The 72089-nt window shown below is 46.1% G+C and overlaps 1 protein-coding gene across 1 annotated transcript; it reads left to right on the top strand.

Annotated features, from left to right (window-relative positions):
* Nucleotides 1-21771: 21771 nt before the first annotated feature.
* LOC119387692 (phosducin-like protein 3) lies at nt 21772-43845 on the top strand. The gene is made up of 6 exons (XM_049413607.1): nt 21772-21952; nt 23087-23225; nt 26924-27011; nt 28600-28743; nt 35100-35308; nt 38764-43845. Exons 1-6 carry the CDS (start codon nt 21947-21949, stop codon nt 38889-38891), a joined length of 714 nt encoding a protein of 237 aa, XP_049269564.1. The 5' UTR covers nt 21772-21946; the 3' UTR covers nt 38892-43845.
* Nucleotides 43846-72089: the final 28244 nt, after the last annotated feature.

Raw genomic sequence — 72089 nt, 5'->3', positions numbered from 1 at the left:
GTGATGGGCCAGGAACGTATTGGAGGAAGGGCTGGCTTCCGGCTTGCGACGAGCGGGCACGGTCGCCGAAAGTTTGGGGGCGACGGCGGCAATAGCGGGCGACGTGTCCAGGATTGTAGCAGGCGTAGCAAATCGGTCGATTATCAGGCGTCCTCCATGGATTGGCGATTGTCGGTGCTGCCCAAGTGGAAGGATAGACAGGCGGTTGCGTGGGCTGCGAGTGCGTAGTGTAAGGTGGTTGCGGAAGCCGACGCAGAACGTCAGCATACGTGAGGGGCGCGGCTACAGGCTGCACGGCTTGCGCATAGGCGACAGGAGCGGCCACAGGCTCCGATGCACGCGCGTAGTGAACAGGGCTGGATGGAGGCGGCTCGCGGCGCGCAAGGGGAACAGCGTGGGCAACCTCCTCCGAAATAACAGTGCGGAGCGGGGTGGGCAGACGGGTGGTAGGCTCGTGAGTAAAAGGCATTAAGGAAAGTTGGCGGGCAACTTCCTCGCGGACGAAGTCTCGAACCTGCTGAAGCAACGTCGAATGGTCAGGCATGGTGTCGAGACTGCACAGCGACTCGCCACCCCGTGGAGGCTGCCGAGTCAGAGCGCGCTGCTTCTTCAACTCGTCGTAGCTCTGACACAAGCTGACGACTTCTGAAACTGTGCCCGGATTCCTAGCCAAGAGCATTTGGAATGCGCCATCGTCAATGCCCTTCAGGATTTGTTTGATCCTGTCAGCTTCGGGCATGGTGTCGTTGACACGTCGACAAAGGTCGACGACGTCCTCAATATAGCTTGTGAAGCTTTCTCCAGTCTGCTGTGAGCGGACGCGCAAGCGTTGCTCTGCGCGCTGCTTGCGGACAGCTGGTCGACCGAATACTTCAGAGCAGGACGTCTTGAAGACGGTCCATGTGGGGATGTTCTGTTTGTGGTTGTTGTACCACAATTCGGCGACGCCAGTCAGATAAAATATGACGTAGCCTAGCTTGTCGGGGTCATCCCACTTATTATGCGCGCTCACCAGTTCGTAGTGGTCAAGCCAGTCTTCCACGTCGGTCTCATCTGCACCGCTGAAGACCTTTGGGTCCCGGAGCCGAGGAAGCCCGGTGCAGGTGACGGACAGGGACGAAGGCGCCGGTGGGTTTGCGTGGTCAGTCATGATCGGCGGTAGCGTCCGGCTACGCAGCTCCAGGGTGTAGCGACGGGGATGAACAGCACCCTCCACCAAATGTGAAGAGGTTTATTGGTCGTTGAAAGACGTAATGGTCGTCAGCGGCAAGCAAGCGAGATGAAGCGTCCAGAGGCACAGCGGCGATCCGAAACACGAGCCGAGCGAGCCGAGCGTTGGCGATGCCTTGTCTTGTCTTGTCGCCTAGATCTTGGCACATACCCACAAGGGGGATTGGCCACACTGTACTTTATAATGTAAATGGTTTACACGACGCTGGCTAAAAAATAAAAAAGGAGAAAAATTAGATAAGAACTATAATAACATTCCTTACAGAAAAAAAAAAAAAGGTGAAAGGGGCAGAAGCTTTCGATAAACCATAATATAAAAACAAATTAGCAAAAATAAAGAAGGGGATCAAAGAATTGGATGTAACTGGCGGTACCACTAGCAGCATATCCTTCCAGTTGCCTGAATGAATTTATGTAGCGTTGACAGAATAACACTGCGGCCCGCACCCAACTGATTGGCTCCAAACGATAAAAGGGTGGGTGTATCAACTGCCAATCCGAGCATGCCAATCGGTCTCTCAAGAATTATTCGGCGCAGTGAGGCGAAACGGCGGCATGTGAGAAGAAAGTGATCTATTGTTTCCGGTTCATTACAAACTGCACATAGGTTAGTTAATGAAAATCCTGATTTGTGGAGATAATAATTTAACCGAGGAACTCTACAGCGAAAGCTTGTTAGGGTCACCTCACATTGACGGGAAAGGCAGTTTGCGGTGTTCCATGTGAATTGCAAGTGCCGAAATTCTTCAGATTGTAGGAGCGATGTTTCGTTGATTTTTAAGATTAATAGGCGTTTGAATCGTTCAGCAGTAATAAAAGAAAACTGTGGAGCTACTAGTACCACCGGGAAATTTAACGATGCCGAAGCGAGCGAGTCAGCGGTTTCATTTAGTGCAATTCCAGCATGCCCGGGGACCCAAAGAAACCGAACTTCTGATAGGCTACGCGGTACAAGAGACCAAAATATCCTGAGAAGAGGAGACTGCTTTGCGGACGTTAAATGTGTACAAACAGATAAAGCATCCGAAATAATAATAGCTTTTGATTGCTGAGAATTTAGTTTCCGAAGAGCCAATGTAATAGCCAGGAATTCTGCAAGATAAATTGGCGTGAAGTCAGGCAAACGGAGCGCAAAAGACCAATTAAGCTGATGAGAAAAAATGCCTACTCCAGCCTTCTGAAGATTTTGCGTTGCATCCGTCGAAATTACCACATAATGAGGAAAATGACTGAGATGGTCTTGAAGGAGGCCCTCCAGAACATGCTTTGGAAGTAATTTAGCATTTTTTGGAAAAATGTCATCGAAAATTAAGTCAACTGGCATCGAACATAGGGTTTGGGGAGTTAAATGCTGAAGGGAAACGTGAAGATTAGACAACAGAGACTCGACGAAAATGACTTGGGGTCTTTGATAACGAGGCCACGGGCGCCTAAAGAAAGAATCTGGAGATTTGATGAAAAGTGTCTGTGAACGGGAGAGGGGCGCATCGTAGAGTTTTAAAAATGTTTGCACGGTCAGCTGTCGAAATCTTGTATCAAGCGGAATGATTCGAGCTTCCAAATAAAGCACGCTGTTCGCAACACATCTAGGTAGTCCGAGACACAGCCGCAGAGCTTGCCTTTCTAACAATATAAGAGGTCTTAATTTGTATTCTGCACTTCCGGAAAACAGAACGCAACCAAACTCCAGAATTGGGCGTACATAAAGTTTGTATATTATAAGTAACGTCTCCCTGCGCATCCCTGAATTCTATGCTGCTGGATGGAGGCGCATCTTCTTCTTCACAATATATATATATGGAGCGAGCGCCACCAACGCCGTCTAGTGAGCACTTTACGAACTAGAGGTGGCTACTACAAACAAACAAACGGAGGATGGACAGACCCACGGCATAAGGAGCTTCGCCCCTAAAATTTGAAGCAGTTTCAGTGACTTAAAGTCGCAAAGGCTGGTTAGATTGCGGAGCTGGTGGCATCATATTTCTATTTCATTGCTTGACTTTGCTCATAGCGTTTAGTTGACCGGAGCTGAGCAGTGGAGCTTGCCCAAATACTGTGGCACATACCCGCTAGGCTTGTTTTAGACAACTTCTTGTCTTTTAGTGGACCGGACGTGATTAGTGGGACTTTTGCCCAATTTCTGTGGCACAAAACCGCTAGGTTTGCTAGAGACAGCTACTCCATTTAGAGCGGACCGGTGGTGAGTAGCGGTGCTTGCCCAATCTCTGTGTCACATACCACCCTCTAGGAGCTGCGTTACGCTCCGCAGGGATTAACCTTGATTTAAACATATCTCCGCTGTTAAAAATGAGTGACTGCGACCTTACTGAGCGCTTTCTGTCTTAATGTGTACAATGTACTTGCGTGATCAAGTCATCACCGCGAATGAGCTTGTACGCACAACGTGCTTCCATATTTCTGGGAACAAGATGAGAAGATACCACCGCTGCCTTTCGTTCGATCCTCCATACTCGATATCTGTTTCATAACGTATTACTACGGAAGAGATGTTGTTTCACGCAATTTTTCGTTGCTCAATCTACCATTGGACCACTAGAGATGCATTTTCGCATAGCGCTGAGCTGAATGTTTTGGATTGCGCCGTTAAATCGTAGTGCTTCGTCGAATGAAAATGTTTCCTTACTGCCGATAACGTTATTTATTTATTTATTTATTTATTTATTTATTTACAGAATACTGTCAACCCTCCTTGAGGGTTATTACAGGAGTGGAAAAGATACAAACATTATACAAACATACAAACATTATGCAAGCAAAGTAATGCAATGGCCAATACAAGAGTACAATAGAATAAAAACGCATACAAGAGCAATGACATCATCACGTACAAGTGTCGCGATCATCAACATACAAGCATAGCAATACATTGCCTGCAACCAAAAGATGAAGATAAAAATAAAACGTTCAAGTGTAAATGCCTTCACCCGTAAGCGAGTAGGTTAGCACATAGAACTCGAGAGCACCGACATGAGGTTTTCAACACTTTCTAGAAATTTATTAATTGTTGGCTGTGCTACAGTAGCGGAATCAAGCGCATTCCATTCTCTTATTACGCGAGGAAAAAATGAAAAACGGAAGGTATTGTTATGGCAGAAATATTCTTTGAAGATCAGGTCGTGTTTCTGGCGCACTTTCCCTTTTTCTTTTATAACAGTGAAAGCTGAGGCATTAGTTTTAAAGTGGCCGTTCAACAATTGGTAAAAAAACTTCAACCGGTGTATTTTTGCTCTATCGCGGAGCGTAGGTAGCTCTGCTCGGTGCAGAAGCTCGGAAGGGGAATCCGTTCGCTTATAGCGGTTAAAAATGAATCTTACGGCCTTGCGCTGTACGCTCTCGAGCATAGCTGTGTCAGTATTTGTTGAAGGAAACCACACTATATTCGCATATTCCAGCATCGGTCTTATAAAAGTAATGTAAGATAAGCGCTTCGTATCTGTGGTAGCGTAACGTAGTGTCCGTTTTAGGAAAAATAACTTGTTCATTGCCTTTTTCGTCACCTGTTGTACATGCGCAGTCCACTTGAGGTCAGATGATATTAAAAGCCCTAAATATTTATACTGAGTTGCTGTGCGAAGGGTGACACCATTAAGCGAGTACGGAAATAATAGTTTGTTTTTCTTTCTGCTTATGTTCATCACGACCGTTTTTTCAGAATTAATAACCATCTGCCAGTCTTGGCACCACTGGGCTACGTTGTTTAGGGAATTGTTAAGGGTAACCTGATCGCCAATGTCTTTGATTTCACTGTAAATCATGCAGTCATCTGCAAAGAGTCTAATTTTAACGTTTACTGTGTCAACAATGTCATCTATGAATAACAGGAACAAGAGCGGAGCAAGAACAGATCCCTGCGGAACGCCCGAGAGGACTTTAACCGTGTCAGAATTCTGTCCATTATAGTGCACAAACTGGTAGCGATCTGAAAGGTAATCACTAATCCATTCAACTATTGGACCATTGCCTAGTTTTTCTATGAGTTTAGTGATGAGTTTAGAGTGGGACACGCGGTCGAAGGCCTTAGAGAAGTCTAAAAAAATTACATCGATTTGCGATTGTTCGTTTATTGCCAGCCCAAAGTCATGTATAGCCTCTACGAGTTGAGTGACAGTAGATAGCCCACTTCTGAACCCATGCTGAGAATTGGTTGGTTGGTTGATCCTAGAGGAATGGCACAACCCACCACGGGGGATCGGCCACGAATCGTGCGGCAGTAGGATGTGTGAGTGAAAAAAAAAAAGGGGGGGGGGGGAGAAAAAAAAAAGGATAATTCTCAAGAGATAATTTTAGGTAAGCGAAAATGTTATTTGTGTTCGCGGTTTCCCAATTGAATGCTAAAGAGATAGAAAAAAAAAATGGAAGAGAAAGAGTTAGTTAAATAAAAGCATTAAATAAATAATGAACGATAAATGAAATAAATAAATCACCGGTGTGTACTAGAAATATTAGCATGGCAGTCTTTTTGATTCGTTTATATAGTTAATTACTGCCTCACATATGTCCCTGTTGCAGTGACCCAGTGCCGACGCCCCCAGGGAGAGTAATGCCGTTACGGAAAGCTCAAGCCCAAGTTTTCGGAAAGGAGGTTCAAGAAATCTTTGCCTTAGATGTTGATATCTGCGACATTCTGTGAAAAAATGCTCTATGGTTTCTGCTTGCGAACAATAACAACATTGAGGGGAAGGAACAAAACCAGGCCTGTGTAAGTAAAAATTTAAAGAGGGAATTCTGCATCGCAATCTAGTTAACGTAACTTCTAATTGTCTTGTGCCACACCATGAACTATGCCATGGAAACCTAAGGTGCTGAAAGTCTGCCCCGTTTAGAACAGAAGATCGTGTGTGTTCCTCTCGAATACAAAAATATCGAAATCGTGCGATAGTATTTGGGAGGAGGGTCTTAGAACCTTCAAGACCGGGCCCTGAATTGATGCCGCCGCTAATGTGTCCGCTGCTTCATTTAGAGTTATTCCAGTATGACCTGGTACCCAAACCAAACGGACAATACGTACATGATTGGGCATATATGTATATAATTCTGACAGGCAGCTCGATGACTTTGGTACTGTCAAAGCAGTGCAGACTGACAAAGAGTCGGTCAATATAACCACTGAAGAAATAGATGCTGGGAGTTTGCGCAATGCCAGAATAATTGCCATTAATTCTGCCTGGAATATTGGCGTAAAATCGGGCAGTCGAAGAGAAAAGGACCAGTTTAAAGCTGTTGAATAAATGCCCACTCCTGCCTTCTCATCTGCAACGGAGGCATCTGTGGCTATGACTGAACTTATCCGTAGACTCTTAAGGTGGTCGCTCAACAAGCCGTTTAAATATCTAATAGGCAATAGTTTAGCATTTTTTGGAAATATATCATCAAATTCTATTATTGTTTTATGATTGAGTACACTTGGGAAACTTATTTCGCGCATTGTTACTTGTAACGGCTCCAACAGCTGCTGTACGAAAATTATTTGAGGGCGATGTAACCGAGACCACTCACAATCAAAAAATCTGGACGGTTCGCAAAGAAATATATATTGCGAGCGTCTCTGTGGGGAGGCATAGATGTTTAGAAATGTCTGGACTGTTAGAATACGAAACCTAGTTTGCAGAGACGGCAGGTATGTTTCATGGTAAAGGATATTATTAGCTACAAACTTAGGAAGACCTAAACATATCCGTAATGCCTCACGTTCTATAGTTAGGAGAGGGCGTAATTTATAAGCGGGTCCCCCACAGAATAACACACATCCAAACTCTAATATTGGTCGGATGTACATGCTATATATCATTAACAATGTTTTTCTACGCATTCCAAAACGGACGCCGCTGATTCGCCTTAACAAACCAAGTGCACGTAATCCTTTGGATGCAATATATTCAATATGTGGGCTCCAATTAAGATTGGTAGTGTATACTATGCCTAAATATTTTAATGAATCTACCTGTGGAATAAAATCCTGCCCATACATCAGTGCGATTCGCACAGGAGCTGTCAACGGGAACGTGAGAAGAGCACTCTTGTTAACATTAAGAGACATGTGCAGGTCACTAAGCCATACTTCAATCTCATTCATATATGATTGTAGAATATTATATAGCAAGTGTATATCATTAGAAGCTGAAAAGAATGCAATGTCGTCCGCGTATACATACACTTGCACGTCATTGTGAGAAGGAATAGAGCTTAGTAATATATTAAATAAAATAGGCGAGAGAACCGATCCTTGAGGAACTCCCCTTGTTTGTTTGTAGTGTTTAGAAGATAAACCGTTCTGCGAGCAATAAAATGTGCGTCCGCTTAAAAAATTTTGTATCCATGCAATTATATACTCAGGAACGTTAACATTTCGGAGTTTATTAATCAAGATGGCGTGCTCTACACTGTCATACGCCTTAGCAATATCTAAGGTTACCAGTGCGGCGTACTGCTTTTTGTGCCGAGCAAGTTTAATTCTGCTTTCTAGATCAACATGTGCACACCATATAGAGCACCCAGGTCTGAATCCAATTTGGGAGTCACTCAATATGTGATTTTCTTCTACCCATTCTTCAATATGCCTATATAAACCCGCTCTATTAGTTTTACAAGGTTTGAAGTGAGCGAAATAGGTCTAATATTATCGATTGCATAGCCAGCGCCCTGTTTTTTAAGTAGTGGAATTACTTTGGGCGACTTTCCACTCGGGATGAATCCATGCGTTTTCTATAGAAAAATTTATAAAGTTAAGAATATCGCTGGGAGACAAATCAAACAAAATTTTTATCATGCCTGTAGTTATATTGTCAGGACCTGGAGATGAAGCTGGCAGTGACTTTACTATTTCTGATATCTCTTCTAATGTGGTTGCCTTATATTCATTAGCTTTTCCTGTAACTGACAAATGATAGGGTAACAACGATGCAAAGCGATCTTCCAATCCCTTCCCAATTGCCTCCAATGACTGCAACAATTCTGCGGGTGATAAACAAACCGATTCTATATTTATTGGTGGCGGAACAATCTTTCTGCATCGCAGAAACCTAAAGAGTGCTTTCTTATTTTTGGTCTCTGACATATAGCTGTAATGTTTGGAGTTATAATCTTCTTTTGCTTTTTCAACCGTTTGTTTAAACGTGGCAGCAGTATATTTATAGTCTTTCCAATTACGTGGGCACTGGTTGTAGAGTAACTTCTTCCAAGCTGCTTTTCGTCGCCTATAGTCGCGATCACAGTCTGTGTTCCACCATGGTGAATACGTTCTATTTTTAGTTGATTGCATTCTGAATTCGGCTTTTTTCCTACTGTCACCTAATAGCTGACATAAATGAATTGCCTTTACCTGATCACTTAATCCTGTCTGTTTATTAAGCCTGATCGTAGTGAATCTTTAAATTTGCTGTAATTAACATAATTTCGAACATGTTTGGTTAACGAAGTAAGTGGGCACACTATTTCAAATAATATTGGTAGGTGATCACTGTTTGTGGCCGATGTGATGGCAGACCAGGACGAAATAATGCAACTCGAGCTTGAAAAGGTCAAGTCTATCACAGACCTTGATAGGCCAGATACATAAGTTGGAGTTCTGTAATTCGCGCAATGAACGTCATTCAAGCTGGTCCATTCTAACAACCGTTTACCACACGCATCGGATCGGTAACCCCACGAAATGTGGTGTGAATTGAAATCTCCTGCTATGATTATATTCTTTCTACATGCGGCTACTGCGGAATCAAGTAAAGTAGTGTTCAGAACACCTGTAGGGAAATAAACATTCACTATAGAAAATGGTGTATATCCAGGAATAGCTACGTCCAATGCCAAAATTTCACTTTCTGCCGACGTTGACCGATATGAATTTTCGCTCTATGGCCAAATTTCGTAGAGATGAAAAACGCTAGGCCCCCTCTACCAGAAGGGCGATCCAACCGAAAACAGTGATAATTATTTAGATTAAAACTTTTTTCTGTAGATAACCAGGTTTCTTGCAATAGAATTAAATCAGGAGTAAGTTCTGCACAAAGTTTTAACAGGTCAGTTGCTGCAGCAAGAAGTGAGCGGCAATTCCACTGAAGTACTTTTAATGACCCTATGTTGAAGGTAGGCCGGCGGTCTCAACTGCTTTCTGAAGAATGTTGTCTTTCAAGAAATCATCCTTCGTTAGTGGACTATTATCCTGACATTTTTTTGTCTTCAATCTATGTAGAAGAACAGATTTCGGGGAGTGGGGGGTAGCTCGACGTTTAGCGGCTCTAGTGTCCAAATCCATACTTTCACTACTTTGTGAAGTGGTCTCGGAGTTATTACCATCCTCCTGTTCTAAACTAAATGTGGGAGAATCAGTGTAGGCAAAACTGCCAGACGCAATTTCTGTCGTGATTTTTTCATTTATGCCCTCATGGATGGTTTTTTCATTTATGCCCACATGAATACCTGTATCAGGAGATGCTCGCCCTGCAACCTGCAAAATTTGTGACATCTGAGCCGACAAAACTTGTCCGATTGTCTCTGAAAGATTTGAAAAAATTGTGTTCAGTGCTTTCGACATAGCCTTTTCGACAGCAGCTGCCACGACTTCCCCTATAGATGCATCCATGGCTTTAGAATGCCGAGCAGCAGCTTCAGCATATCCACAGGATCTCTCTAATACGATAGCCCGAGCTTCACGGCGTGAGCATCGCTGCCTGTCTATGATTTCTAAAATTTGAAGCTCTTGAGCTCTCGCCAGGCAGTTTGCATGATCAGCAGGGTGCGAACCTTGACAAAGACAGCATCTTTCGCTTTGGGAATTACATGTTCTAGTGTCATGGTCTTCTCCGCATATGCGGCACCTAGGAGATGATCGGCAGCCCTTAATGGTATGACCATAACGCCAACACTGAACGCATTGCAGTGGACGTGGAGTAAGTGCTTCAACTCTATAAATTAAGGGCCATGCCTTAATCTCTGTGGGCCTATTTATGCCTGCAAATGTCACAATGACCGACTCTGTGGGGACTCTCTGATTATCAGAGACGCGAGAGCATCGGTACACTGATGTTGCCCCGGCCGCTGAAAACATTTCCAAAACCTCTGAAGCGCACAGGCTCGAGTCAACTCCGCGGACTAAGCCTTTAACGCAAGCGAGATGAGCAGGAATAAATGGGCTCACCGGATGGGATGCAAACGTTGAGCACTTTAAGAGGTCAGAAACACAGGCCTGGTCCGGAGAGCAACACAGAACTCCGCCCCTGCCAAACTGTCGGACATCGGTGATGTTTTGGTAGTGTGGGGTAGCTTTCCGCAACTCCTCCTGAATTACCTTTGGGTTTTTGACACGGATTAATCCCCCGTTGGTCGGCACTAGTGCTACTGGCACGCTGTGAATACCACTGCGCAAAAAAGCCTCTATAGGCATGTCATCATTGGGAAGAGAGGCCGTCCAGAGGAAAGACCTCTGGCCAGGGGAGGAGAGAGACATTAGGTACTCACAGTACGATCAGGTCAGTAAAAAGGGGAAAAAATAGAACGAAAACTCACAAATACACTGCCGCCCGACACGCGACCGACACCCCGACAACAGATCGCACCAAACCACCAGGCAGAAAAATCACTGCTGCGAGAGCGTCGAACGACCGGCCCTTGCGGCTGCCGAGGAGAAAGAGAGATGAGGTTGTTTTCTTCTACGTACTTAGTTATTAATTTTAAGATAATGTGCTCGAGAATTTTGCAGCTAGTGCAAGTTAAAGAAATTGGCCGGTAGTTGGATGGGACAGAAGTATCACCAGATTTGTGCACTGGCACGACTTTCGCGATTTTCCAGTCGGCCGGAAGACGGCGATCGCTAATTGACTTTATAAATATGAGATGAAGGTACCTGCTAATGGGTTCAGCATAGCGTTTAAGGAAGGTGTTTGGTATTTCGTCTGGGCCACTACATTTCTTTTCATCAAGTTCTAAGAGCAGTGAAAAAATGCCGGGTGCTGTCATATTCAACGATGGAAGTGATCTGCCTTGGCCAACGTGACGGGAACCCGGTGTAATATTTCGGAGGTTATCAGTGCTAAAAACTGAGTGAAAATACGAATTGAAATTATTCGCCTTTATCTTGCCCTCTTCAGGTGGGAACACTGATAATGTCGTTCGCTTTGCGCTTATGTAGCGCCAGAATTTATCGGGTGCGCTTTTGATAAACTTTTGCAGGGTGTGTCCATAAAATTGCCGTTTTGCGTCTCGTAACTTTCCTTTTAAGGTCGACGTTAGCGTTGCTATTTGAGAGCTAGCGCTTCCTAGCGTTTTTTTAGTCTTCCTTACACGCTTGATTTTGCGCTTAAGGTGAATTATGTCGCGGATAACCCATGGGTTGTGCTTTCTTGTAACCTGTTTTCGTTTGGGAATAAAGTTAGATATACAATGCATGATATGATGCTTAAACTGTGCCCACACATCATCTATGCTCTCGTTATTATCTGCACATAGCTCAGAAAACTCGGGATACTCGTGGGACAGGTAGGTCATTATTGCCGCATCATTAGCTTTATTAAAGGAGAGCACATATTTTACTGAGCCAGTTTGCCGTATTGGAGTCGCAAAAGACAAAGTACACAGAACTACTTTATGATCCGATATGCCGTCAATTGTTTCAACAGTTGCGCTGTCGGTGGAAAAGTGATCACTTACAAATACAAGGTCTAACACTGAGTGCGACTTTTTATATTACATCGGTCTGAAGAATGTACGGGACGAAACAACGGAAACAGTTGTGTCGTACGTGCAAACATCAAGCATGTTCTCCGAGCCGCGTCAGATTTCTTTTTGTTTCTTTTCCTTTTTCTAAATATAACGAGCTTTTCAAGCGAGTCGGAGCTTGAAGAAGGCAAGTGTTCGCGCATGGCAAACGTCTCCTAAAGGTATACAAGCACCTATGCGCGGCGCGAGATTCTGAGTTGGCACAACAGTCGTCTAAAGTGGTTTCCTCACATTCTGCAGAAGTCTGAAATCTTCCTACCGTGTTGCCCAGTTTCCATTTGAAGACAAAAATACAAATATTAAGAACACGCCGCTTACACTTGAATGATATGTGCAACGAAAAGCCAGGTTTGGATGAGTCATGAAAGCGTCATTAAAATCGTGAGAACTAATCGGAGCGAGTTGCATTTTTAACAAACCTCGTCAGGTTTCTAGATATTCGCGATGGCTTATGTTGAGAAAATTCATTTGTATGAGTATAAATGCATTCTTAGTAAAATAGTATATTGAAACAACATTTAGTTACGTGCGCAATGTCGGAAAGCAACCTATAGCAATGCATGCGGTGCGCAGGTCGAATGCTCCAAAGGCTGGTACAAATACTATTTGTTGTTGCCCATAAATTTCTCGCGCTCAGACAAACTGTCAAAGCGTCGCATCGAATGCGAACGCAAGATTACCTACCTTCAACGCAGAACAAAAGCAGGCATAACACACGTGCGTTTGTCATAAAACTACTTCAGTCTTCACTATATATACATTCCATGCAAACAAAAGTACGCCAGCGAGAAAATTCCTGCTCTTTAATTTGACCATCAGCATCAACTGATGAGGTTGTTGACAACAAAGATCCCCCAACGACGTACAATGAACTTTGCAAGAACTTTTATCTGAGGAGGCGAAAGTATCCGCCACCGTACAGTAAACTGAACAGGCCTCAGGCATTGACGCTCAGACTCCTGCAGGTCGGGGCATATCCCAGTCCCGCACTCTTGCACAAAATTTACCCAGAAATTCAGACGTCAAACACGTGCGCGCTTTGCTCAGACTTTGCCAGCTTAGATCATATGCTCTGGCGGTGCCCTGCGTTACGGGTTCAAAACGTTACATCGTCAAAGTGGGATGCTGCGCTACGCAGTACGGATTTCAGGACGCAGCTATGGGCAGTCCAACGGGCCCACGACGTGGCGGACAGGTTAGGCCTATCTGTCCCGACGTGGGAGCGGCCCGCTACGTGCTAGTTCACGCCCCGTCGGACCTAAATAAAGTTTTTCCATACCATACCATACCATCAGCATCAACTTTGGGCTTTCCAGAGAGCCTGCGATGTGGCGGTTAGGCTAGGTTTAACTGTCCCCACGTGGGAGCGGCCCGCGGTGTCAGAGGCACCGTAGTGTCAGTGACACTTCTCCGGATCTTTAAAGGAGCACTGACACGATATTGAAGTGCAGCAAAACGGACGTTTTTGGTTTCCTTGGCATGTAGTGTTAACGCTCTCCCCACACCGCATCCGGGAAACACGTATAAATATTTAAGTTTGATTTTAAAGTTTTCATCTCCCAGCATCTGCAAGGCAGCTTCACCGCATGGACAGCCCTATGACGTTTCAAGTCAGCTCACTCGGTTTGCGAAATCTGGGTTCTGCATGCAGCCTAAATCACAGAAATCGCTGTCGGAGGCGCTGGACGACAGTTCACTCATCATGAACCACGTTCGACTGACAGCAAAGGACAGCAGGTGCATATTTCGTGGGTTGCAGTCTGCCCGTGACGTCACGGGCAGACTTGACACGTCACAATGAAGCCGCCCTCTCGAAACCGAAACCGAAACTGCTGGTTGAAAGAAGCGGTATTAATAGTATATGCAATGCATCCCCAGGCACCACGGCACTCTTTTTAGGGTTCTCGACACCCGTGCTTTCGTTTAGAGCAACAACCCGAAAATTTTTAAAATTCATGTCAGTACTCCTTTAAATAAAATTCTTCGTACCGTACCGTATCAGTAATACCAAGGCTGCTGCAGAAAACAAACATGACCAAATCTTGCGAACGTCCCCAATTTATCAAAGCGCTTGCTATACACGAAAGTACACTCCGCAACTATATATAGCGGGTGCGCCCGCCAGGTGACGAGCGCTCAGTTGTAATCGCACATAGTTTATGCCAACGGCTGAGCGAAACCTTATCCAGGGGTGCTATGCAGGACGGCCCGAGCTTCTCGGGCACACGAGTTTGCTCCGAGCTCGCACTACAGCGGTCATGATAGAAAGACAGTGCGGAGTACGCGATAGCAGCGTTGATAAAAACGGCTACAAGAAGGAGCTTTGCGTCACAAATGCATGTGCGGCATTTGCGGCAGTTTTCAAAGGAACACCGCGTGCGAACGCGTCAGCGTCACCACTCAGTCAACGTTTCATCAGTGCAGCAAAGTCAGCGTGATTGTCGCGCTATCTTTTTGTCAACTCAACATCGCGCCTCCCACTGGCGTGTTCGAGGGCGTTTGTCCTCTTTCGGGCAAGTTCTTTCGTTCCACCTGCAGCATGGAAATTTCCGCTCTTCTGGAAATTTCTACTCTCTAAGGCAACAAGGGCGCGCACGCAGCACTCTCGCGCAGCTCGTTTCACTTCATTCGATTATTGCAGATAAATATATGGACAGGTTGTCACCAGGGGCCCTCGCATCATGGCGGCGATGGCGGCGACGCTGCTGTGAGTGGTACATCGTGAGCGCGGGGAAATTGAATGCGAGACATCGTAGCCACGTGATGATGTAACCTTTAGTTCTTCGTGCGTGTGTGCATAGTATGCGTGATTAACCTCATAGATGAGTCGTGCCGCTCGCTGGCGTTGCGGCGTGAGCACTGCTCCTCAGCAAGAGCAACCGCGGTGGGTGGACCCGATGTTCGCCGCGGGCGTCTGTCAATCAAACTGATTGACGCGCGAACTCGGGCACAAACTTGTTGATTCTGAAGAGGCCAGTTCAACTCGTGACTGTCATAGTGCCGGTGTGCCTGTCAACCGTCTCATGCGGTGGACGCTAGCAGCAGCTGCTTTGCATATAAAATAATTTGGTCAGCTTGCACTACTTGTGGAAGGCTGGAACCATACAGGAGCTTGTGATCACCTAGCTTCTTCCAGCTTTTACGTGGCTCGCGTGCTCGTTCTGCTTCGGAGTGAAGACCGCGTCAGTTCGGCCTCAATTTTGATGACACTAATTAGCTAGGGCTTAATTGACATGATATTGAACAGCTGACTTGATTGGTAAGGTTCTAATCAACCCGTCAATAATTACCTCGTGTGTAATTAGCAGTGTCTTGATTAGTGTGTAGCTAATTAACATCATTCTGATTAGCGTGGTATTTGTGAGTAATCAGTTAGTTTAGCTTTAATTAGCGCATTCTTATCTAGCGTCGTGCTAATTAGCATGGTCTAAGCCTTACATGGCTTCGTAAGCACGGTCTTATTAAGATGTGGCCTAATTAAATCGTGCTTAGCATGACTTGGCTAAATTGGCTTGGTCATAGCATGTCCTGACTTAATTACCTAGACATACCACCCAGCCAATTAGCTAATCAGCCGGGCGCACGTGCTCGGGGAGTTAGCACACGATGAAGATGACGAAGAGGGCGCGCGCCGGCTCAGTAGCGCGCTAGCGTTCAGTATTTGGGGGTGTTTTATGACGAAAAACTAACTTGGCTACATCACATTGAGCATATTAAATCGAAGGCAACTCGCTATTTTGGAATGATTCGTAAACTTGGTCGTCACCCCACTAGGTTACGCAGGGACAATCTCATTATGATTTACCGTATGTCTGTTCGTCCGATTCTAGAATTTGGTTGCGTTTTATTCTCTGGGGGGCCAGCATACAAAATTAATCCCCTGGTTAGAGCGCGAGGCTCTTCGTAGTTGTTTAGGGGTTCCGAAATTTACAGCGAACAGTGTTCTATATCAAAAAGCCCGAGTACCTACTCTGACTTGCAGATTCCGCATTCTTACAGTCAAAACATATTTAAAAATTTACGCATCTTCTCTAAGACGTTTACAGTTTGTATTCATTTCTGAATCGAGATCATTTTTTAATGAGCCATGGTCTCGGATACATAAGCCTCAAGTTTTGTTTGTGCAAGATCAGCTAGATCCTTTAAAGGTGAATATACGCAACATTGTTTCAAATGATTACTCAGTGGCTAAGACAAAAATTGAATTCGATGATATATTCCCATCCAATTCTAAATTTCTTCCCTCTAGATATCTGACAGGCTTGCTAGAAGACCATTTAGGTCAGTTGGGAATTTTTAACGTAATTGCTACTGATGCATCCATGCGTGAAGAGAAAGCGGGAGTAGGTATTTTCTCAGAGGCTTTATCTTGGTCCTTTTCATTGCGACTCCCGGATTATACTCCAATATTTGAAGCAGAGCTCTTAGCAATTCTTTTAGCCCTTCGCAAGCTTTGAGTAAATGAGTCGTCAGCTGTAATAGTCACTGATTCGAAATCTGTATGTAGTGCTCTCACTTCAGCTTCTCCTTCCGAGTCCTCCTCCTTAAATGTGTTCATGTCATTAATTCCTAAAAACTTCAGCACAGTGCGGTTGGTATGGGTGCCAGGTCACCGTGGCATATTTTTAAACGAGATGGCTGATGTTCTCGCGCGTTGGTCCCTAGATGGTCCTGCAATGTACATTGTACCAGATACAGACTTTATTACTGCATCTAGATTCCGAAAATACGCATTACATCAGGATTCCATGAAAGTAAGATAACCACAGCAAGAATATGGTCACCTTTCTTTTCCTTGGAACAATAAATGGTGTCCCTCTCGTAAATTGGAGGTGTCCCTTACTAAACTTCGATGCCGTATTCCTCCTCTAAATTTTTATTTACACAGGGCTGGTCTGGTTCCGTCCCTTCTTTGCTTTTTATGTCAAGAGCCTGAAAACATTGATCACTTTTTAATACATTGCCGTCGTTTCTCGAGTCACAGGAAAAAACATTTCGAATATTTATTCAGAAATTTGAACATTCCTCTAGATTCTGCAAATATTCTTTCCCTTGGGGCGTCTTCTCTGGGCCAGAGCAACAGGAACGTTTGCATAGCTGTCTGCGAATTTCTTCGAGACACAAGAAGAGTTCCTTATTAAGTTATTTCCTATTGCAATTTGGTATTTTATCATTCTTTTCTCTCTAGTTGATTATTTTCGATATTAAGATTCTTTTCTCATTCTATTGGCACATAACCCAAAGATTCTTATTTTATTTTCAATTCTCGCTTGTAGTCCGATTAATTCAATTACTTTTGTCTAAATTCTAAATTTCCATGTGATGTTTACCGCCGGTTTCATGGCCAATCCCCCTTTGTGGGTAAGAGCCAGTAGAAGAGGTGCAAGCAAGCAAACGTACAGGCCGACCATGATGAGGCCACCATGACGAGGCCCGAACTAACCTCAGAGGTCACGGTGCTGATTATTCTAAAGAACACTTAGTGCAGACATTAAAAGCTTGAAAATGAATTTAAACAGCCCTTTGGCTCTAATAAAATAGCGTTAGTAAATGTTTCACATTTTTCTTGAATGGGTGCACTTCTGCACTCAGTGGAACGACAAAAAAAAAAAATGAAAAAAAAAATTCGGCAGATCCCACGTACCGTGGTAGTCGATGTTATGCGAAGCATGCGGCGGGAAGGTGACTGTGGCGTAATTTTTTTTACTGAGCGAAACGTTACGAAATGATGCTAAAGAATTGTATAAATTTTATACGCACACATATATGCTGAAGAGCCGCATATGTTATAAACCAGTTGTTTACAGTTCGGTAACGCTGCCAACGGCAACGTGGGTATCATCAACACCAAAAGCGGTAAGCTGATTTGTAGTGCTTATACTTGACCCTTATGATGGAGAGCGCACGCACATTTCACAAACTCGTGTGCATGTGTGGAAGAGCTTCTTGACAGTTCTTGAACAAGGTCATCATCACCGTGATCAGTAAGCACCCGCAGCTGGTCATAACTTATTATCAGACCCGATCGGGATCGCGGTGACGAGGAGTCCATGTGTACTGAAGTATGAGGTATAGTACAGCTGTTGGAGTTTGTGAATGCCTTGGTCGTTTCGTCGACAAATTGTCGGTCTATAGAGCCGGCGACGTGTCGGAATCTGAAGTCACCCATCGCGTTGGTGAGGTTTAGGCCGTTGAGGCTGGTAGGCCTGGATAGGGCTACGTAGACCAACATCACTGGATGGCGCTTGACGTATTCGTAGGCTACCTGGACGTATGTCACCTACGTAGCCTAGTCTACAAAGCGGCTGTCAATCAATCTGTCATCATCCTCGGTCAGCATGAGGCCATCGCCCAGCCTCGTAAGAAATAAAGAGGATGTGAATATCATACGTAACTTTCGTTAATGTATTCCTCTGGGGTCGAGCAACGCTTCAATATAGCTTGCTGAATCATAGTAATACAAATGTAATGCTTTTAGACTGCTATAAAAGCGAAGCCAACACTGGAATCACGGACGTTAATCTGATATGACGCCTTTATTGTATACTACATATGTAGTGTTTATTGCTTTCTTGTAAAATTAGATACCCAGCACCACAACCACAACTGACGTTACACCGACATCACGCCTGCATAGGCTGTTTTTCCAAACCAGTTTGTAGACCTGGCGTGGCTTTGTGGTAGAATACCTGATTGCCACGCAGAATGCTTAGGTTCGATTCCTGCTTGGATCCTGATGTTTATTCTTTCCATTCGCCGGGTCAACGCTGCCGATGTCGGTTTTTCTTAACGCTCTCGCATTTAAATTACCACTGTCTGTTCTCGCCGTTCCTATGTAGATATAGACTGTCAATCACCTGTGGCGCATACCTGTAGGCCACGCCCGGTGGTAAACGGGTATGTGCCACACGTTTCTCGAGGAAAGGGTTTGACGATGCACGCGACAGGATTTTCACATTCATGTCATGACCACACAGTCATATTCGTGTCCTCTTACCCTCCCATGATAATTTTGGTCTACACCAAGTTAAGGAGGCAATCACGAGAGCTCCCAGACGTAGGCGGCTAGATAGATAGATAGATAGATAGATACGTAGATAGAAACGCTCAAAGTGCCAGAGGTTCGCTAAGAAATGCTTCGCATTTAAAATACTTGGGGGAGGACTAGCCTCTTAGACAGCGTTGGTACCTTCGTACAACCATTTTCTTGCTGCCAACCATTAATCATATACTTTTCGATGTCACCAAAGAACTGTGTAGTGGCGCTCAAGCTTTCTTGCGGTTTCAACAATGCGTCATTTCGGAGTTATGACGTGTGGAAAAACAAGAAATTCAAATAAAAAATAACGAGCACACATCTTTGCGAACACATGCGTGCGTCAAGTTGTGCCTTCTGCTTTACTTTTCCTTTTTTAAAGTGGATACTGAACAAAAATTTGAAAAAAAAAATGTGGGAATTGCAGCGAAATTCGGCTAGGAAGAATCAACGGTTGCCATATACCGTGTTTTTTTCGCATATTTTTAAACGGATGGCTGTATTTTCGGAGGATTGTGAGCGTGCAGCTGCTGCTTGCCGCTGCGGGGCCGCACGCTGACGGTCCTGACGTCGTGTGGGGAAGCATCACGTCGTGTTTGACGTGATTGTCTCCGGTGCTGCCATTGGCTGTGGGTACACGACAGTACGAGCGCCGGATGTGCGTCGGCAGCCGAGTGCACGTTTGGTATTTGGCAGGAAGATTTCTGTCGAAAGCAACGTCACTTCTTTTAGTGCATGGCGCTGCCGCTAGGCGTGGTAGTTAGAGAAAAACGCATTGAAATCATTACTTTCTGCTAGTTTCTGCCTGAAAACAAGGTTGTGTAAACCAATTTCAGCGATAAAGCTTTCTATTTGGGCTAAATATCTCGGAGGGAGAAGTTTTGTTAGGTGTCTTACAGAATCGATAAGCGGTTACTTGTAGTGGAAGGGTTAATTAATGTGAGGCAAAATAATCGACCAGACTCTGGCAAAGGAAAATCAACAGTCATTTTTATAGGAGCTGTGAGTGGGACATCTTTGCAAGTAGCTGTTTCTCTAGGGGATTTGTAATTGAGCTGTGCAAACCTCTAGTCAGAGAGTCTGTTTAAAATGGTTGGTATAATCAAGTAAACGTACAATCACAGACAGAATATGCAATTGATAGCAATGGAGTAGAGACATGCATGATTGTCACTAGGGGCTTAGCTATAATTTCTGTTTTCTTTTTTACGGGGGTGGGTGGGGGGGACGCAAGCTTGTTCAATAAAAGCATGAATAATTAACTTTATCCTTTTTTTTTTGCTACGTTGTGTGCAGGAAATCTGCATTTTTAGTTTTCCTTTTGGACAAAGCACCACGTTTGTATAGTTGTATTACTCTTGTAAGCGCACTCACGTTTTGTGTGCATACATATATTTTGCTGTCTCAAACTCGTGTAACCGTTTCTGTTATTTGAGTGATGCGAGTCTAGAAAGGGGTGTGACACTCCGTCAGGCACTTGTGCTTCTTAGTCAGCCTCATAGACAAGCCTCTACATCCCATGCAGTCCTACGGCAGCATGGTCTAGGAAGTTTTTGACGACTCTGTACATCTTGTTATCTGTCATTGTCTGAAGTAACTAATTCAACAGAGGCAGGGCCGTTGCCAGGACTTTATTGCTACTTCTTTTCGTTTTCTTTTTTTGAGCGGGGGAGAAGGGTTAGATGTGGGCCGATTTCCCGGTGTATGTGTGTGTTCGCGTGTGTGTTTGTATGTCAGCGTGTAATGTGCAAAAGCAGGGAATTTCCAGTCGTAGGGGTGTTAAATAGCACCCCCCCCCCTCATCGAGCTACACCAATAAGCTGAGGTAAGTAAATGTGACCTCCTAAACCTCGCGCAGGGGCGTAGCCAGGAATCTTTTTCGGGGGAGGGGGGGGGGGGTGTTAACCATACTTTATGTATGTTCGTACGTGCGCTTGTATGTGTGCGTGTATATATGCGCAAGCAAAATTTAAAAAATTTCGGGGGGTTTGAACCCCCCCCCCCCTTGGCTACGCCCCCGACCTCGTGTACGAATTTCGTTATGTTGAGTGAGTGAGACTGAATGCAGAGGGTTTCGATGTGCTAAATTCCCACGGTTGCGTAGGTGCGTATTACCTCCTGACCGAGTTTGTCGATGGGTCTTGGTACACGCACTCCTGGTTGAATAAAAATTTTAGAATTTTTAGAACTACGTTTTTAGAACTAGTTTTAACGGAGCAATAAGGCTCTCCACATTAGCATGCTACACTGCCTAAACGTCCTACCAAACAATATTTTTTGCAAGAACAACATAAAAAATAGAAAAGAAAACATAATGCGCTGCATTGGGAAGAGAATCACCTACTTCGAACGCACGTCAACAGTCTCGGCTAAGAAACTGCAGCGCAGATTCTGAGCAGCTACATGGAGTTAGAGCCGCACACGCACTTAGATTATTAAAATGCGTGTTTAAGAACACTGCGTAATCAGTATTACTAGAAATAATTTACAACGGCATCTCTTACAACCGTACCGCGGTTTTCGCACTCAAAACCATCGTATCAATGAATGAAGTGAAATCTAAACGCAAGTTTTATTCAAGTTTCGCGCGCCTTGAGTGTCCTCTTCTCATCGCTCGCAGCGGCAGCGCCACATTTGTAAGAAATTGTCATACTAAAGATTTTCAAAATTTTATGTAACAAAATATAAATAGGCGTGTGACATTGTTTTACAAGTAAGGATCCCACTTCGAAACGTTGAGTGACGTCAGCGATGACGCATACTATTGATGTCGATGATGTGTGACTGCGCAAGACTTGATAAGTTACGGTTCCGCGTGGTAGTCCGCGGCTTACACTGCAGTCTCTGTGCTGAAGTTTCGGGGCTGTTATTGATCATCTACGCTAGCTCCTTGCCTGTTGCTTGTTAAAGGGAAGACAACTACTTCAGCTGCACCCGCATCAAGTTATTACCATGGCGGTATGACTGGAAATAGTCCCTCAAATAGCGCTTGTTACTTTGTCGTGTCGGCTACTCGTTGCATGACCAAATCGGGAGTGGTCTTGGGACTGTCATGAGCATGGGCGCTCAGTGCTTTGATCGGAGAGGCCGCGAATATTTGTACTCATCTCTAGCCACCATCCTTTGTGTATTGGTTCCGAAAGAGTTGTTTTGTAAGGTGTCTTGGCGTTTTTTTCGTGACCCACTCATAAGTGAACTACTTCTGGCGTATCGTAGAGCCGAAACCTGAAAAGCGACACAATGTCGTAATCTAACGTTTGCCTGACTACACTGTTTCCTCTCTTTGTGTGTCGTGCAAATTACCTGCTCTGTGGTCGTGATTGGACACTTTGCAGAAAATGATCTGGGTCGCATTCTTATGTGTTGTGCCGTAGAAATACCGTCCGCGTTTGTCTCCACCGTGGTAAAGACAACAGAGACTTTGAAAATTGAGAGACCAGAGTTCTGCGTACTCAATCGCCCTTGTGTTTTGCCACTTTGCATGCTTCAAACACGACCCACGCTTTTAGTTAGTGTGTTTCGGCCCCCAATATGGTGTGCGTACGCAAGCAACCCAGGGCTTGGGTACCCAAATATAAATGTGTGTTTGTTTATTTATTTATTTATTTATTTATTTATTTATTTATTTATTTATTTATTTATACAAGTGGGAACACTGTGTGAACAGTGGTAACGTTGTGTGAGGGGAGGTGGGGGAGGGTGTACATTTTTTTGTTTTACAGAGAATCATCAAAGTGAAAAAAAAAGATCAATATCTTGCTTATACATCTCAAAGTCGTGGTTTGTAAAAATCGAAACTGCAAATGAAATATTACACAATCCAAACGATAATATGCGAGCATAAATACGACTGATGAACTTTATTGAATGAAAGCCAGAAAGTAAATGTGGATAAAGCGTTGCACAATGTTTAGGACGACATAGGTGGAATAAGGATCAGAACGAGCTACAATACATGGATGAGGTACACAGTTTTAGTGTCCAAGAGGCATTGTTTCCAGCAGCTTCCTAAAGATCTCTGAATCGAACAATTTCATACACCACATACGCGCTCAGTCATCTGCAATGATGCTTGTTTCGATTATTTTACAGAACCCTAATGAAGACACGGAATGGAACGACGTTCTCAGGCAAAAGGGAATCCTGCCCCCGAAGAAAGAAGCGGAAAAGACATTCACCGAGGACGAGATAGTGAACATCGTCGAGTCAACAGTTCGAGAAAAGCTCAGTGGTAAGAATTTTTTAATTCTTGGATGTGAGTGCTAACGGTTGATAATGCAGCGGTGATACACATGTGTTAATTGACAGTTCGTGGCTCCTTACTTACGTCTCAAAATTACTTCAATCAGTACAAATCAGCATGACATGACTATAGTGTGTATGGATGTACTGCTAGAGTTGCACACATGGGGACAATAAGACTTGTAAGCACGGAAAGCCGTGAGGTGACGTTCTGTTCATGTTGGCATGTCAATGACGCGTGTGTGACACCTTAACCATACGCCATGGAGTTTTGCCTAACTTGTTTCATGCTTTTTTATTTGTTATTAAGCACTTCTGAATGGCTCCAACTAAAAAAATTTGTTTACAGTTCTTGTTTTAGAACCAACTTGGTACCTTCTTCAGGAATGAGCGATGATTGAGATCAAAAAGTGCAACAGAAGGGATGACAAGGGGCAAAATCTCTGTGGTCAGGGCACAGTGACGAAGGAAATCACCATCTGTGCCGGCGCTCTCCACTAATGTATGAACTGAGTTGGTTCTAAGACGTTGGGAACTATACATTCATGTTTTTGGTTGGAGCCATTCGAAAGACCTAATTAATTAACCCAACCAGACAGGCAATTCTATTAAAATGTATAGCTTACTGTCTTTCGTTTCTTTTTTTCTTTTTTTTTTATCATTCTAAGAGTTATATGAAGCCATTTGGTTTGGTACATGTCTGCATATATTTGGACTACATACAGCAGAATTCGTTGAAGTGCTGGTAGAGAACTAGTTGGAATTGCATGGTACTTTTCACTTGAGCTAGCATTGCCACAAGCAAACTACTTTTGGCATTGCTGAAGGCTATATGTGACCGGAAGAAAAAAAAAGTTAAAAGTGGCGTCTGGCATCAAGTTCAAGTAAAACACAGAAAAAACAAGGCTTGTCTAGCATTGAGGGATTCTAAAACCATGAGTAGTAAAAAAAATCATATTTTTGTATGCAGTGCGGATGGTCAATGTTTCAGTTTACTGAACTTCAGCATTGCTGTGAAAGGAAAAGTGTGCACTCTTGTAATAATGGTGCATTCAGACGACGAACCGAATCCAGATGTGGAGGGGTGGGCGGTGCGTCACGTGACCTCACATCCGCGCCTCGTCCGCGTGGCTCGCGGACGGATGAGCCCAACCTGTTTTTCACATCGGGATTCTGGCAGCGGAACGCCGCAGCTTTAGTGGACAAACAGGCTGGCAACCAGTACACTTTCCTTCTGCTCAAGCTATATGGCTGTCCTCGCAGTTGATTTCAGCTCTGCTAGCGCTTAGTTCAGTTTATTTCTGGGGCCGTATTCTAAGACGATCACCTTTGAGATATATATCTCTTAATGTGCAACGATAGGCAGGTTGGAGAGTAGCGGGTAAGTTGTCGCTTTAATCATTGCACACGCAGGATCTCCTGGCAGGCAAAGTGGTGCTGTCGCCGAAAGTGGTTGTCTCAGAACACGGCCCATGTTTGAACACTGATATTAAGGTCAAGATGCGAAACGAGAGAAAGAAACATAATGTGCAGCAGTGCAATGTGCACTGTCAGTACCTGTTATCCACAAAAAAAAAAAAAAAAAAGAAAACTGTCAATATCGGCGCATCACTGTATCCTCCCTTTGTATGCAGAGCCCCACGCGTGACAGCAGCGAGGTCACTCTGCAGCAGCTCTCTGGAAAGCAGATTCTTCTTTTCCTTCAGCCATTCCGCCAACAAGACCGATTTCACCGAACAAATTACAGTCCTCGACGATACTTGACAAAGCTCGGCGAGCTTCGTGTTCTGTCGGCTGCCATGTTGTTGAATACTCTCAAGCCGCTCTGCTGCCGGCGGGCGCAGGTGAGCGCAGAGTCTGCGGTCGAGAGTAATCTGGCTATTCTCTCCTATACTCGCGGACAACTTTTCTTGGCAATGAAGGGAAGGCTAGAGAGCCGAACTGCGCATGTGCTACCGCTGAAAATTATAGTCCCACAACTGCGTCCGTGTTTTCTGCGTGAGAATAAAAACAACAACATTACTTTATTTTCTACGGGAGGCTGTTTGAAAAGAGGGTCAGCGCGCACCACGGAGATATTTATACTTGTTTTGCTTTATGAAGTGTGATTTCGCGTTTTCGCACCTGTGAAAACGTCGCACCTTTTACGTGCACCTCACAGTCAAAATGCCGTCTTCGTCTTCAGGTGAGCAATCGTCACCCTCCAGCTTTTCCAACAACTCGCCGAGGGAGCTTGTGACGAATTTCACTAACAAATGGCTGTGTAAGCCTGTGACAGCCGCTCGAATAATCAAATGGCCGTCACAGGAGGTACGGAAGGTTCACAAACCAAAACTAAATTCGAAATGCGCGCTGACTGGACTACTTCGCGGAGCAGTACATGTGCAGTAGCTTCGCCCCTGTAGCCTTTCCTTCATTGTCAAGAAAAGTTGTCCGCGAGTATAGGGCACCGTCCGTCGTGTGGATGCACCTGCAGGTGGATTATCTGCGGATTAGCCGTCCGCGTCCACGACAAATCTGGATTTGATCCGTCGTCTGAATACACCATAAGGTGACGGGGGGAGGGGTGCGTGCGTGCTGCCATGTGAAATGTAGCGTTGCGGTAGCAATAGGCCTTGCCTGTGAAAGTACTTCCATTAGCGCCGCAAGTTTGATTGAGTGGGGGTCTTAGAGATAGTTTGTTTTGCTTGTTTCTGTTTTCTGTGTCATCTATTGCTTCATTTAGGTTGGTGTTTATAGATGCAGCAAAAAAACAAGAAGGTTGTGTTTTCTATGTGTGTCTATAAAAATCAGAAGCCATCTATAGCAACACAAGATCTGCCATAGCAGTTCAAAATAAGGACTGCGAGGTTGGTGAGGGAAGAGGAGGGGTCTCCAAAGAGAGCACTCCTAAGTTATTTTTTTAAGGAAGGAACACTGAGAGGGGAGTGTGATTGTGTGATTGCTGGGAGTTATTATCATTCTTTAGTACTTAGGAAACATCACACTAGATATCCTCACTGTATGTTGTAAGTTCCACAAGCTACTAAAAAAATGAAAGTGTGCACATTCTTTACATTTGGCGAAGTGTGGCTGCAAGCAATCAAGATAGAACACATTTGGACAAAGGAGTTGCATGCAGCATTTGCTGCTTATCCAAGTTCATTCTATGCCATTGAAGTATTACTATTGCTGTTATCCTTTGCCTTTCGTGCTGGAATGGAAGATAGCGCCATTTGAGATCACTGCAGCAGTTAGAAAACTATGAGTCCTGTTATTTGGCGTGGTTTTTGCGGAGGTGCATGTAGGCAGTTGCTTGTGATCTTGTTGGCACACCTTGATGAGGAGTTTTGAAGCAGACAGTCCTGGAATGCCAACCAAAACAGTCAGTGCACTAGAAAGAAGTCTGTAAAGGCATTATTGAAGTTTCTGCATGGCAGTGGCTGAGTTAGGAGGATGTAATAGTCCCATTCCTAACCTCTTCTATTTTTTTTTTAACACCTGTGTCATGTTCCCACTATTATTTCTGTCTTTGTTTCTCCCTTTTCCTTTCTCCAAGTGTAAGGTAACAAACTATCAGTTCCTTATTCCATGCCTTTCCCTCATTTGTATCCTTCTTTCTCTCTCTCTCAAATAAAACTTTCATTCTTAAAGGCCCTAGGCACAACTTGACCTTGCTGTTTCCTCATTGAATTTTGCAATGTGCAGGTGCTGAAAAAGCCATCGAAGACATGACCCTGGAAGAGCTTGAAGAACTTGAGGATGAAGAGGATGAAAGAGTGCTTCTGGAGTACAGGTAGTGTGCTCTTGAGCTAACCTTTGGGCACTCTGTTGTTGTTGTAACATGCTGTACAAGCTGCAGGACTTTTGACAATCACATCTGTGGGTATTATGGAGTACACTTAGGATGATGTTGTCACTCAGTTTTAAGCTGAGATGTGCGTGCATGTGCACGTGCCTGAGAAGTCACAACTATTGTGTTTGTTGCTGAACATAGGCAGACAAAAGCGAGACAACTTAAGAGCATACAACTGCTTTGCTCCTTTGTATGGTATGTGCATAGAAAAACGATTCTTAATTCCACTTCCACTGTAATGCAGCCGTTGTGTTTAAGAATTGAACTTGTTATCGTATGCTCACCAATCACCATGGTGCGTGAATGGCATTTTCCAACATAGCAGGTACTCGCTGTTTGTTTATTTATTTATTTATTTATTTATTTATTTATTTATTTATTTATTTATTTATTTATTTATTTAAATACTCTCAATGCAATTTGCGGCATTACAGAGATTAGTAGCATTACAAGGTTAAAATGGCAGTCTTGAATGATGGAGGCAGGAAGGTGATTCCATTCAGGTGAAGTCTTTGGCATGTAGGAGTGGAAGTGCAGTCACAAAGGAAAAAGATTAGCACTAGTGATTTGGGGCTGCAGCAGCAAAATCGTGACACGTGGTGCTGCTGTCTCCGAGCACGCCGATAGCGCGAGTGCCAAGCACATTCCATTTTCCAAAGCAGGGGTGGCCAGTGGAAAGCATTTTTTTCGGGGTAACTGCAATAAAGGTGTGGTTGCTCGCAACTCCAGCGAAAAAAAAAAAAGAAAAATCGTGTGCGTAGGCACGTCTGCCGATATGGTATGTACAAGCGCTTATTTAAAGGAACACTAAAGAGCAAAACGATTTTTCTCATATTAGTAAAACGATCTTTCACGATACCAAGAACACCACGCTTGCTGCGAGAAGACGCCTAGTAAGTGAGAAAACGCGCAAAAGCAAAATGTGTTTGGCAACGCCACCTTGAAGTTTCTGTTCGCCGTGACGTCACATGTTTTGACGGCGCCTACTAGGAACTACGTACTAGTTCCTAATCAGTAAAGATGAAGTACATTATCCTCTGAGGAGGCCATAGACTTAACATACCAAGTTTGCGGTAATTTTGTTGAGCAAATGGCGCCAAAATACGATAAATACGCTTTGAAATCCGTGACATCGCTCGGGGAGATTTCGGCGCGGAATTTAAAAATGAATCTTTCGACTTGATTTTCTCCTTTATTAATAAACCTATAATGACCAAATTAACGACATTAGAGTTCTAAGAGCACAATTTATCGATCTAGACCGATTCATTGTTTCCCTTTAGTGTCCCTTTAAGATGTGGCCTTTCAAATGGGCCAACAGCAAGATGGGCTGATTTCTTCCAACCTTGGGGGTTCTTGCTCACGATGTCATATTATTTTTTTATTTGAGATCCGTCGAAGTAGCTCTGGGATGAAATTCAGGCATTTTCCTTATTAACATCATTGTATTGTTGCACATATTGCCCTTTTTAATTATCTTGTGCATGATCACTCATGAGAATTGTTTGTTTATTTTTCTTTCTTCCAGACAAAAGCGTCTCGCCGAGATACAGGCTACAATGCTAAAGTCTCGATACGGTGATGTACGGGACATCTCTGCAGATGACTACGTGGAGCAGGTGAACAAGGCCGGTGATGGAGTTTGGGTCGTCCTCCATCTCTACAAACCTGGGTGAGCGACGGCTAAGGAAAGCTTTTAATCATATCGATAGATTCAAAAAACGCAAAAGGGGTACTTGAGAGAAACATCAGGCAAGATTATTACAATCTGTTTTTGGAAAACACTATTATCATTAATTGCATTATAATAAGTTGATTATTCAAAAAAACATGAAGGTCAATGTTTATACTTCATGAATTTTGCACTATAACCCCATGGATTTCAATGTATATTCTGTATTTGGGCTGCGTTGGCTCAGTGAAGGTTCCAGAAAGTTGTCATGGCTTATTCAGATCATGATGTAGTCTATAATTAGATATGCTCTAGCAGGTGACCTTAAACTGGTGTGGGAACGTGTCGCCGCCTGGCTTTTTTTCCTACTTTGCCTACTGAGCCATCTTTCATGCAGAGTAGTGTTCCTAGTTTATTGGAAGGGTAATTCACCACTAAACACAGTCATATTTCTCTTTCTTTGGTGTCTCTTTATAGGGGCCCCAAAACACTTGATGAACATATGAAGAAAACATTGCCTCTGTTTGGATGAGGCTCATGTAGACATGTAAGCAAGTATTATAGCATTGCATGCAGTGGGGAATATATAGTCCTGTTTCAAAAACGATAAAATATTGCTTGCTATCCCCATTGCAACGTTGTTAGCAGGTATGTAGCAAGTCGGGCAAGTGGGCCCAACAGTTATTTGATGCTCATGAGAACATTCTCAGAAATGTTGTTATTGCTGACTTTGAGTTAAATGAATGAAAACTATGTGCATCTGCGATCTCACAAGTACCAAAATTTATTTCCAGTCTCACTGGACAGTCTTCTGCTTGGTGTTTCATTTTCTCCTATAATAATGTGATGTGGCACCTATGTGCACTCTTTCAAACATGACATGTCCAAGTCGCTCATTTACCTCACAGTGACTCCACTACAACAGCACTCACCAGTATATTTTGTCACTTCTCGGGCCGCGCATATGCTTGCCAACATGCACTAGCTCTCTTCTCTGTGGTTAGTGCCTGCCACATTTCTATAACTAGATGCAGTAATAGACATGGCTTGCTATTGAACTGTTTCGTAGTGCTTCAAGATGATGCAACCTGGATTCGGCTGATATCAGTCAAGGTAGCGCAGAATAAAGCCAGTAAGAGTCTCATAATTGCGTAGTGTGTCCATGCTGGAGCATATAAGTGCTAGTGTGCATATGTAGCATGCTAAGCGCATAGCAAACATTGGATTGCAGTTAAGTAGCGTAGCCAGAAATTTTTTTTTTCTTGAGGGGGGCGAGTGTCCAGGCATACTTGATGTATGTTCATGCGTGCATTTGTGTGTGGGTGTACATATACACATGCAAAATTGAAATATTTCGGGGGGGGGGTGAGGGATGTTTTAACCACCTCTGGCTATGCCACTGTCGCAGTTGCACATAGCTGCGTCTATTGCCTATCTTGGATACCTCAGCTGCATTGATGTTCACAACGTGGTCTGCAGTGAAACCCAGTGATGCAAGGTACACATGTAGAGGTTCAGATGCTGCTATTGACTCCCATGTACGAGATTCCTGGCTTGTCTTCAGGATAATTGCCGCCTTTATTAGTGTTTGATTTCTTTCAATCCTTACTAGTGAGAAACTTGACTAGCGCTCAGTTCTTCTGAATCCCATTCTTGATGGCTTCGACGATGTCATTGCTCATCAGTTCTGTGAAGATCGTTATGTTCGTTGCGGAGGCTACTTATAGCTACAGCAATGTCCAAGCCCTCATTTTCACTTTTTGTTGTGGTGTCAAACGCTGCCTCCTTTCACAACACAGCGTGGCAGCCACTAAAAACAGTGGTGGTACCTTTATGTTCACTTGCTGTAAAGAACACAGAGTATGCTGTTGGGTGATCAACCAGCTACGGCACAAAAACGTCTTTGTTCTACAAGCAGATTTGTTCAACTAGTTATTCCTCTAGATGTGTTCACAACACATGTGGAAAGCAGGAATTCAGCTGGGTCAAACAGGATACTCCATTGTGCAAATTATTTCATTGTAGAGGCATTCATTGTAGATGTGCTCAAATTCATTAGTAGTCTGCTTACTTACTCAGTTCCTTACTCGGTTACTTTGCTTGCCTTGCTTGGCTGTTCGAGGGAAAAAAGAAGATGCAAAGGTGATATAGTATGTGCGTGAGGATGGGCTACGTTTAAGGAGTGCAACGTGTGATGGGATGTGCGTGATGGCTGCAAAATATATGGTGCGCGATTAGGTACACTGTGGTAAAATTTATGAAATGATGCTAAACTGGCAGCTGGAAAGGGTTTGTACGCCAGAATCTGCTTTTTAATGAAACTACACTGATGATTGTTGTGGCATTGTCATTGCGTTGTCATCATAGCCATCATGCACTCGTGGTCATACCGCCATCATGCCATTGTGCTCATCCTGTTATCACTCCAGCTTTGTCATCCCAGTGTCGCCATACAATCGGCGCATTCCTTTCTTGTCGGGCTGTCACTGTCACTCCATTGTCGCTGTTTGATCATCATTATGCAGGTGATCCCCATCTTCAAGCACCAGAGGTTGATCTTTTGGAAGGTATTTTCTGATGAAAATGTGTTCGCCTCATTATCACGACAGTACCAGGCACAGTGTTCTTTGGAAACACCAATGAAAGCTCTGTACCAGTTCCCCGCTGTGTGTGGGATTAGTTTTTTTTGGTTTAAAAGACTTGTGGGATATGTAAGGAAGCATCTGTGGTGCACACATTGTACAAACATAGGCCACCATTAATACAAGTACTATTGATTACAGCTATAGACTATAGTTACAAGCACAGCAAATTTGTTTATCAAATACCAACCTTTGAATGCAATTCTGGCTTCCTTCTCAGGGGCATGTTAAACAAGGCACAGCAATTTTTTCTAAATTCAGCATGCAATGCTCTTGATGGCTTTTATGGCGGGCCACCTTGTCATAAACTCTCCTGTTGTAAATGTCTACAAGGGGAGAGGGATAGTTCTGAAACAGTCCTAAGCAAGTGCTACAACAATGTCTAGCTCGCAACACCTCTCACCTCACAGCTGTTGATGATGCATGTTTCAGATAAATAAGAAAAAGTAATTCTGAGGGGATACTGTGCGGGTGTAAAATGAGAGTTCACAATTGGCAAAGGGAGACTAAAATGTGTACAGGAATATGTATATTTAGGTCAGTTACTAACAGTGGAGCCTTCTCGCGCGAGGGAAATTCACCGAAGGATAAGGATGGGCTGGAGCACATGTGGCAGACATTTCAAATCATGACTGGCAACTTACCGTTGTTCCTAAAGTGAGAAGTGTATGAGTGTTGCATTCTACCTGCACTAACATAAAGGGCAATAACTTGGGGGATAACAAAGAAACTCGAAAAGTTCAGGACCATGTGGTGCATGGTGTAACGATAAATGATTAGAGTAACATTAATAGATACAAAGAGAGCAGAGTGGGACAGAGAACAATCAGGGTTAGCTGATATTCTTGTTGCCATTAAAGGGGCCCTGTAACGTTTTTCTAAGTAATTGTCGAATGTCTTCGCTAAAAGAGCTTATTGCCTTGCGAATCGACTGCCACAAAAATTTTTAAAATCTGTCAAGTACGAGCAGAGTTACACAGATTTGTCGCCCTCTTCAAGCGCTTTCCCTCTCCTCTCGTACTAGCGAGCACACTGAAAGCTACGCAGGGAGGGGAGTGACAAGGGGGCAAGAAGATGCATCCCTTCATCAGTACGTGTCATGACCTTGAGCACTTTCTTTTCCTTTTTTTCTTCGAATGCGTGCCTTAATTTCAGTGTGATTGCGGGAGGGGGGGGGCACGTAGCGGCATCCTGCGGTGACCACGGTAACTATGCAGCTCAGGATGCTCAAATCAGCCAGTGGCCGTGGATTTGGATATATGGTGTAGTAATCTGTGTATATGTCATCATTTGTAGAGAGATGAGGGAGCGATTTCTAGCTGACTGAGAATTAATTGTAAATTCTAGGCCGCGTGCTGCGCTTTAACGTTTGGCTTGAAAAGTATCTAGGACCGTTGGTTTCGCTTGCTTGTTCTCAAGAGCCTGGACTACTGACCAGCAGCGTTTTCTGACCATGCTGAAAAAGCGTTGCAGGGCCCCTTTAAAGGGCCCCTGACGCCAAAGTGGAAACCTCGAGATGTTTGTGTTGTTCAATTGTTCTGTAATATTTGGCCACTTCTGATCCATTATTAGTGGCGAACGTTGCCTTTAAGATATTTTAGTTTTATTTTAAGGTAAGCGCAAGTGCTCATGAGTTGGCAGCAACATTGCCACTGGTATGATGTAGATAGGGGACCCCCGGGGACGTTGAACGAGTAAATCAAGTATCGTTGACATCCCAGGCAGGTTTGTGGGGCGCTCACAATACCACAACTGGCACTCGATGAGGGCTATTTCTCGTCGGCGCCCTAGCTCTGTTGTTGGGCTGTTGTCCAGGTGGTTCTGGCTGCTTAGGCCGGTGCCATTTTAAGTACCGTAGAAAGGAACTTTATTTTTTTTCTCTCTCTCTCTCTGAGGGGGCACACCAGTGGGGGCTTGCAGTCCAGCGGGTGCTTGGCAGGCGGGTGTGTTGCATGTCGTTTCATTGTAGACAGAAATTTCAGTACGAAAAGCGCCCACATCATTTCATTATTCACTGTGCACGAGGCTTCAATTCAAAAAAATTGGCCGCGTATCTGCGTGCTTCGCTACAAAAGTCGTGTAAAGACGATAGAAGAGGCGCTGTGTGAGATATGGACGCCATCTGGCAATACGTCGCGAAACATGAGTGCTGTGTTGCGTGCTGGTAGTCCCGGCGCAGCAGCAGGCGAAGACCGGCGGTGACCAACGCGACCGGCGGGGACGCCAGCCAGCCTGAGAACGCGGTTTGGCGCGAAGCGCTGAAGCAGAGAAACGTCCGCACTCAACGAGTACTCTCCACACACTCTTTTATTTACACGTCGCCTGGGTAAAACAGGAACGCCAGAGCGGCGCCCGCAACCGGCAGCCTGAAGGCCGCCCACAACACTGCTTTTTCATTTTTTAAATATTTTTTTTCACCTTCTTGGCCTTCTCAAAACTAAAGTTTTTCAACACCAACCCATGGCATTCGTACAGTGCAATACAGAACCGAAACCGAAACACAACAATGAGCTCGTGCGAAGGGCACGAAGGAAGGCAAATTTCAGCGCAGTCGCATTTTCAGCTTTGTTGAAACAGCGCTCACTAGACGACGACGAAGTAAAAGAAGGCACAGGACAGGCAGCGCCTATCCTGTGCCTTCTTTTACTTCGTCGTCGTCTAGTGAGCGCTGTTTCAACAAAGATGAACGCATACCAACTCGCTCAAGCTTCCATTCTTATGCATTTTCAGCGCAGCTTAAGAAACTAGGGTCCTTAAAATTACGTATGTATGCATTTTCTATTAAAGGAACACGCCACCTAATACTTACCTAGTGATGTTGCACCTCAGATATGCATGATATTTACTTTTTGACCGACAACGTTCACAAGTATGAACAGGCGTACCAGTTCAAGACGGCTGGCCCTTGGGCAAGTGGTTCAACTTTGGCCGAGTGGCTGAATCGAGGGACGTGCCGACAAACAGAAAGACAGACAGAAAGACAGACAGACCAAAATTTCTGCGTTTAAGTTCCCCAAGAAAGACTATCGTCTTTAAAAGTGTGCTTTCAACGTTACCAAAGCTCGAGTGCACATGATCTTATGGCACTCTCCCTCGATGGGACGCTAGTTTCCTGAGATATTTGGTGGGCATTTTGAAGTGATGTCAAAATTGGTCATAATTAACAGTGCTAGTGTTAATTATACAATAGATTAGAGCATTTACGCTTCAATTTCGGGATTATCGGACACAATGCTACAATTTGCAGTATAAAAATCACAAACAAAAATTTAGCTATCGGGGGTCCTTTAAGAGAAAAAGTGGACATGATGGAACCCATAATGCATAGGACAGATAACTAACTGATGGTCGGTGGGAGCAAGGGAACTGATACCAAGGAGTGGGAAATGCAGCCATGGTGTGGCAGAGGGTTAAATAGGGTGATAAAATTAAGAAGTTCATGAAATTAAGAAGATGAGAAGTAAGATGGTGCCAGCTCAGGCAAAGCAGGGTAAATTTCAAATCACTGGGAGAGGCCTTCATCTTGCAGTGGACATAGAATAGGCTGTTGATGATGATAACTGACTGAACAATAGTACAGCTAACAAATATGAAAATGCTTGCCAGAGTTATAAAATGCATGGACATGGCTTCTCCAATAAGTGTAGGCAGTGTCAACACTTGCCTTGTCCTTACTCGAGTCTGTTCTCATTGGTTTCTCTTTTTTTCTCGCAGCATTCCATATTGCACACTGATTAATCAGCATCTCAACCAACTGGCACCAAAGTTCAAGACCACCAAGTTCCTGAGGAGTGTGTCATCCAACTGCATCCCAAACTACCCGGACCAGAACCTGCCGACCATATTTGTGTATCGTGATGGCCAACTGAAGAAGCAGTTCGTCGGGCCCAATGTGTTTGGAGGAATGAAGTTGAAAGTAGACGGTAGGTTTAGTAACAACCAATGCGCTGTTTGCATCTACTTGGTTACCATAGCATTCACAGCATTTATATCAGCAGCTGCTTTTCACATTTGCTTAAATGAGTACTGACATAAATACTATATGTTGTTCTTCTCTGTTGCAATAAGTTGCTGATGACTGACTTATCACGGCCGGAAACCTTGTTTCCTTGTGCGTGTGGCGGTTAATTATTTAGAGACATTTTTATAGCGCCCAGTCGCAGTTTCAGCTTCTGAGAGTGCCGAGAGAGGCGGGACCCAGTAGGGTTTTCATGTAAACTTAGCTGGCCATGTGAACAAAACCGGGTGCACATGAGCGCCGCATTGATAACTGTTTCCAACGAAAGCTCCCTGGGTGCTGCCGCATTGATAACTGTTTCCAACGAAGGCTCCCTGGGTGCTGCCATAATCCCATCTGGGATGTTGTAAACATGCGTGACCTCCCAAAAATTATCTCCACTGTAGCGCACTCGCCTCTGCGATGCTTCAGGTACTTGGAAAGAGGGGGCAGAAGTAAGACAAACAAGAATGCAGCAAATGTATTCACTTCTAATCGACGCCATAGCCTCACCTTGTACTGTGGCTAGTTTCCTTCCACGCTTCTTATCTTTTATGAAAGGTCGCTTTCTTGCTGTTTTTAAAACAAAGCATTCTTTTCCTCTTAGCATGCAGATTGCTCATGTGTCTCGCCTCTTTCGAGACCTCATCAAAAGGAAAAAACATGACTGGTCTGGTTTCTGAACGAGAGTTCCCAAATGCAATGGCCCATTGTGCTGGCCATTACACTGTAGATGCAGGCATGGAACGAGTGAATGATTGAAAACCTTACTGATACTTTTACCAGTGGCAGCTAGCATTTTGAGAGTATTAAAGGGACCCTGAAACAGTTTTCAAATTTTGTCAGCGTTTCAGCTACATCATCATCAGATCATTTGCACCTCAAATTAAAGGGACACTAAAGGCAAACAACAATTTATGTCAGAGTGAAAGCTCAATGTATGACAACTTCTAAAACGGCAATATTATCAACAGCAGTGCCCTACTTAACGAGAAATTAAGCTAAATGTATCACATGATGAGCGCCACGAGTGGGACATTTTCAAAGTGATCCCGATAACGTATGAGAGTCTGCCTACAATAAATCACTAGTAATCAAACTAGCAGCAATAATAAAAGAACAGTCCGTGCATCAAAAGACGTAATAAAATGCTGTTTCTTTGTTTCCATTTGATTCATAGAAAAAAGAACCTCTGTGGCGTTGCCATGGGGAACGGCGCGTGGTTCAAAGGTTCCGTTTTCGCCGAACTGCGCTTTGCCCGGCGCCCTGCTTCACTCACGCGGTCGCGTCTAAGTGGTAGTTTCGGGATCGCGTACTATCGCGCGTGTTTTGCGTGCTCATGAAAGTCGCTCTGACAGAAAGTTCGACAAAATGCCGCATGCAACGATGCTGGCACTACGAGCCCGCAGCATCCTGCCTTGTTCATCGGGGCTCAAACCGCTGAATTGGAGCCCACCGTCGCTAGCCAATGTCTCGTCAAGTTCTCCGTCCACATCCACTGCGGCGATTGCGGCAAGCTTCGATGGCTTCGATGGCCGTTGTTGCTGCTGTGGGTCCCGCTACTTTCGCTCTGCTGCTACTAGTGTCGGCGGCCGCACAGTAAAGGCGGGCAACGTGGGGCACGGCAGCAGTGACGTATGAAAGTCGGATTTCAGGCGGGTGATTTGAAGTGCGCTAACGCGATGCGGACCACTAAAACGTGATTTTACTTCAAAATAAGCACTTCCTTGGCATAAAAGTAGCACTACGAGGTTTCTGGACCGCTATTTGAACAATCGACGTCGACTTAATATTTGCCTTTAGTGTCCCTTTAAGCAACGCACCGTATGCAATGATCAAGTAACACGCCATGCAATGATCAAGTAAACAACCCAGAAGCAGACAAACAAGATGGCACTTGCGTGACCTTCTAAGAAGCTAGTGCGTCACGTTTGAACACTAGCGATTTGTTAGCGTGGCCAAGTTTGGAGTGGCGCTGCCATCAGGAGCGAGCACTTTCGTGTGCTCACTGATTACGTGCCATACATCTTTACAGTTTCGGGCGCCATAAAAATACGACACTTGCTTCTGTATGCATTACATTGTCGTATTTATCACTATTTTTTTCGCATTGTTTATTTCGTGGACCTTTCCCGCTGTGCCGCTTAGAACCGTAGCGCCTCCGTGCGCTCTAGCGGAAGAATTGTGCAAGCCTTTCTTTCTGGTTAATAGTCATGTTCTCCGAGCTTCGCACCTCAACTAACTTCATTTACAATCTACAAAGCGCACGAGAAAGAATTTGTACACTGACACAAATGGTGCTACTTCAGTTATTTTTCAGGTTAAACATTAGGCAGCATGCCCGGTGCACACCATCTGGCAACAGATACGAAGCGCGCGGAGTGGTTGAGATCTGCTCTGTCAGGTGCCGCCACACTACCAACCATTCTTATTTTATTCTCCTGTATGGCGACAATCTGCAAAGGCATCTGGACAAACAAAAAGTATTTGAGAACGATCACCAATAGGCATGAACTCAGGGGCGATGTGGTTGTGTCTTCAGGGTTGAAGTTACAGCTGCAAATGCGTAGATTCTGGCGTTGATTGGATAGCAAGTGCCCGATGCTCACTGCAGCGACCAGCTGAAGCAACTTTGCTCGCCAAACGCCTTGCGATGTCGCAGCTTTACAAGCCTCCAATCGCTAGATTTGTGGCACACAACTCCACTAGGGCAATTCATGGTTTGCGAGAAAAGAAACCTCGAGATAAATACTGTTGCACCGCTCAGGTCCACACAGAGCACGTTGTAACGCGTTGTAACGCTCGCTGCCCACTGGAGGTTCAGTGACGTGGACTGGACATATTCAATGAGATCGATCGCCGGTGCTACCTAAGGAGGAACAATGCAGTTGAAAACTCATTCGGCTGAGCCGCTGCAATCTGTAGCGATTGGCGTGTCTTGTAGTAAATTAAACAGTTGACGCAGAGAGCTTAAATCAGTCTGCAAATGATTCTTAGGACTTGCTTTACCGGCTCAATGCGTTTATACAAGATCGTCAAAACCGTTTCAGGGTCCCTTTAAAGAACATGTCATGTTGCATTTTCATAATTTTCCCATAGAAGTGAAAGCTACTTTTGTACCATTTTCGCCCATGACTTTATGGAGGAAACTCAGCGTTATGGCAGAGCAAATGCTAAATAATGGGCATTCCAAACAACTAAACTGCAGTTATGCCACAAAGGAAGGACCTCAAAGAGTTCACACATAATGGCCCTCACACAGAAGGACCTCACACGGAATGCCATAAATGATTTCATGCAATATTTTCTCACATCATTTATCTTAACTTTGAGGTGTTCTCTGAGATAAGTTTTTTTGCTTCTCTTATTTACATTTTCCAGAGCTCGAGTGGATGCTTGCAGAAGTTGGTGCAGTCGAAACAGACTTGGAGGAAGATCCCCGGCCGAAGACGAGGGACGTCCTCTTGAGCACCTTGAAGGCAAACTACGATGAGGCCAATGACTGGTGAAGCAGACCGCTCACCCAAGTCTAGGAACATTTTTTTACCTCCGCAAGGGTTTCAGTCTGTCGTGTGGCCTTACCTTAATTACGGGACATTGTTGCAAACTATGAAGATCAACACAGCCTTTTTACATTGCTCATTTGTGACCAAAGCAGCCTGTGCTTTGTGTTAAAGGAGTACTGACACCTTTTTTCGAAGGCGAGTTTACTGTGCCATACATATCTCCTGTATGCAGAGACGGCTCTGAGCAAGTGTGAAGGTCAGAAAATGCTGATAAGGTATTTTAATTTGATATTAAAGTCAATTTTTCCATGGCGCACCTACTGACATTGACACTAGCTTGACGTCAGGCTACAGTACAAATTCTGGTGACTTCACGCAGCAGTCTGGGTATTTGTGATGACGTTAGGTACCAAAACTTCCAAGATGGCCGCTTGTGCGTCATCAAAACTTCCAAAATGGCCGCTTGTGTGTCACCAACGGAGTCACGTTGCGGAGCGGCCATGGAAACGTCACTGTATATTGTGCGAGCACGTGACGAGAAGCTCATACCGTGCTGTGACGTCAGGGTACAGTAGGAACCGAAACTAGCTTTTAAAAACATACTGTAATTACTTTTTCAGGGCGAACTCGCGCTTAGCACTACCTTTTCTAGGCTCTTGTGGGCTTGAACTTTCATTTGACGCAAAAAAACAACAACTGAAAATATTCGTGTCAGTACCCCTTTAAAGATGCACTGTGTGCCTGTTGTTTGTGCATTTTAAGTGTGGCAACCTAATGGGCCTCAAGATTGAAGATCTATGTTCAACTCCCGGCTACAGCGGCAGCATTTTGATCAGTGTGAAATGTAGGAAAATCGTGGGCTGTGCTTAAATTTTAAAGGGGCCCTGCAACACTTTTTTAAGTAGTCATCTAATGGATTCATTAAGATAACTTATTGCCTCACGAATCAACCAGCGCAAAAATTTTTAGAATGCGTCAAGTACGAGCGGAGTTACTGGCATTTGCCGCACGCTTTAAGCGCTTTCTCTCTTTTCGTACCACTGAGCACGCTCAAAGCTATGCAGTGAGGAGGATGACAAGGGGAAACAAGGTGCGTCCCTTCACCAGTGCGCGTCATGACCTTGAGCACTTTCTTTTCATTTTTTCTTCAAACGTGCGACTTGCTTTCAGTGTGATCGCGAGTGCGCGTGGGCACATCGTGGCATCCCTCGGCGGCCGTGGTAATTACGCAGCTCGCCATGCTGAAATCAGCGAACGGCCGTGGAGTTGGATGTACGGCGCCGCGATTTGGATATATGGCATCATTTGTAGAGAGAAGAGGGAGCGATTTCTAGCTTATTTTATGAATTAATTGTAAATTCCAGGCTGCGTGCTCCGCTGTGATGTTTGGCTTGCATGTTCTCAGGAGCCTCGACTACCGATCAGCAGCATTTTCTGACCATGATGAAAAAGTGTTGCAGGGTCCCTTTAAGGGCATGTTAACCCTTTACTGCCGGTTGTCGCGAATTCGCGACATACCGAAAAACGCCGATTAATTAACAGACGAAACGCGTTGATGCCTTCACCGGCGGCCGTCACGTATTTGCGGCGAACGTAGCTTTCAGCACGAGACATCTAGCGCCATTGCATGTAAGGTATTGCAAGCTGGAACCCAGTGTTGTGTATCAGTTGCCGGAGAGCGCGAAGCACGTGCAACAGCTCTCACTTCTTCGTTGTTTTCTGCGCGAGAACGTAAGTTCCATCTCCTACAAAATTTTTGCGATGTGCACGCCTACAAGAGATTGCACACGACATGTTACGTTGTTTTGAAGTACGTTATTTCCTGCGCAATCCTCGCTTCTGTGGTATGTCGCGAATTCGCGACATCCGGCATTTGAGTCAGTCAGTGATGACTGCTGGTATGACAAGTTCATGATGGACTTCCGCTCATTTTACGGCGAAGAAAGGCTTCGCAGGCGCTTGCCACCTGAAGATAAAAGTGACGACATTTGTCTCAATGACAGCGAAGACGACGATGTCGATCCTCATGCACAAGCACGAGTGTCTTCATCGAGCAGTGAGGATGAAGACGAAGATGTGGTAGACCAGCCAAGCTAGTGCCTCTTCAAAACATGCAGTGCGGTTGAAAAAAAAGACTGTCAAGAACAGCGGGAAGTGCCACACTAGAAAACAGCTCATCCTCAATGTGACACTGTCCGAGCTCCTATTGAATATTTCAAGGAATTTTTATGACACCTTCACACCACACATAGTTCAGCAGAGCAATCTGTTTGCGACGCAGAAAAATCCGAACAAAGGACTGGCTCTGTCTCGTGGTGAGCTAGATCTATTTCTCGGTGCCGTCACACTCATGTCATTCTGTCGGCTCCCAAGAACTCGGCTATACTGGGCGGCGGAGTCTAGGGCACACAGGGTGGCCGACACGATGTCACGTGATTGGTAGGAGGAAATAATGTCAAACTTGCATTTACCAAAAATGACGACGCCAAGTTACGTCGCCCTGAAGAGATCCGCTTCATTGATGCGGCGATGCCGTACTTGCGTTGCATTGAACATATTGAGCTACTATTGGCTTAAGTGCCGGTTGTCGCGAATTCGCGACATACCTAAAAGTATGCATTAACGTTGCATTTTGGATAATACAACTGCTGATTTAAGTTAAGGGTGCTATTTAAAGCTGAAAAATGAAAAACAAATTTTTTTCTTCGGCGCTTTCATAATTCAGGCATTAAAGGGTTAAAGAACCCCAGGTGGTCAAAAATCAATATGGGAGTTCCCCGCTACGACGTGCTTCATAATCATGTTGTGATTTTGGCACATAAAGCCCCAGAATAACTAAAAAAAAGATGCAATAAAACCAAGTGGACTTTTGGACTTTACTGTGCAGTTTTGCCGCCTTTGTGGTGTCTGCCAACACACATCAGTCATTGCTAGGCTTATGCAGTTAAAATTAGGAGCCCTTATTTTGTGTTAGTTCTGGGAAAAAGGTTTCTTAATGACAGAGATAATGAAGATCGAGTGTCTTCTCTTCAATTTCATCCTAAACCACTGATCTTGCATTGTCACAGATGTCATGGCATCATTGCATACTTAGGTGGCTTTTGTTGAACAATTTTATTGTTTCGTAATGCATTGTATTTGTTTGTAATGTAACACACTGTAATGATTTTTAAAGTAATCCAGTGCTTTGACCAGTCTTTATAGAAACCTGTTTTTTTGCCCTTAGATGGTGTCAAAATCTTTGAAGTTATGTAGTTGACATAATTTTTTTTGGTACCAAGTAAATGTTGTTTTCTTCTGGCCAAATTCACAAAGATAGCTTCATGTTTGTTGCCCTTCACATGAACGGGAAAAAACCAGGTTTGTTAATCTGAAAGTGGGAATGAAGGAAAAAAGAGGAATGTTATTTTTCGCTTACAGTTACAAGGAAGCAGTAGTGCATTTGGAAGGAGCTTGATAAATGTCAGTGTATGTGTGTCGGCATGTGCAGTGTAAGAAAGCATTGAGCATATGAGTGAAAAATTCTAACGTATGGGTAGCACAAGTGCCTCTATGAAAACGTGGCTATGAAATGCATTTCGGAGAGCTGGAGTGCTGGAGTGTGAAAAGTGTGTGTGGTGTACGGAAGGAAAGAACTTGAGTCATGTAGTTGGCAAACAGTGCAGTAACAGTTCATTTCTGATGATTCACTGAAGAATTATTCAAGTCAATTCATGTAGTATCGCCCGAAATGTCTCAATGTCACGTTGCTAACTTAAAGGGACACTGAAGAGAAAAGCATTTTTTTTTCTCGCATTAGTTCATTACTTTTTCACAATACCAAAATCGCAACTCTTGCTGCGAGGAGACGCTTGGCAAGTGAGAAAACACGCAAAAAGAAAATGCAAGTGACGATGCCACTTTGAAGTCTCCGCACCTACTTGCTGTGATGTCGTAGATATTGATGGTGTCTGCTAAGGACTGCGTGCAAAAAAAATGCAGAAATCCATTATGTCAAATTGACATTCATGTGCAGTTATCTTGGCAAGAAGTTTAAAAATTAAACTTTGACCTCAATTTTATCTTCTATTAATAAACCTGCAATGGTGAAATTAACAACACTAGAATGCTTAAAGAAGAATTTATCAGTCTAAATGGATTCACTGTTTCGCTTTAGTGTCCCTTTAACTAATGTATGTGCTATACACACATAATTGGTCTGCATAGGAAGAAAACAATTTTTTTTCTAGACATTCGGGCCAAAGTGGCCTGGTGTACAGTAGGCATGAGTAGTTTTATGGGTTGGTTTTGCACGATAGCCTAATTTTCAAAAGTCTTTATTCCTGCAGTGAGTGAAACTATGCAACAAGCGTGTTTGCTCATAACAGTATTAAACTGAACATCTGAATACCATGGTGCATGCCAAGAATGAAGTTCAAGTGTAGGTGTTATTTATCTCCAAATTCAATTTGCTCGAGAGCTGCACAACTTTGCTCTTGCTTTCTGGCTCTTACAAGCATGATGTCAGTAAGGTAATATTACTCAAATTTAATGTTGGTCTGTCAACCTCTGAAAGTCACCTGTGCCCTTTAAATCTCTCTGAATACATGCCAAAGGACCTCAAAACATCCTTTGAACCTCTTTTAATATATTTTTCCAATGCAAGTGCCTTGGATGGTATTTCATACAGTATTTCATCATGTAGACAAGTATTCACAGCCTCGATTTGTTTGCATCATATGGCCGCATGCTTCCTGGTTCGTGCTTTATACTGACCTCATATGAACATTCTATTCTGATGACACACTGTTTCTTATTATGTGGTAATCACTGCAAGAATCATGTAGTAAAGCTTTTAGCAGGGTTCTTCCTTTGGGCATACTGTCTGCTGAGCATGTTTTTTTCTAGAGACTGTTGGTTGTGTATTTCATTGTTCTATTTATTACGCTGAAAAACCAAATAAATATTATACAAAGAGTCTGTGTGTTGTCTGACTTTGTTTCATATTAAAGTGTAAAAAGGTTGATTTAATATTTTGCATCAATATGCTAAAAAGTCTTGTCTTTTGTGAGCTTTGTAATTAGTATGACTCTAGCTTGATATGTGTATTGTGTATGAGTATTGCATCTGGTTCATTAAATCCTTGCATTACCTTTTATCTCGAATTTTGACCAGAGATGGGCAAAATATTTTTGAAGGCTCCAGTTTCTAGCACTTCTTGCTTTCTCCTTCAGCACGGGTTTGCTTCTGCTTGCATTGCACTGGGGATCATGTGCTGCCATCTAGCAAATGCACAACACAGCACCGAGACAAAGCCAGATTTTCCATGTCCTTTCTAAAAGATGAGTGAGTGAGTGAAATAACTTTTATTTAAGATCCGGCAAATGGAAGGCCCGGGCCTGGGGCCGCCTAGATGGCCGCTTGGAGCTGTTGCTCCCGCGCTGCCTCCACGGCTCGCTGGACGGCCCAAAGTTGTTCCGTCAGTTCTGAACTGAGCAAACGCGGTCGACCACCGCGCCCGTAGATCCTCCGTGGAGACCGCCATGCGATCTTGATATCTTGGACATCCCCACAACATGTGTTGTAGGGTGGCTCTAGCCGACTTGCATAGTTTGCATGTATCGCTCGTGTATATCTCAGGGTAAAAAGTCTTTAATTGCACGGGATTCGGATAGGTTTCTGTCTGTATTCGCTTCTAAAAGATGAAAATAAAAATTACTGCCAGTGACTGAGCTAGTCAACGACTTGACTGCTTTTACCAGAAATGTGTACAAATCCTGCTCACCTATCACACGAAAGAGGTTAATGACAAGATGTTCATGTCACCTCATGCACTAAACTGAGCTTTATAATAAGTGCGAACTGAATAATGAATGAATGAAATGAGGTGAATAAATGAAACGAACTACTTTTGCAAATGTTATCATGCAGAGCAGTTACCAAGTACATTACAACACCATCACAGCACGTCTTTGTCCTGTAGTTGAATTTGAATAGTGCTGATAAAAATAATGCATATACACGTGAGTGCAGAGAGAACAGTCATACCAAACTAAATAACATTTTCTGCACTTTACTAACAGTCTGCAATATAAACATACAATACATTAAAAGTTTCTGTAGCACTAAGCTCCTGAGAGTCTTTTTTTTGCCATTTGTGCACCAGCTATCTACTACCAGCTACTGTGAATTTTGTGCTGGTTTATTATGGAAAAGCTTCCAAAATTTAAAAAAAGGAAATATGTGGCATTGACATTTTCAAATGATAAAACCACAAAAATCTGACAAGTGATATGCACAGAGTACGAACAAGGCATTTAGTTGAATTAATTTGATCCATGCGTGTGAAGCGCTTAGAGTGTTGTCAAACAACATTCCTAGTGACGATCTTCGTCATTTCCCTTTTTGCATGTTTGCCCAACAGTTGGATAAAGTGTTTGACGGGGAAAATCTGAAGCCAGTCTCCCATCGGCAGGTTTTGTAAAATGTTCCTCCTAAAGTGTAATTGTAGATAAAATTAAATTTGAAATTAATTCCACGTAGTCCAGATAAGGTGCGTTTTAGAAACCAACAGTGTTTAGGAGGAGACCCGACTGCCATTTTTGAAGTTTCTGCAGAAATTTGTGAGGCCATTGTTGTCGCCACGGAACGTTTGCCATCTTGACAAAACAATCATCTCCCAAAGGCTAAAGTCCCTAGATTTTTCCCTGTTCTTTAAAAATCTAGGGACTTTACCAAAGGCAAGTATGCGTGTGTAAAATAGAAAAAATTGCTCCCGTGTCTCTCATTGACAGCGAACTTTGATAATAAAGTCCGGTGACCTGGCGTACCCGCAACGTCATGGCTGTTTTCAGTCCGGTAATCTGGCAAAACTGCAACGTCATGACTGTTTGTTTTCAGCAATATCAAGAACTGAGATTTCGAAGAGTATCCAGTGATTTGGCAATACCGTAACGTCATGGCTGATTGTTCTCAGCCAAATAGAGTGCGCAGTCGACGGTTGGGGCAAAACGCTTTCTTCGAATAGCAGTTTTCAGTCTTTTTTACCTCTAATGTAAGCTACTGAGCCATTATGTTCTGCAAGAATAAGCTCACGCACAAAACCTCGCTTTCTAGCTCTGTGCGCTGTAATTTCGAAACCGAAACAAGCTCACCATGCAGTTCCGTTTTGCTTTCGAGCGTCGTAGCGCCCCGCGCGGCCGATTTTCAAAACGAGTTTGGAGAGAGTGGCGCGGAGCAGCGAAAGAAGGTTGGCTGGTCGAGCAGGCGTGCGCGAAGTCATCGCGGGCAGGCTGTGTTCAGTGTGTTGTTTTCCCGTGTGCTTGTGCGAAGCCCTGCGATGTGACCACCGACTTCAGTTGGAGTACACCCAGAGGATGTAACTACGCATACGAGGATTATTAATTGGTGGACTAAGCGTCGTCTCTTGCTTTGGTGACCGGCCCAAAAACCAGGTAAGAGCCGGCGGCAGGTTGTCATCACGTATTTGTTGTTGAGGGAGATCCCCTATTTGTGCGCGCATTGGAATGTTGCCCGCCGGCAAGCGGACCTTCTGGTAGGCAGGTGTTTTTAAGGTCTTGCTTGTGATTCTCAGGAAGCAGATACTCGCTGGGGTGAATTCGTACCGCCTAAATGTTTGAAATCGCGAGAAGAGGTGGTATGCGCCGTCTAGTGAAAGTCGTACTCGCGGTCACGTGTTTTGCCCGACTGTTTTTCGCTGAGATGACGCGTAAGTGGACTGGGGCGTTAATTCTGTTCAACGCGTCGAAACGACTATCATCGAAAAGCGTGAAAGCTAGGAGGGAATTGTTACTTGCCTGGGAAGTGACGTAATTTCGAAGCGCTAAAGATCAACCGACAGTATCAGAACGTAAAGTACGGCACACGTACGATATTCAAATGCGGTGCGACGTGTGTGCGCACTGTTCTATTAACATTCTCCCGAAGCGACGCAGATTTTGATACGTCAATTCACGGACGTGGCTTTTGCGGATCGTGCGACATAGTACGCGTCTCATATTACATACGTCACGTGAGATAACAGCTGCGTATACTTAATAAGTGGCACTTCTCACTACAGTTGCCATCAAATGTCTATTTCCTCACCAATTCAGCGACCTGTCGGAGGTTTGGTCAGGATACGCAATTTCGGTTCGCACCTCTGCACAACGGCTCGCATTTCTTGGTTACAGCAATTACACGGTGGCTTCATCATTTATTTATTTATTTGCGGCGCTTTTCAAAAAAGGCGTGACATCATCAGCACTTTTTCCAAAACGTGCGTGAACAAACCTTCTAGCTTCTCTGGTTTTCCCTTTCACTCCCTTCCTCCACGGGTGAGCGTCTGACGACTCAGAAGTCATCGCCTGCGGTAGCCTGCCTGCCCTTCTATACTTATTAGCATTCCTCGCGCGCTCAAGGGATTCGTCTTCAAGGAAGAAGAAACGAACCGCGGCAAAAGATAAGCACCTTTCTCAAAGCGTGTATGTACAACAAGGCGGCGTATGAATCGCGTAGCCACCTGATTCATGCGGGACGTTTTTGTTTCGACCGTTTTTTCGTCGGAGGCGGAGGGGTCATTTCGCTTTCGCACGCCGGACGGCTCTTCTTTCCTCCTCGTTGTCCTGGCGCTCAGCCAAGCCAACGGCCAGTGCGCGGTGTCGGCTGGCAGCAGGATCGCAGCATCGTTGTGATACACTGCACCTGTCGCGATCAGCCGTAATCGCTGCGTCGAAGGTGCCGTGTGCAGTAGCGAGGCTGCAAAGAGCTCGCATGCTCGCTTGTCCGCTCTCGGACAGCCCATGCTGAGTCCAGCTTACGACAGCCACTGTGTGGGGCGTAGTAGCAGCTGCAGAGTTGGCGTCGTGGGAGTTCCGAAAGTTTTCTTCGACTACCTTTCATGCTAGCGCGCTGTGCCATTTGGTGTTTATATTTCGGTTCTCAGAAATCCATGTTTCCGTACTGCTGTGTCATCAACCGTGTATGTATGTGAAATGTTGATTTGTAGACTCAGTGAGCGACCACCCGCTTTGTTTTCAGCCCTGTACCACTTGCGCGCGACCGGTTGGGGTGGGATGGCATGTCGTGCCGTGGAGGAAGATACGGCTAAGAAAGTCGGAGCCTAGTGTATTTAATGGTTTCCTGGTATCCACATAACAGCAGAGAGAAGAGTACGAGAACAAAGCCGGCTGTTCATTGGAGGTCGGTCGCGTGCATGTTCCTACGACCAAGGGGGCTGGAACGTCGTCTTGTTCGTGCTCTCGGACGGATGGATTTAAGTTGCTGCATTCCACTTCTCAAAGCATCGCTGCGGCGGTGGTGCAGGTATTTCGAAGGCAACGTAGTTGATCACTGGCGCTTTCATTTTGTAGTTGCATCTTTCGCACTTATATATACTTCTATTGCCACTATGTTGGCTAAATAAAATAAAGAAAATGCAGTGGCGACACCGTATTGAAGTTCCCGCATCAGATCGCCGTGACGTCATACATTTTAACGGCGTCTGCTAGGGCCTATGTAATCGTTTGTCGCTAAAAATGGTTTACAGGTTTCAGGAAAATTTCATAGAACCAAAGTGGCCAAAGTACGCAAAACGGCTTCATAATTCGTGACGTGACACTGACGCTCACAGGCCCAAGTTTCAGCGCGAAACTCAAACATGTAACTTTGGCCTTCGTTTGCTGTTCTAATAGTTAACCTATGATTGCGAAATTAATTGCAATAAAATCTTGATAGAACAACTTATCTGTCTAAACAGATTAATTGTTTTACTGTAGTGTCCCTTTAAATGAGAAACGTTCGCCTAACGTTTTCTTAACATGTTCGTACTACGTATGTTGGTCTTTCGTTTCCTCACGTGCAGCGACAGTTCAGACTCGCAGTGTCAGCAGTATCGCCGTGTGACCCACGGCGACATTACACAAGAGAAAGAGGCACGCAAACACCGTGACTACAGCCTCACTGTCGCTGCTTCGGAGGGCTGACTAGTTCGCGTTGCGCATTGCTAGCTCCTGCGGCCACAGCGCTTGCGTTAGCGACGGCTGCTTCGAGGGCCCGGTTCCCCGCGGTTAATGCGCGTGCGCAAAGCAATCTTCTCGCCCGTCTTGTTGTTTTCGCCGTCTCCTTCGTTACGTGCACGCGTGCGATTACCTCCTCACTTTGGCAAGCCCTCCTTTTAGACATCAACGGTAATGCGATTACAGCAGTTATAATGCAGTAAGCTACTTAGTAGTGGTAGTGTAAATACTATGTACGGTCTTTGTGAGATGTTTGCAAGCACTAGGCACGTGACCAGACTTGGCGTTGAGGTTTATATTAGTAACCACGGTGTTGGGAAAGGAAAAAAAGAAAAGAACGAGAGAAGGCAGGGATCTAGGTTAACCAGGCACATGCCCGATTGGCTACCCTACTGAAGCAAAGTGTGTGAACGGGCTAGTACGGCGACGTGAACAGCGCGAGAAGAAACACACAAGGACATGTAACCGACGAGGACTAGCGCTGCCCTACACTGGGAGAATGCGAAAGGGGAGTATAAAGATGAGAGAGAGAGAGAAGGCAAGATGGAAAAGATCAGTAAATGTCCTGAAAGGCGTTCACTTAGGCCCGTACTCTTTAAAAAGCACAAAAGTGCTTTAACTGTCTTGTGAGCCGACGAGTGATGGGGACGGTGCCCCAGCAGCATGTATACGGTGTTGGGAAAACTGTAGAATAGTCTATGCGATGTGCCACTAGCTGACTGGAAAAGTGAAATGGGCTCATTTTTCTTCCTGTCATTGCAGCGTTAGGATAGTCAAATCTCGATATAACAAATACGGATATAAAGAATTATCGGTTATAACAACGTTATAACCGGTTATTGTCGCGCTGCGCGCGCCTTCTTGGTAGCCTTCCCGCGATTCGCTTTTGAGAAATGATCATGTTTTCAACATAGCCTGAAAGGAGGTAACCGGGCGGGGCAGTCGCCTGCATATCTCGCAAGGCTAGGTCCGCCTACAAGCCTACAACATCTTCATACGACGATGTATTAGTTTATTCGTGTATCGTGCGTATGTCCTTGTTCACGTGAGCTAAGATGACATGTCAACAAGCACACGTTGCAAAGACTATTTTCTCACGGCTCGAGCAAAAAAAATGAATAAAAAGTGCTTTAGTCTAGCACATTCGCGCTGGCAGTCATTGACGGCAACGGGGAATTACGCTCCTCAGCCTCGGTCAGGTTAGCTACGAGCGCAGTTGCAGAACAGGTCGCCATAGCCCTGGCCATGACCGACCGCTCGCGCACCAACGTGTTCACAGACTCACGAGCGGCCATCAAAGCTTTTGAATCGGGTAACCTAGCGCGAGAGGCTGCCTCCATTCTAGAAAAAAGAACAGACCCTGGCACTCACTTCATCTCTTGGTTTCCCGCTCATATGGGTGCGGACGTTCATCAGGACGTACCAAACCTCAACGAGCTTGCCCATGACCGTGCGCGAGATCTAACGCGCCGCGGCGGCATGGATGCTTTATGGGGTCAGGATGAAATCCAGCATAACGATCCGCTTCTTACGTTTCATGAAGTCACCTCTCACTATCGGCTTAGTAGAAGGGCCTATCCTCTTCCTCACCCGAAATTAGATAGGTCTCAGTCAATTACACTTAGAATGCTCCAGACGGGCTCGTTCCCCTCGCGCGGCTTTCTCAGTCGTATCTCCACAGACGTTGACTCAAGCTGTCCGGACTGTAATGAGAGTTATTGTTCATTAGCGCACATGCTTTGGCGATGCCCCGCGTTACCTAACGGCCCTCTATCCAGCGAAGCCGACTGGGAAGAGGCACTCCGGAGCCCATCGCTCCAGGCACAAATCCAGGCAATCCAGAGGGCCCAAGAAAGGGCGGAACATCACGGTGTCCCAGCCCCGACTTGGACGCGGCCAGCGGCTTCCGCGGGTCCCCGATAGGGGTTCCCGCGAAAGCTCCTCAGGATCAAATAAAGTTCATTGTCTGTCTGTCTCAGAGCTGCGTACAGGACGAGTATACAGATACGACATCTCTGTCCGCCGCCGCCGCTGTTTGCGGAGCTAACAAAGGCTTCCTCTTTCGGTGGCGCTCTGAAACTTAGTCGTGCCTTCAAAGTTTCCAACAAGGTTGAAACAACCGAAGCGTGCACGAACGAGTGCGTTGAAGATGCGCGAGAGCTGAGAAAGGAAAATGTTTGTAGAAAAAGTGCAGGAAGTTTGCTTTTCTCGCTTCCTCAGTGTGAGCTAAACGTGGAAACGGAACGAGAGACAAGAAAAAAAAGGGGGGGGGGGGGCTTGTCCCGGAATGTTCTTACGCAGTGCACTTTTCAGCGTGTATTTCTGTCGCTGCGCCGTGTGCTTCTCGTATGTTGACATCCGCTTCCGTAGCACATTGCTTCTTCGCAGCTGCTTAATTAAAGAGCCACTACTGAAAGCAATTTAAACGGCATTAGATACGCTTCTGACAAAGACGGCTGGGGACGCTTCGTTGCAAGTTTTCAAAACACCGGTTCGCCTGTGAAGTGACTGTTTTGCGGGTGTTTGCTTGAGCGTTGTGGTTATTTTTTCCTCGTAAAGATGCGTTGCATGCTAGAAGGATTTGAAGACCGAACTTTTCAGCTTTCTAGAGCTATTAAGGGAGCCACATCTGTCGAAATACGATAAGTATATGAAATATGTGACGTCGCACTGACAGCCACCACGGTGCTCGACTGCTGACTCGCAGGTCGCGGGGTCGAATCCCGGCCCTGGCGGCCGCATTTTCGATGGAGGCGAAAGTGCTTGAGGTCCGCGTACTTAGAGATGCACCTTAAAGAACCGCAGGTGGTCAAAATTTCGGTAGCCCTCCACTACGGCGTCCCTCATAATCATATCGTGGTTTTGGGGCGTTAAAAAACCCAACAGTTACATTATTATGCAACGTCACACTGGCGTACCGGCACGGGTATTCGTGCATGGTGTTAGAAAACAAAAGTTGAACTATCATCTTTAAAATTTTAGATTTTACTCGCTAATCTGTTGCTGTGAAATTGGTCAAAGTAGCATTTAAGAAAGATCCATTATGCTAGGCTTTTAAATGCGAAGCATTTCTTAGCGAACCTCAGGCACTTTGGGCGTTTCTATCTATCTATCTATCTATCTATCTATCTATCTATCTATCTATCTATCTATCTATCTATCTATCTATCTATCTATCTATCTATCTATCTATCTATCTATCTATTATCTATCTATTATCTATCTATCTATCTATCTATCTATCTATCTATCTAGCCGCCTACGTCTGGGCGCTCTCCTGATCGTCTCCATAACTTGTAATATACCAAAATTGGCACAGCAGGGGATCAGTATATGACAAACACGATTCACTTGTCATGACATGAATAACGCAAAATACCTGTCGCGTACGTCATGAAACCCTTTCTCTCAGTCACGTGTGGCACATACCCGCCTACCAGAGTTCATGTTATGCGGGTATGTGCCACAGGTGATACAAAGTCTCAGCCAACACAGCAACTGCGAACACCCACACTGACACGCAAGGAAAGTGATATCCACAAGAATTTTTGGGCGTTGTGTCCGAAAACCACGATATGTTTATGAGAGACGCCATAGCGAAGGGCTCCGAAATTTTGAACATCTGGTATTCTTTACGTGCACCGAGATCGCACAGCACACGGGCATCTAGCATTTTGCCTCCATGGAAATGCGACGCCGCGGCCGGGATCGAACCAACGACCTTCGGGTCAGCAGCCGAGCACCGTAACCACTACACCACCGCGGTCAACGTAAGGAAAGTGAGGGAGCTGAAGACTTACCACCCCTGGAAGACGCTCAACTACCATGCACTCGTTCACGGGGTCCGCAACGTGGACCACGTTGATTACGCAAAACCCTGGGTGAATGTTTCCTACAATAAATCTGCCGAGAGAACCCGGCCTCTCTTCATTACCCGTGATTTCGGCATTGCTTTATCAAGACCCAACAACGCCTGGTCTTTATACTGCGTGAAAGACTGCTTAAATGTGGACAGGGCATCATGAAACCTCGCTGCCATGTCCAGGACAGAAGGCATAATAGATCGTCCATCGTAAGAGGCATCCAGGATTTCCACTTGCTGTGCTATATACCTCGTAATTCACTACACTGAGACCCCTCGTAGCCGCGATAACGAACAGGTCCGATTAACAAGTCTGGTTCAGCTGCTGGTGCTCACTGATCACGGTGATGATGACCTTGTTCAAGAACTCTCAAGAACCCCTTCTACACATACACACGGGTTCGTGAAACGTGCGTGCGTTCTCCGTCAAAACGGACAAGTATAACAACTGTAACGCAGCTGTATCAACTCCAATTGTGACTGTAAATAACGTGCAGTGTGCCTGCGCGTGCCACTCGGCTGTGTGTATATCGAGGGAAAATTTCGTGAATGAAGCTTCGTTGCGAGCTACGCCTGTCCTGTGCATATGTGTTCCTTCTTTGTGCTGTTCGGATTCGCGCTATCCAGTATTGAAGAATATAAGCACTACATCCAGCTTACCGACTCCGGTGTTGGTAACACCCATGTTTCTGTTGGCATCGTTTCGCAGCTTTAAACAACTGGTTACATAAAACACATGCGACTCTTCAACATATGAGTGTGCGTATACCACTTCCACATTTCTCTAGCGTCATTCCGTGAAGTTTCGCTCAATGTGAAAAATTAAGCCACGGTCACCATTTCGCGCATGCTTCGCATAACACCGATCCCCACGGTGCGTGGGATCTGCCGAATTTTTATGACCTTATTGTTTACGAACCATGTTGTCACATGCGTGACTTCCGTTATGGACACCATGCAGGGATCAGCTCGGAGGGTGCTTTGTGAGGACCGCGAAAAACTTTTAACATTCCAAAGGTAGACACAGATACTGTAGTAGAACGCTCAATGTAGCCTAAATTTGAGACCAATTCGTGCCAGCTTAACCTTTCACGCTGTCTGGCGTCATATACTCACTTTTCCCCATAGAACAGAGGGCATACATGCTTGAAAGTGTGGTGCCTTGAATACCGATGGTGTTTCTTGACGGCAATATATAGCATGTCTATTATAGTAGTACTCGCTGTTGGGCTAGTTCCGCGCCAATGGTGTAGCCAGGGGTGGGGCTGGGGCGGGGTGGCCGAAAATGTTCAATTTCGCATGCGTGTACTTACACGCACACCACACAAACACACACACGAACATACATAACAGGTGTTTCTTGGAAACGCTTTGGAAACGTTTTGCAAACGTTCATTGTAGCAACTGAGCTGTACTATGGGATGGGCCGGGCGCTGCTTGATTGCCATTGTTCTGCTGCTTGCCTTGGGGCGTCCTATAATTTCTTAGTTTCTACCACTCGTCACACGAGGCACTGCGGATTCGCGAGTGTTCTAATTTGGATAATCAGGAATTCCTCCGCTCACGGCTCTTTTGGGCAATGAAAAAGGTGCTACAGGCCGGGTAATTTCCGCTTGCAACCTGCGCACGCTTATGTCGTAAAATCTCGCGGTAGCGACAGTGTCACCGAAAGTGATCGTCGCGGAACGCGGCCCCGGAACAAATTGGCGCCAGTAATTAGAGGTACCCGACGTTTTACAGAGAAAATTCATTACCAGAGAGGCCCCTGCCATTTCTCTTAACTGCGCGCACGTACTCGCAACACATACTCGCATACTAACACTCGCGCTCACGCACGTGTGGCGTAACTTGCACCCAGAACTGTGATGTGAGAGTTATTGAGTCAGTAAGTGACGCCTGCGGCTGTGACTATAAATACCGAGGCCTCTCGGTGGTACTCCTCCACTGCACAGCGGGTATCTGGACTCTGTCAGACTTGTTGCATATGTGCTAGTATAAGAGGGCCTATTGGTCAGTCGTTCGCGTCTTAAAATATCGCTCTTCTTGACGCCTGCATCCAGTTCAAACGATGTTCCACACACGAGCCTGTTTATTGTCGCGGCATGTTACTCACTCCCGACAGGAGAGGCAGGATGCCCCTGGTGAGCGATCTGTTATACACGGCCACAAGGCACTTGCACTGTAGGATGCGCTTAGTATGACCTCCCTAGAGCCCATATCAGTCCATGTGTAAATTAGCATCATTTTTTTTTTTTCACCATGAAAACACCCCAAGGGACGCTACGGATTGTGTCACACTGCAATGCAACATTCGCTGTTCAGCAAAGTACGGTAGTTTACCTCTACGAGGCAAGCAAACTTTATAATACCCTTCTCCCTTTTTTTGTTTATATTTATTTCCATCCACCGGTTTCTTTCTTTTGAGCTTTATTGGCTGCCTCTAGATCTCCAGCTTAATATCTCCGTACACGCATTCGTGGCGTAGCTAAATACGTCCATTTTTTTTCACCTCACTTCGAGAACGACGTGTTTCGAAACCCTATAGCCTTTTGAAAACGCCTGCAGTGCCACGCTGTATCGCACTGATTTACGCAGCCTCGCGCACTTCCTCGGTCCTGACAATACCGCGATAAGTGTGTCAGGCATTGCGGAACAAGTTAACGCAGCCTAACGCGGGACAAAAGCGTGCAGTGAACAAAAGCTGAGGACGGGCAGTGTTCCTTTTCCAGGCACTATGGGGTTGTTTGGTTATCCTTTTTTTCTCCCGCTCCAGTATATGCTTCAGCGGCTATAACTAGCCCGTGTCAGTGAAGCATAACTAAGCGTGCTGCTCCGTACTGTACCTCCCTTTCCCTCGCTGTTTTCACTCTCTCTACTGCGTTGATAGGGTTTTGCCCATCTCCTCTCCTTCCCGATAATTGATGCTTGGTAACCAGCTGTCGGCTGCAGGGTTATCTCGAGTGTGTTCCAATTCGTTCCAGCAAGAACCCTGCTACAGTAGCGCGTCACCTCTCCTATAGCGCATCACCAGTAATGCGATGCGCGAGTGTTTACATGTAGTACATTACCACCCTGGTTCGACGGTGGCGGCACACGGGGTCGAACGCAGAACGCAAAGCGTTACCGGCACCTCTGACCCCCCGCAGCTCGACGAGCGTACATCCGCAGCAAGTCCCCTACCACTAAAGCGATGCGACCGCGTTCACATGCACAGTGAAAATCGACTTACCCGTCTAAATCCAGACCTGTCTTGCGCGACGCGCTTTTGTAGCGCATGCGTTAGAATTTTGATGCGAATAGATGCACCAGTTCTCGCATTCTTTTAAACGCGGCTAGTGTCGACCGCCGTTCAGATGTCAGCAGCTCACGCTTGACAGCTGCAGTCCATTTACTGTAAGACAGAAGACAACCTGACCAGAAAACGCTAGCAGACCCGTTTATTCCGCAGATTCTGCCCAGCCTAAAGCACGGAGAAGAAGATGAGTGATGACGATGGCTGTAAATAAATGACAGCGATGAAGTACGATGAGGTCTTTCGAGTTAAGTTTCTTAAAGTGTGCTTTATCAATCTGTATGATTTACTGTTCCTCTCGGTTTATCTGGAGTAAAGCGCGTCCATCTGTGACGTCAACTTCACGCCCATTTCGCCCACTTCCTTCTGCACGCTTGGTAATCGATGCTGCCGACTCAACCACTTTTAACGCTTACTCGCCTAATGTACGCTTGAGCTGCAATTTTTTTTGCGTTCACGATTTTATTACCGTGACAAATGATTCAACTTGTCAACTCGGCAGTACACTGGCACTTTACATCCACCGCTCGCTGATAGGTTCAAGCAGCAAAACGAAACAACAGAATTAACTTGGCACTATATCGACTTGCGAACAGCGTAGGCGTGCCCCCGACAGCGAGCGAACGAGGGGAGGGGGCGAAGTCCAATAATACTTACGTCATAAGGGGCTATTGTCTTGTCACATTTCCTGCCGCTCTTTGATTTCGTGTTTGCGAATGCATTAGCGTATATAGTATATACCTGTCGTCGAAACAAACCCAATCACGCATGCATGCTACGCAACCCTTCCGAGCGTATGTATTATATGCATGCATGCGTCACTTCGAGACTACGCGGGGCAGATGACTCGTGGCCTTCATCGGAATAGTTTTCGTAAGCGGCGCGTTGCTGCGCAAAGCAAATATCGTATGTATATGCATTCACCACGAGTGCATCGCGACGTGCATGTGGGCACCATGCACGCGCTTGATGCGTGCAAAGTGGCGTCGTCTCTCTTAGCGTCGTTTGATTAAAAGCAGCTGTCTCCCGCCACTATTGTGTGCTCTGTGTGTTGTGATGAAACGAAGCACACCCGTATACGAGTCTATTCGGCACTTACATCGCGCTGTTTCATCACAGCAGAAGCGTGCGGGCGCACGTGCGTATGTAGGAAGACGCAGACGGAAGAGCATGCTCGTACTGGCGGCGACATCCTGCGACACTGTTTTCAGGCCGTGCGACCGTCTCTTGGCGTGGGTATATTTCGCTAGCGTCCTGAAGCGTTAGCGTTAATAAGAGAGTGAGAAAAACGAGAGGGACATAAATATGGATGGCGTAAGCGCACTTGTTTACCCAATATATAACCTTTAGATACGTATGAATATATCCTATATATAACAAGCTCGTGCAGTGTCGTTAGTGGAGCTTCGCTGCTCGGAGAACGTTGCTTCAATGTGGCGTTAACTTAAAGTGCCGGTCACGAAAAAAATTGCTGTTTGTTTTCTGGCCCCACGAATAAGTGATACGGAGCTTCTCTCCACCCCCTCCCTCTCTGTCCGCGTCCGGCGCTGGTCTCAGCGGCATCTCGGCAATTACAAGCACGATGAATGATGGGCCTCTTGTACACGAAACAGCGGCGGATCAATTATCGCTGGACGGATAGGGAGGCTGCAGGACGCGGGTTGACCTCGCCCTTGTAGCACAATGCTTTCAGGCTGTTGCAGCTAGAAAAAAATTTTTTTTTTTTTTTCACTGCCTTCAAGAATGCGCGCTTCGCGCGTCATGTCGACGAGCTGGTGGCGCGGGTGTGCCGTTCCAGCAATCTCTAAAGATGCCGGAACCAGGCTTTCCGTGTGCACCCTTACACCCGCCGTAATTTTTCGCGGAGCATGCTGGGTATACTTGAAATGAGGAAGACGGTCCGGTTTCTTCAGAAGTGTTTCTTTTTTTTTTACTTCTTGCGACAATACAGTGCGGTAAAAGATAGCGAACCTTATAAGCATGGAAGCTTGGGTGAGCTTGCAGACCCATGTCGCCAAAAAAAGAAAATGAAAGAAAAGAGAACTGTACACACACACACACACACACACACACACACACACACACACACACACACACACACACACACACACACACACACACACACACACACACACACACACACACACACACACACACACACACACACACACACACACCACACACACACACACACACACCACACACACACACACACACACACCACACACACACACACACACACACACACACACACACACACACACACACACACACACACACACACACACACACACACACACACACACACACACACCACACACACACCACACACACACACACACACACACACACACACACACACACACACCACACACACACACACACACACACACCCACACACACACACACACACACACACACACACACACACACACACACACACACACACACACACACACACACACACACACACACACACACACACAACACACACACACACACACACACACACCCACACACACACACACACACACACACACACACACACACACACACACACACACACACACACACACACACACAACACACACACACACACACACACACACACACACACACACACACACACACACACACACCACACACACACACACAACACACACACACACACACACACACACACACCACACACACACACACACACACACACACACACACACACACACACACACACACACACACACACACACACACACACACACACACACACACACACTAGTATGAAGTGCAGGCGCGCGTAAAAAATTAGATTTATTCTCGACGTTTCGACCGCGGTCCGGCTTTCATCACATTTCTCATGCCGAAACGTCGAAAATATAAACCCTTCTGCTGTTGCTGCTTTCGAAGAGGATCTCCTTCGGTTCCATGTATATGTAAGCCGTTCGACTGACAGTCAGGTATTCTTGTAGAAATCGTTCACTCTGTTCAGTTGTGTCTCAACAGAGTTTATGGAAGACAACGAAAAGTCGATAGAAATACAATAGAATGTCTATGTTTTTTTTTTTAGTTGTATTTGTTATAACCTACCTGCCTTGGCAGTCGGGGGATCACGAACGCCGTCGCTGTTGCGCAAACTGAAACAAAAGGATCGACTCGCCGCGCATCTGTATATATATGGCCGCGAGGTTCCCGTATGTGGCTGCGCGGGGCACGTCGGTGTCCCAGTGTATGTACGGAGTTGGAAACGAAGCTCGTTTCTCGATGTCGCGCGGCGCCCTGCTGCGAATCCTCATTGACTTTCTCGAGACGAGGTCTATAAACTAAAGCCTTCGTTGGGTAACGAATCCCCCCTTCCTTCCTTTTTTTCTTCGTCTGTGCCCACGCTGCATGCTGCTTCGTCTTCTCTAGTAGCGTTTCCAGTGCCGCTCGCTTTTATACGTTCCTATAGCCCGCTGCTTTCCGTGGCGTTTGTGTCTACAACGCTAAGCTCGCAAGGCTGTCCCCCTTTCGGTGTACCATCGAAAACGGTTCATTTGTTCGTTTCCATCCCCGCTGCAGTGCCCCGGATAAAGGCCGAGCGGGCGCGCGGATTTTTACTGGTCGTGCGCTTTCTTTATTACGAAGTAAACGTCTTATTGCGGAGAGAGTGTGTACTATATCCGTGTGGCTCACGCTGCAGTCGATGGCACACAAAGATTGGGCACCCGTGGCGATACGGTCCGACGCTTCCGTCGCGCACGTAACGACCGTCTTTAACGAGGAGGTCTGGCTGCAGCTAGGCGTGGAAGGAGAACGTATAGATCTCCTTTTGTATCTTTGCTTTTATTAAAGGGTGTGAGTCGTATCGTTTTTCTTAGCAGGTGGTTGTTAGTATAAATGACGTCGGTACACGGGACCTGTGAGTAACCGGCGGTACGTAGATCAGCGACAGAAATCTTTCGCGTGGAGCAAGAAAAAAAAAACACGAAAACGTAGAAGTGAGCATTACGTCACGCAGCAGCCTTGGTATACGCGAGCGCTCCGTGAAGCCAGCAGGCCCAACGCGTGACTTTCTGAGTCAAGATCACGCTGGGGTTAGGTTTGCTGAGACTTGGGAGTTTAGTGCCTGGTAGCCTTTAGTCGAAGCGCACTTGTTTAGTTCGGTGGCTGATGGAACATGCAGGTTCAAAAGCCAAGCCACAACCGGCACTACTATATCCTACGGCTCGCTCTGACGTTTTGATCACGTGTTGGGCCGACGCAGTAGGCTTCGAGCGCGTGGCGAAATGCTTCCTCCTAACTTTTTCCCTTTAAGTGCAATATAACTGTTACATCACGTTTAACTATGAACCAACTCGCGCAGAAAGAAGTATTGTTGAACTTTTTCCTTCCTCCTCCATGTGAGTAACCGGCGGCGCGTATGGATCAGCGGCGGTAGCCTTTCGGGTCGAGGGTGACGTCATTCTGTCCACCATGTTTATGGCTCTTTGTTTCGCGTAAGCGCGGCGGTATGTGTGCTTAGTACAGGTTGCGCGTATGTTTACGCGCTTCGCCAGCGCGTGCGTAGCTTACGCTGCCAGCCACTGACTGTTCAAGGTCGCGGGACGACGTCAAGCTCAGTTTTCCACGAAGCGAGTGCCGGACGCGAGTTATATTGAAATAGATACGGGACAACCGATGTCGGTAGAATTGCCACTTTTTTTCTGTCTTTCACTCTTTATCAGATAACCGAAACGTCGGATGCGTTATTATAAGGCGACAGTGTATAACGCCGTCGCCAATGGCCTCGATAGCCGATAAACCCAAAGCAAGCACTAATTAGCCGCGCATTGCCGGACAACTTTCGCCTCCTGCGTTAACTGGCACGAAAATGGATGCAGGTCGAGCGCCAGACATTGCATCTTTTTTTTATTATTTTGATTCCCCTTTACTTTGGTATCGTGTAGGTGGTTTACACATACCGTATTTTCCGCTGTTTTTGCCGCCTTAAGTGCTTGGATCATATATCGTTTGCGATTCACAGGTTTTCTTTCTGGTATATGCTCTGGTATATGCGTTCACGAACCCATTAGATTACCGATTTATTTAAAATGACCTTACAGGCCCGAAGGCATTGAGTAAAAGGCGGTTACAATGAAATCAAAAGTAAGTTTGTAAGCAATAGGGTTACAATGCAAGTGAATAATAACAACCAAGAAAAATGCAGCGCAACGAAATTTACAGTGCAACACGTGAGCGAAATTCAACAGCACATACAACAGCAGATTCCACATCTCCATTCAACAGCACATCTCCGCATTTTCAGGAAAAGGAAACGCAACACTTCGTAAAGATAAACAAAACTTGAAAGTTAAGCGATAAAACAATCTTGCGACGCTATTGTAAGAAAATGCACCTGAAGTTAGTGTCGAGACATGTTAGGGTTACTATCAGTGGCGATATCGGGAAGATCATTCGACATGCGTGTGGCTTGCGGTTGTTCTGATGTGTTAAACGCGTTTGTGTCCCCGAAGATGCGTGTGAAGCTGAGGTGATTATGTAACCTGCGTGACGGGTCGCCAAGCAACGATGCAATAATTGCCCCTATACTCTTTGTTTTTCTTCTTCGTCTTTCTATTGGGCAGTATTAAGCACATGCGACGACTGACACAGTTGAGCATGCCTCTATGTATATGATGGGTCGAACGTGTCCCGCAAGCACTGGTCGCTGTTTCTGTGTAGGATCCCTTGATAGCCGTGCTTGTGGATGCACTTAGCGCGAGCGCACTCGCTTCCATACTTGCCCCACTAACCGGTCTCGGAGCACAACGCACACGTACGCGCGCACTCCGCTACACCAGGAAATCCAGCGATCTAGCCTTGGGTACCGTCGCCCGCGCTGAATCATCCGTCGCACCTTGCGTGGCGCGTCGCAAGCTCCCACATGTATACATACTCACAAGGACAAGGGAGTGCGCTGCAGACGGCGCGCCCACAAGCGTAGCGACGGCGACAGCAGAGGCAGCCCGCGTCTCCCGTTGTGATTCCTCGGTTGCGGCGCGTATGCATGTCGAGGTCGTGTGTATTGTATACCGTCGCTTTCTTATCGCCTCCCAACGGATGCTCCTGATGCTGAACGCTGCACTGTTGACACCGAGGGCATCGCGATAAGCGCTGCAGTGCTCGACTACCGGATATTTCTCATCCGAGCACGCGCACTGTGTATGGAAACTTTGCAGCTGCACAGGTCTGAAGGAAGGCGTGAGGTGAACGGAGTCACGGGTGTTTATTGAGGCGAAAGCCTTAGATGCCTCATCTAACACAATAAGTGACGGGCGGCAACAACACGAGTGATGCAAGAAATCATCATCATCGTATATCATTGCATTACATAACGTGACGTCATCTGATGACGTCATCACACATCTCCGCTTGGTAAAAGGTGGGCCGATCCCGGAGGCACTGCAAAACCACGCGAGGTTCAGAAAGCTTGGATGTCTCCGATCCAGGAGGCAGTGCAAAGCCACGTTAGGTGTAGAAATCTTTCGAGTGCGGCATAAATACAAATGGACTGAAAAAGAAGATGGCATTCACATTCGAGTCGTCTTAGGCAAATGTATAAGGGACCCTGTGGATTTTATTAAGCCGGTGTTCGAACGAACTGTGGAAACCATGTACCAGCTGGGGCATTGCTTCCCGGATTTTCTGGCGCGTGCTACCTGTTTTCTGGTTAGTGGCCAACTTCCCTTGCACCAATAAAGACGTTATCTAACACTATATTGTGAACGTACGTGACGACTGACGAACCGTCTCTTCAAATATATGGCCAAGTACGCCAACGTATGCCGTACTTATTGTGAATCACCCAGAGCACTCGTTTTTCTTTATGTTTATAAGAACGTCACTCAGACCTCACAACCGCACTTCCCTCAACACCTGGGAGAGCTGGACCGTTCCACCGGAAGAACTGCGTCCCATCTGCACTATGACCACTGCAGTAGTCCACAGTAAGCGGACGAACAAGTTCACATAAGCTTGCACTCGACTCCAACAGCGATATATGGCGCCTCTCGATGAGGAAAAAAGTACGACGCTGTATTCTGCAACCCTGCAGCAGGAGCTCGGCTCAACGCCATCGGTTAAAGGGTGCTGTAGACTGTTACTAAGAGTCGTTAAGAATTATGCAATATCCTAGGCGAGCGTGCGGAGGCGCGACTTCATCGTCGTCACCATGCCACTCGCCGTAGGTCAGTTGCTGCTGCTGTAGTTCGGGTAGACCAGTCTTATTCTTGATATATTTTTTTGTTTTTTTGAGGGGCGGCACACAAGCCCCACTATGGTCAACCAGTACTTCTGACCCGCGTGCTCACTCCTCCGGCGTAAAAGAGAGTGCACCGTTGCTTTGTCTCGTCCGGCGTACGTGAATTTATCTAACGTAACGAGCGCGAACTGACGCCGTCTGACAGGCATGCGGTGCACTGACCGTTTCTACACCTCCCTCTTTATCGTGGCATCTATCCAGTGAAGCCAGCGTTCGTTGTTGTATACACTCTGCGATCGTTGTCTGGATTCCGCCTCTCTTCTGGTACAAGATATGCGGGCCGCCTAAGACCACCCCCCTCCCCTTCCGCGCGCAAGAAAAAAAAAAAGAAAAAGAAAAAGTCTTGCAGCGTTGTAGCGCTCCGCAGCATTCGTGTGTCGGCGTTTATAGTGTGACAGCTCGCCCGTAAAAAAAAATAATTAAAAATTTAAAAAAATGTAAAAAGTGTGACTGTTCGTGCCGCCGGAAGCCCATGCTCTGCCGTGAAGCCAGAGTTCTCCGCTGCTGCCGTTTTCTGCACATTTCCTCCACGCGCTGTCGCCGCTTTCCGTTGTTTATTCGCCGACTTTGTTGCAGCGTGTCTACACGCACCTCGCGCGATGTCTATTCTCAGTGGGGCGGGAAAGAAGAAGAAAAAAGCCAGCTTTCTTTGTGGACGCGCACGGTTTTCCATTCGTGGCTGTCGGCGCGGTAATTGCTCCCTTTTGTGTTTCCTGCGGCGAGATCGCGTGAACGCGAAGATGTGAATGGGCTCACCTCCCTTGCTTGGGATGATAGTTTCTCTCTGCGTCTTTTTTCAGAAATAAAGAAAGGGTCGTGGGAAGGGGGGACTATAAATAACTCGCCTATACAGCTTGAGCTGATCAGGTACTATGTAATTGTGTTGCAGTCTAACATTTTTCCTCTCCCTCCTTCATCTGTGCTACCTCCATCGAAAACCTCTTCTATACCGTACAGTTGCCTATCTCTGTAACCACTCCTGTTCTTACAAAAGGGGTTACAGTGATAGGCAACTGATTCCTTAATTTTTGAAACCAGTATTACAATCGTGTTGCGCCTATTTTTACTGCTGATGAGTTGATGCTTCCATCTGGTTTGAATCCCAGCGCTTTAGAAACGTTTCTTTGTATACTGGTTTTGCCGGCTAAATATCACTCATTACATTACCGCGTGTCTAGTCGTTTCTAGGATTATCCTGCGGCAGGCAGGTGCCCCATCTTGCTGCAAATAGATGCACCGGCGCGTTTTTACTTGGCCATTGAGTTTGGCCTTCTAGATAGCAAGGCGCAGTTCTTAGTGTTATCATGCGTATCTTTCTGTCGCATTTCTTTGTTCTCTTATTTGTAAACATTTGTCGTCTTTCTTTCTTCCGTCATTCCCGTCCAGTTAACCGTCTGTTGTTCTATATTCTTCGTGACCTCCGGTTGTCCATGTGCACTTTCAGGTGCCCCGCATTCGGCTGCCAACTTTCTTCACCTCTTGTCTCCATTCTGCGCCAACGCTTTCGAACTGCGGACATCTGTGTATCGGAATTTAAAAGATATAGCAGACTTGGAGAGGCGAAGAAAGGCTTCCACATGCTCGCAGGAACGCGCTGCACGTCTATTAGTCCGGCCACCCCAGCGGCACGTCGACGTGCAGGCGAGCAGTACGTCAGGCTAGTCAGGCCTACTGTCCAGCGATCTCTCCCCCCCCCCCTCCCTTCCTCTCACCCCAGGAAGTAGGAAGAAAAAGAAAGAGTAAATGCTCGAAGTCGCGTTCTCGACGACGGTCCCTTTGGTAGAATATATAGCTACTTCGCGCGGCTTTTTCCGCGAAAAGTACGCGAATCGCGAGAGAAAAAGCGCGCTCACGCTCGCTCAGATTCCCTCGGCGGAGAGATTTGTTGGCGCATTGACTCCCGTTCACGGCCAGCTTAGCATTTCGCTCGACCTTCCGCCGCCGTCTCCTCTGGCTCTCGCGGGACGTTCTTCTACGTACTGGCAACGTATTCCTCGCACGGCCGCCAGCTGAAGCAGTCTCTGTTCCGTTCCTCCGTCGCGCATATAAATGTCCCAGCTATGGAATTCTCAACGGGTCCCCCCCCCCCCCCCTCCCCCCGTGTCGATATGACTCTCCAGCCACCTCTTCCACTCTCCCCTTCACCTACTATTCCCGAGCTCGCTCAGATTCTCCCCTCTTTCTCTCTGGCGGCGGCGGCCGGCGGCAGCTGCTGCACGGGCCGCTCCATTATGAGCGTGACTCTAGACGCGTGCCAGCGCACGCTGTTTGCTCGCAGCTGCCCACGCGTCGCAGGTGAACTTTCACGAAAGTGCTGGCGCGGTGGCGTATTACGGCGATTCACCGAGAGCTTCAAAGCTTGGACGACGCGTACGACCCACGCCGGCTAGCTGGTACGACTCGATCCTGGCACGCAGAGAAAGAGAGAGGGGAGAAACCGGCTATGCCCAACGCACTTCCCTTCGCTGATCGATGGCCCTCGAATTAGTTGGCGTTCGGACGCGCCTGCTTGCTTGCCCTCGCTGGCATCCTCCGCCACCGTGCGAGATGATGCGCGCTTCCGGTTATTGCAACGCAGTGTCCCAACACATGCCGCCGCCTGGCCGGACCGCGCATTCCGCTGCCCTTACCCCTGCCTCCTCGCTGGGTGGCTGTGTAACTACATCGAGGCACGCACCGAGAATCCAGTCGTCACTGGCGCGCACGCGTACGCGCGCGTGTCTTATGAGACAGAGTATGCAGGGCGGAATTTATTAATGCAGGGTAGCCGCCTACGCTATAGCGCGTGGAACAAGTGTATGTCGTCCTGTCTGTAGCTTGTGAACTTCGCAGTATGTGAGGAAGCATGGAGACGCGCGCATACAAAACACACACACACACGCGCGCACGCGCGCACGCACACCACACCACACCACACTATCGAAACGGACCGTGTACTTCGATTTAGGTGCACGTTAAAGAGCCCCAGGTGGTCGAAATTGCCGGAGCCCTCCACTACGGCGTCCCTGATAATCACATCTTGCTTTTGGGACCTAAAACCCCAACAATTATTATTATATCAAATGTATTCGCGACCACCTTAAAGGGCCAGTAAACAACCCCGATGTCCAAAAATTGTAATGAAAGGAAATATGCGCACTTTTGCTATGTGAACATGCTGCCGCAAGAATTTTGCGAGTACGTGCTATATTAAGGAAGTTACAGGGGTTAGAACATCCGTTTCAGCTGGTTTCAAATTTTCGCGCGGGCTCACCACCCTTCTCCGCCACATGGAGGAAAAGGCGTAGCCTGTCGTCGTGACTCCGCCCACTTCGGCAACGTGACACGACGTCAACAATTGACGTCATGGGCGAGCTCGATCAGTCGCAATGCACTTCCGCTTGCTGCGGCTCCTGGTTGTTTATTGTTTATATTGTCGCACGTGCTCCGTAACTTGACGGGCAGTTTTCGGCTTTTCACTATTTTTAAACCTTTGTGACAGTTCACAATGCAGCAGGAATGCGTGCTTGCTTTCCGAGACGCCGAAGGGGCGCGAGAGAAAAGCCTGGAGAACCCCGCTTGCCGCGCGAGCAAGCGCGACCCGTCCGAGCTTAGTCCGAGCTACCGGAGATTCCCTCTCCCTGCTCGATTTGCAGCCGGCAACTGAACAACGCTTCGCCTCATGTCGAAGGCGAAGGGCGAAGTGCGTGCAGGTGCTATGCAGTGCGAGGAATACACGCGCGACAACTGCGTGGCCGAAACCGCATCACCGCAGGGCCAAAAAACAAGGCGCAGTTTCGTAGCGGTGGGTGGGAACAGGAACTGGCGTTACTTGACAATTGTTTGCTGAGACCTGGTTTAGACTAATCGACGAGCTCAGTGCTACGTCAACTCGGCGATCGCCGAGTTGACGTCACTGCGCGTACGAGGAGGATTGGTCAGGCGTAGGAAAGAAGCGCGGGAATTGTTTTTCGAAATGAAGGGTCTGCGCGGCGCGCAGCGCTGTAATATTCGGAAAACGTGATCGCCGCGGTCTACTGTACGGATTAGCGAGCTTGTTTGGCCGGTGTAAAAAAAAAGCCGCAGCCTGTTTACGGGCCCTTTAATTAGTGCGGATAACTCGTACACATGAAGTTTGATTTTTAAAGAACGCAAATGACAAAAACTTGGGCCTATCCTTCGTCTCTTAATGGTGCGAGGCCATTTGTTCAGTTGTTAACACGCTTAACGAAGATATTTGAACTTGGACAGGCTGAAGGAAACCTGGAAATGGACCTTTAGCGCTGAGGGTGAATGCTTCTTCTATTTTAGAAAGGATGTGACGAAACTATACGTACGCCAACTTACGCTTTCTTCTGGCAACTATAGGCTGCACTGTTTGTAACGCTGTACGATTTAGCGGATACATAAGGTGTTTTCCTTCGAGGAGCCCCAGGTTAGTTGTAAATTTAAGAAAATTTCGTCTAACAAATGTAGCCAAAATATGAAAAAAGAAAACACTGAAATCTATGACGTCACGTGTGGATGTTTTCGGCGCGAAATTAAAAAAATAAAACGTTGTCCTTTATTTTCTCATCGATAAACTTATGATGGTGAAAGTAACAATACTGCATTTTTCAGAGTGGAATTTAGCGGTCCAAAATGAGTCGTTCTTTCCCGTTAGTGTCCCTCTAAGCAAGCATTATTTATTTTTAATGTCCGCCGCGGTGGTATGTGGTTACGGTGCTCGGCTGCTGACCCGAAAGTCGCGGGTTCGATTCCGCCCGCGGCGGTCGCATTTCGATGGAGGCGTAATGCTGGAGGCCCGTGTACTGTGTGCAGTGTCAACGTACGTTTAGGAACACCAGATGGTGCAAATTTCTGGAGCCCTGCACTGCAGCGGGCCTCATAATCATATCGTGGTATAATTATTACTGTTTGTTAACGGATTTATGAAGCGTTAATTAACACACAGTATACTATAGATGTTTGCACTTTCTTCGAGCTGCTGCGGTGACGAGAGATTCTCCGCTTCTACACTCGCGTTCGATTTCGAAGTTTGCGAATCCGTTTCGAGCTGTTTTCTAGTCCACGCTATTACTTGAGGATCGCAGGCGAGAGGCTGCGCTTACACAGAGATCGCGCGGGTTTTTTCCCACGAAGGCGTCGAATGACCGCGCCTCGTTGTCAACTCGCTCGCGTTATATCAGTGCGTTGGCCGAGCCTCGTGTACAGTTACGTTTCCGCCTTGTCTGTGCGTACGTGTGTGCGTTGGCCGCAGGGTATATCGTTTAGGAGAGGCGCTGGGCGAGCCGTTATCGGCAGCTCTTCTCACGCCGGCGTACGTCGCCCGCGCATTTTGTGCCGAGGTGGTGGCGAGTGGGCGACTTTCTCTCCGGCGTTAGCTTAGCCCGCTTTTGCGGTTGCACTGCTTTATACGAAGCCCGGCTGGCGGAGGCTTCTGGCGTTATAAGTGCGGCAGACGTCGGTGCCGCTTCCCACGCGGCCTTTGAAAACGGCGTCGCGAATTCGAGCACCGAGCGATCGTGGCTATATAGCTGAGGCTGTGTATGCCGACAACGATGTTAGCATGCTTTTGGAATGCGCGTCTCGCGCGATCGCGGGCGTCTTGGACGCCCACGAAATGTAATCGTGCGCTCTCGCGCCGTGGTGGTGAAAGCAAAATGTGTACGCGTTACGTGCATTTTCTGAGCGGGACTGAAGCTACGATGGTTAAAGCGCCCACTTCGCGACATTTCGGCCCACCAGCTGGCCGAGGCGCGTCGATCAAGGGGCTTTAGGGAATAAAGAACCAAGTGAGAGTATGGAAGCGGAGCTCTCTCCATGGAATTATCCCGACTGTGGCTGCTGCCGCTGTCATCTTGCCAAATCGACCACGTTTAAAATAAAATCTGCCCTGTGGGCCCTATATAAAGTGGGACATGTGTCCTCCAGACACAGCAGCCTGCAGCAGAGTTGTCCGATGCTATAGCTTTACAATTAGGCTGCAACCACCAAGTGAACGCTTACTACTTTCGTGCCAACGCCAGCTATATTTCCTTCGTTCATGCTCCTCATTGTTCAAGTATAGTTATGGCTGCGCCACCCTATAGGAGTAGTTCAGCTAAGTAGTGCATCACAAGCGCGGGCCTTGAATAATTGAGCAGTTAAGTAATTGAGCCTTTGATACCGCGGTACATGGTCTCAAAGATATGCACACGACACGACGACGTCGTGTCGTGTTCATCTCAGCGTTGGGTGAAACACGAATGTGCGCGAATACGAAGGAGCTTCGCTGATTACAGCAGAACGCGTTGAATCGCTGCAATCTTTTTGCTATATAGTCAGCTTCAGTCTTCAGTTTTTATTGCACATTGCAGGCGTTGGCCATTGGTTTCTGTTTGCCGTGAGGTTCGGTCAGGTTACGATGAAAAGGATTTTTATGAGCATAGGTCGGCAAAAGAAAAAAATAAAAAAAAAATAAAATAGTGGAACTCACTCAGATTCAGTCTAAAAATATATATTTTGTGCTTAGATGTCACTCGGACTCAAGTTCACCAAAGTATTAATCAGTCGGACTCACTCAGACTCGCGGCTGAGTGAGTTAGCTGACCCATATGGTTTCCCGGGGTGCTGTTGCAGACGTTACGCTGGTTACGTTTATACTGCTTTCTGGAGCGCTTGTTTAAAGGGAGTCAATTGCGGTGAATTTTTTTCTCTCAGCATAACTGCCAAGCACCGGTAACACCAGCTCGCACTGAACCAACAGTAGCCATGCAGTGCTTCTGCTGGTTCGTATAAATAGCTCGCAGGTGTGAAATAACAAGCTATATTCACCAAGTATTTCTGGCAGACCGCAGCCTTGTTCGCTGACGAGAGAAAGGTTTTCAGCTGAAACAACTGAGGCGACAGGGTCCAGCGCTGCAACTAGTCTTTTTTCTTTTTTTTTTAAAGTGACGGGGGAAACACGATGGCTCCTCCACCAGCGATGAGAAGCCGTGGTGCCGAAGGTTGCTGGGCGGGGCACAGCTATGTCTTCGAGGAACCGCTTCACGCTTGTCGAAGTGTGAAACATGCGCGCGCCCACCGGGCCGTGTGGAGGTATTCGCGGCAGCCCTCCTCGGAAGAGGCGCATACTTCGAATTCCGCACCGCCGGACCTTGTGAGCCGGAATTGAAAGAGAGAGAAGGGGAAGAAAGAAAGAACGCGACGCAAGTGCTTAAACGGGCCGAGTGGAACTATGTACATAATATCTCTCTGTCGCAGTGAAGCGCACAGACTATGAGAATATATCTACGGTAAAGTAGAGCAAACTGGAGGCGTGTTAAACGATTTATTGACGTTTCGGCCCGAGTCCGGCCTTTATTCATACTGCAGCGCAAGTACAAACGCTTTTCTGGTCTTTACACACACACACACGCACACCGCCACCGCGCATGCACATATATATATATATATATATATATATATATATATATATATATATATATATATATATATATATATATATATATATATATATATATGTGTGTGACGTATAAAGGCAGTGATGTCTGGTAGAAGCCGACGAGGAAGAAGGGCTCGTGCAGTGGAATAAAAGTATGGCGTATAAGCCACGGCACGTCTATCCCATATAGCGTCACACAAGTCGACAGGATGAAGACCTGGCAGCCACTTCATCAGCCACACATCATCAACATTCCCAACAAGACGCCCTGACCACATACAGACCATCTGAGCAGATCATCGCTGCACACAGCGACCACCATCATGGCAGCATCATTGGCAGGCCTTGCCATCCCACAGTACGCCGGATCAGCGGACGATGGACCGGTAGAGGAATGGTTCAACCTCTTCGAACACCACGCTACCGCTGCATCATGGACGGAACGGGACATGGTCGCAGACTTCAACAACTACGTCACCGGTGAGGCTTTCAAATTTTACCTCACACATATCTTTCAAAACGATGAATCTTGGCAAAAAAATCAAGGAAGAAATGATCATTCGATTTAAAGAATACGATGAAGACTTGACCATAACCAATCAGTTGGAGGCCTTTCAACTCGCTCGTCACAGTAACGAAGAACCTTCACGCAGCAAGCATTTTTGCCACACAAAGCCTCATGTGAGAAAATCGTTGCCTATGGCCCCATGTTATGAACGTTCTGATAACAGAAAGCGCATTCGAATGCCGAGAATGAATGCCCAATTTTCAACAGACAAAGCAAGGCCCCAGCTCACTAAAACGCAACCATGGCTTTTGCCGAAAAGACCCAGCCTTCCACCGGGCTTCTCATCTGCTCAAAAATCGGCATCTTCTACCTCTGCGCTGCACCAAACTACAGCGCACACTTCAACATGGGCGACGACGAAAGAAAACGTCATCGAAACCTCGGTCACGCCTTAAAGAAATTATTCTGAAAAGAAGCCCGAGGAGAAGACACCGCCGAAACACCGCCCTTCTGCACCAACGATCAAGATTGCACCTTCGATCTAAACAACTGCGACATCATCGCACAAAGCTCTCAAAAAGACATGAAACCACCCCTTCTACTCTGCAGGAAGAGAGGCAGCGCCCAATCAGCCTCAATCAGCGGGCACGCGAACTGCATGCACGGCTTGTGTACCACTCACAACGAAGAATACGACGTCTACGAAATCCGAGGTGTCGATCCTGCAAAGTCTTCGAACCTGGTCCATTCCTCACTCAAATACCAGCTATGTCATCATCAGTGTCAACGTTCAAGGCATACTTGTGTTGTCCCGAGCGCAACAGCCAGCCTCGCCCCCCAGAGCTCTCCTTGATATTCCT

This window comes from Rhipicephalus sanguineus, chromosome 3 (assembly GCF_013339695.2).
Source record: "Rhipicephalus sanguineus isolate Rsan-2018 chromosome 3, BIME_Rsan_1.4, whole genome shotgun sequence".
Lineage (NCBI taxonomy): Eukaryota > Metazoa > Arthropoda > Arachnida > Ixodida > Ixodidae > Rhipicephalus > Rhipicephalus sanguineus.
This window is presented reverse-complemented; position numbering and strand designations above follow the sequence as displayed.

What these genes read in the sequence shown, in the direction of transcription:
- LOC119387692 (XM_049413607.1), top strand. An exon ending in AGAGTGCTTCTGGAGTACAG is followed by an intron (nt 27,012 to 28,599) that starts GTAGTGTGCTCT and finishes TCTTTCTTCCAG; the next exon opens with ACAAAAGCGTCTCGCCGAGA. An exon ending in AATGAAGTTGAAAGTAGACG is followed by an intron (nt 35,309 to 38,763) that starts GTAGGTTTAGTA and finishes TACATTTTCCAG; the next exon opens with AGCTCGAGTGGATGCTTGCA.